Source organism: Ascaphus truei, chromosome 4 (assembly GCF_040206685.1).
Source record: "Ascaphus truei isolate aAscTru1 chromosome 4, aAscTru1.hap1, whole genome shotgun sequence".
Taxonomy (NCBI): domain Eukaryota; kingdom Metazoa; phylum Chordata; class Amphibia; order Anura; family Ascaphidae; genus Ascaphus; species Ascaphus truei.
The window spans coordinates 407937441-408009529 of NC_134486.1; the positions used below are offsets into that span (position 1 = coordinate 407937441).

At 45.1% G+C, this 72089-nt stretch overlaps 2 protein-coding genes across 5 annotated transcripts; one reads left to right on the top strand and one right to left on the bottom strand.

The window, feature by feature from the left end:
• Window positions 1-1267: 1267 nt before the first annotated feature.
• MRPL14 (mitochondrial ribosomal protein L14) lies at window positions 1268-6014 on the bottom strand. 4 transcript variants are annotated; one of them, XM_075598719.1, is made up of 3 exons: window positions 5858-6014; window positions 2885-2977; window positions 1268-1948 (listed from the first exon to the last, which is right to left on the bottom strand). In XM_075598719.1, the coding sequence occupies exons 2-3, from the start codon at window positions 2956-2958 to the stop codon at window positions 1582-1584; spliced, it is 441 nt and encodes a 146-aa protein (XP_075454834.1). In that variant the 5' UTR covers window positions 2959-2977; window positions 5858-6014; the 3' UTR covers window positions 1268-1581. The 4 variants fall into 4 exon arrangements, with proteins under 4 accessions (XP_075454834.1, XP_075454835.1, XP_075454836.1 ...); XM_075598720.1 differs by having other exon boundaries at window positions 5867-6002; XM_075598721.1 differs by lacking the exon at window positions 5858-6014 and adding an exon at window positions 3133-3151.
• A 10-nt stretch (window positions 6015-6024) lies between these two features.
• On the top strand, window positions 6025-52504 carry CCDC25 (coiled-coil domain containing 25). Its single transcript, XM_075598718.1, has 10 exons — window positions 6025-6180; window positions 9053-9091; window positions 10456-10503; window positions 12421-12460; window positions 16669-16720; window positions 27229-27304; window positions 27962-28065; window positions 35227-35429; window positions 39672-39717; window positions 51559-52504. Exons 2-10 carry the CDS (start codon window positions 9067-9069, stop codon window positions 51586-51588), a joined length of 624 nt encoding a protein of 207 aa, XP_075454833.1. The 5' UTR covers window positions 6025-6180; window positions 9053-9066; the 3' UTR covers window positions 51589-52504.
• The last annotated feature ends 19585 nt before the right edge of the window (window positions 52505-72089 follow it).

Sequence of the window (72089 nt, forward strand, 5' to 3'; positions counted from 1 at the left end):
GTCCTTTCCCCCCCGTGTTTTTGGTTCATAACATTACTATTTGAATTTCTATGCATTTTGTGATTGAGTATTCACTTCTATATATGTTAATTACTGTTAAGTAAATTATTATTTTTTTTCAATTGACTTGTTTCGATTATTATTTTTTTAGCGTGCTGGGAACTTCACTTATGTTTGTGTGACATTTTAGAGAGGATAGGGCCTCTCTCGTTCCCTGGGGCACCTTAAACAGATTGCTGCTGTGATTGTATGTTTCCGAGGCTAGTTCTGTCCGCATCACACATCATTATTTTTATTTTATACAAAGCTCTGTACATGTGAAGAGACCTGTAAGGTTTTGAAAAGTTCTGTATGTGAAGAGAAGTGTGAGGTTCGGAAAGCTCTGTACACGTGATGAAGAAGAGGAGACCTGTGATGTTTGGAAAGCTCTGTACACGTGATAAAGAAGAGGCCTGTGATGTTTGGAAAGCACTGATCACGTGATGAAGAAGAGACCTGTGATGTTTGGAAAGTTCTGTACACATTATGAAGAGGCCTGTGATGTTTGGAAAGCTCTGTACACATGATGAAGAAGAGGCCTGTGATGTTTGGAAAGCTCTGTACATGTGATGAAGAAGAGGCCTGTTGGGTTTGGAAAGCTCTGTACACTAATTTACTCCATGAAATATGCATTGTGGTAAATTAAAAAGTTTTGCAAAGGGCAACAAATGTACACTTCTCCAGGATAAACACAGCCACAATAACTACATTCAGCAGAGGGGCAATGTATAAAATCCTGGCCGGGAGTACAGATGAATATAATGCGAGTCCGTACTGGTTGAATTATTGCACCTGCAGTAGCAGCTCCATGTAAATGAATTAACAAGAACATTGAATGACTGAATGAGTATGCCCTACAGCAGGTGTGCTCAACTCGTCTTCAAGACACCTCTCAAGCAGGCCACGTCTTCAGGATATCCCATCTTCACAGGTGGCTCAATCAGACCCTGCTTCAGCACAAGTGGCTTGAGGCCTGGAGTTGAGTATCACTGCTCTACAGCACGTGAATAATTCAATGTCAATGAATAGTGAGTGAACAGAGAGCCTGGCCCAAGTGAATGTATGAAGGAGAACCTGCCCAGGTAAATACATGAAGAATGAATACTGTATGTGGTTGTACTGTGCAGACAGAAAAGTAAGTATTTAGGTGTAATTACTCGGCTCCTCATCTTTCCCACCCTCCTACCTCTGGACATTCTGCCCTAACCAAGACATAAAAGGAACTGTATTTAAATCGTAGGAATATCTGTATTTTAATCATGACACCAGTGCAGAGTCTGGGATTAGTCCGGATCAGCCAGTCCGTTCAGTGTTCCGGATCAGCCAGTCCGTTCAGTGTTCCGGATCAGCCAGTCCGTTCAGTGTTCCGGATCAGCCAGTCCGTTCAGTGTTCCGGATCAGCCAGTCCGTTCAGTGTTCCGGATCAGCCAGTCCGTTCAGTGTTCCGGATCAGCCAATCCGTTCAGTTTTCCGGATCAGCCAGTCCGTTCAGTGTTCCGGATCAGCCAGTCCGTTCAGTGTTCCGTATCCTGTGTGGTCATCTCATACGAACGTCTGTGCTATGGCCAGCACCTTGGAGTAATCACCCTCCCGCTTCCTCAGGCTGGTGGGGATAGGGATCTTGATTCGCGTCCCAACTGGGTTACCGTTGTCCTCTATAAGCACCACGTTGTTGGAGTCAAATCGTGGGGTCATGGTGGCCCCCGGCATCTTGTGTCCCACTATAAGGGCCTTCTTCTTCTGGCCCTTGATGGCCAGCAGGATCGTGTCCCCCACCTTCCCCACCCCGGTCTTGTTGTAGACGTGGATGCACTTGGGAGGCCGGTGGTACGGAGTGTTCCCCAGGGAGCTGTTATCCACCACTCGAACCCGGGTCATCTTCTGGATAGCGCTGCAGGACGTGGACACACTAAGAGAGAGCACCGACTTATTACAGGAACACGTCACTGTGTATTAGGAGGGGGTGAGAGGTATGTGTCCCTAATGCCTGTGTATTAGGAGGTGCTGGGAGGTACGTGTCCCTGGTGCCCGTGTATTAGGAGGTGCTGGGAGGTACGTGTCCCTGATGCCTGTGTATTAGGAGGTGCTGGGTGGTATGTATCCCTGATGCCCGTGTATTAGGAGATGCATGTCCCCGATGCCTGTGTATTAGGAGTGCTGGAAGGTATGTGTCCCTGATGCCTGTGTATTATGAGGTGCATGTCCCTGATGCCTGTGTATTAGGAGGTGCGGGGAGGTACATTTGCCAGATGCCCGTGTATTAGGAGGTGCTGGGAGGTACGTGTCCCTGATGACCGTGTATTAGGAGGTGCTGGGAGGTGCATGTCACTGATGCCCGTGTATTAGGAGGTGCAGGGAGGTATGTGCCCCTGATGCCCGTGTATTAAGAGGTGCATGTCACTGATGCCTGTGTATTAGGAGGTGCTGGGAGGTACGTGTCCCTGATGCCCGTGTATTATGAGGTGCAGGGAGGTACGTGACCCTGATGCCTGTGTATTAGGAGGTGCTGGGAGGTATGTGTCCCTGATGCCCGTGTATTAGGCGGTGCATGTCACTGATGCCCGTGTATTAGGAGGTGCTGGGAGGTACGTGTCCCTGATGCCCGTGTATTAGGAGGTGCATGTCACTGAAGCCCGTGTACTAGGAGGTGCAGGGAGGTATGTGTCCCTGATGCCTGTGTATTAGGTGTAGGGAGGTACGTGTCCCTGATGCCTGTGTATTAGGAGGTGCAGGAAGGTACGTGCCCGATGCCCGTGTATTAGGAGGTGCAGGAAGGTATGTGACCCTGATGCCTGTGTATTAGGAGGTGCTGGGCGGTATGTGGTGTGGGCAGCTGTAGATATACCTGAATGGCTGTATGATTAGCGCTTTGCATGCTGGGACGATGAGCCTCTTGACTCCCATATGAAGCAGAGCCATTGTATTGCTCAGGAGCGCCCTGCAGAGACACATGGTTCATGGTTACAAATAACATAGCGGTTGCCCCATTTTCCAGCCCAATCCGCTTCACACAGAGGGGTCACCATGAAGTGAAAGGGTTAATATGAGTGTTACACAGGCGAGCGCTTAGCAGCGAGACCGAGCGTTATGTACCCGGCGTTATGTACCCAGCCGTGCTGCGTATGTGGAAATTAGGGATCCTGGACTAAAACAGGTTGCAGTGTTTGCCCCGGGAAGCTCTCAGGGGTGAGTGGTCTGCAGCGTTTGCCCAGGGAAGCTCTCAGGGTGAGTGGTCCGCAGTGTTTGCCACGGGAAGCTCTCAGGGTGGGTGGTCCGCAGTGTTTGCCCCACGAAGCTCTGAGGGGTGGATAGGTCACAGTGTTTTCCCCTGGGAACGTCTCAGGGTGTGGGTGGGCCACAGTGTTACTTTGCCTCAGTATAACTCTTTATTTGGGAGGCTGCCCCCACACACACACTGCCCTTCTCTCTGCAACAGTAATAATTTAGTTCCTTGCTGAATGGCAAATAAAAGCAATGTACCGAGTCTGTTTGGAAGAGAAAATGTTTATACATTACTGCTGGAATCCTCTTCTGAGAAGTGAGGACAAAGCAGATATACAGCATACATGCAGTGTGTGCGAGGGGGAGGCTGGCACTGCCGCTGCCCGTGCTGTGCATAAATGTCATGGTGTAGTAGTGTGAGGGGGAGTCTGGCACAGTCGCTGCCTGTGCTATATCTGTGCTGTGTATAAATGTCATGGTGGAGTAGTACAGCTCACTGTATGAGTGTTTATAATTGTCCGTATATGAACGACACTGTATATATGTGACCCTGTGTATGAGCGATACTGTATATATGTGACCCTGTGTATGAGCGATACTGTATATATGTGACCCTGTGTATGAGTGACACTCAGAGTGTGTGTGTGTGTGTGTGTATATGTGTGTATATATATCATTTGTGAGCACATTCACATGTCTCAGACAGGTCTGCAGCCTTGCCTTTCAACCATTATCACCTAGCATACAGTGTTTCCACCGCAGCAAGGGATTCTGGGAAATGACATGCAAGTGAACACACAATGTTCCACCTTTTGCCCGGAATATCCATTCACATGGAGCCCATATAAGCAAATGCATCGCTGTTTACACCGCTTTAAAGCACAGCATGGGACTGACACATTGTGTGCTCATTTGCATGTTATTTCCCAGAATCCCTTGCTGCGGTGGAAGCACTGTATGCTAGGTGATAATGGTTGAATGGCTGGGTTGCAGACCTGTCTAAGACATGTATGTAGTAGAGACAGTAGGGGAACCCCTGCTACAGCCTAAATGAAGTGGTATTATGAACGGTGCTTTGGGTATAAACTGTAGTAGATGAAGGAGAGAAAGGACCCAATTTAGCACTCGAGTTCACACTCTGTGGTGTTTAGTGATTGAATTAAAAACATGATCTTTATTAAACAACATATAAAAAAAAGGTCCAACGACGTACTGAAGGTGAGTTGATCCTAAATATAGAAAGCCATATTGGCTCTGGATCAAAAAAGTTAATATGTGCCAGATGGTTTTAATAAACCACTGGTACTGTTGCAACACAGTGATCCTAATGCGAACCTGTGTAGTAGGTGATTGAAACAGGGGTGTCCGGGTAAGTACTGGGATTGCAGGTCACAGTATCATAGTAATTCTGTATAAGATGTGACCCAACTGATAAACATAAAAACAAATATACCATGTATATCAGTATTGGTATTGCTTGATCAGCTATGCTTCTCTGTGATAGTTAGTATGCCCCTATCAGTGACACATGACCTGAGGTAACCCTCTGGATATTGTACTCCTGGGTGTATATACCTGTGTTAACCAGCGTGGTTCTAGTCAGAGAGTGATATCCTGGCTATGGTTGTAACAATAGGTCAGAATCCCAGTGTGGGAGACACTGATAGTAGGGGCAGGTAGGTAACTCTTTTAATAAGGGTTTTTAAACAGAGAGCTGCGTGATTGTAGAAGCTGAAGTGAACCTCACGGATGTACAGCAGCACACCAACGCGTCAGAGCAGCTATGGTGTACTGCAGGTGAGGCTGCTCAGTGCTAAGATACCGGAGCACTATCCCTAAAACCACTTTGAAGAGGCTAACAGTGACCGTCGGGGCACTTATAGCCTATGTGAAACTGCACTCGCAGACTACCGCATTAACTCGCGGTCACACAGATACATGCGGAGGCAGTCCTGATCTGCGCGTGCATGTATGTACAGAGAGCCGACGCGCGCGTTTCGCGAGGGGCTTTTTCAAGGCAAAGGGTTAGTATCATTGTTTTTTATATGTTGTTTAATAAAGATCATGTTTTTAATTCAATCACTAAACACCACAGAGTGTGAACTCGAGTGCTAAATTGGGTCCTTTCTCTCCTTCATCTAAGACATGTATGTGACACTGTATATATGTGACCCTGCGTGTGAGACCCTCACTGTATATATGTGACCCTGTATGTGAGACTCTCACTGTATATATGTGACCCTGTATGTGAGACTCTCACTGTATATATGTGACCCTGTGTATGAGACACTCACTGTTTATGTGACCCTGTGTATGAGACCCTCACTGTATATATGTGACCGTGTGTATGAGATCCTCACTTTATAAATGTGACCCTGTGTATGAGACACTCACGGTATATATGTGACCCTGTGTATGATACCCTCACTGTATATATGTGACCCTGTGTATGAGACACTCAAGGTATATATGTGACCCTATGTATGATAACCTCACTGTATATATGTGACCCTGTGTATGAGACACTCACGGTATATATGTGACCCTATGTATGATACCCTTACTGTATATATGTGACTGACACTTGAGGACTCACACTGCTCACGTTTGTCTCCCTCTTCCCGGACGGGTGCGCACGCGAGTCAAACCTTCAGCACTATGCGCGCCCCCGACACAGCACTAGACAGTCATATTGTCCTTCCCCTCCTGCCCTGTGTGTGACAGTGATTCCCTTCCCCTCCTGTGTGTGACAGTGATTCCCTTCCCCGTCTGTGTGTGACAGTGATTCCCTTCCCCTCCTGTGTGTGACAGTGATTCCCTTCCCCTCCTGTGTGTGATATCGGTGGAGCTCCGTGGCTCTCAGTGTGCACTTCCTGCACTGCGCCTGTCTGTCTGTGGGAGCAGCCTGTGTGTCGGGGGGTAAGTGCCATATTGTATTAAAAGGGGGAGGGGGTGTTACACATGGATGTACAGTACTGTATGTCACACAGCTATGGTCGAATAAAGTGATTGTTAGGGTAAATACTGCTGATGAAAGTTTAACTTGTTCACTGGTAGAGTCACACACATGAATCACCCCGTTACTCCCAGAGATAGTCACAGAGCAGGACTTACCCTCATTACCTGTCACAGACAGAGCAGTGTCACAGAGCAGGACTGACCCCCTCATTACCTGTCACAGAGCAGGACTGACCCCCTCATTACCTGTCACAGACAGAGCAGTGTCACAGAGCAGGACTGACCCCCTCATTACCTGTCACAGAGCAGGACTGACCCCCTCATTACCTGTCACAGAGCAGGACTGACCCCCTCATTACCTGTCACAGACAGAGCAGTGTCACAGAGCAGGACTGACCCCCTCATTACCTGTCACAGAGCAGGACTGACCCCCTCATTACCTGTCACAGAGCAGGACTGACCCCCTCATTACCTGTCACAGACAGAGCAGTGTCACAGAGCAGGACTTACCCCCTCATTACCTGTCACAGAGCAGGACTGACCCCCTCATTACCTGTCACAGCAGGACAGACCCCCTCATTACCTGTCACAGAGCAGGACTGACCCCCTCATTACCTGTCACAGAGAAGGACTGACCCCCTCATTACCTGTCACAGAGCAGGACTGACCCCTCATTACCTGTCACAGACAGAGCAGTGTAACAGATCAGGATTGACCCCTCATTACCTGTCACAGACAGAGCAGTGTCACAGAGCAGGACTGACCCCCTCATTACCTGTCACAGAGCAGGACTGACCCCTCATTACCTGTCACAGACAGAGCATTGTCACAGATCAGGACTGACCCCTCATTACCTGTCACAGACAGAGCAGTGTCACAGATCAGGACTGACCCCTCATTACCTGTCACAGACAAAGCAGTGTCACAGAGCAGGACTGACACCCTCATTACCTGTGACAGAGCAGGACTGACCCCCTCATTACCTGTCACGGCAGGACAGACCCCCTCATTACCTGTCACAGAGCAGGACTGAACCACTCATTACCTGTCACAGAGCAGGACTGAACCCCTCATTACCTGTCACAGAGCAGGACTGACCCCTCATTACCTGTCACAGACAGAGCAGTGTCACAGAGCAGGACTGACCCCTCATTACCTGTCACAGAGCAGGACTGACCCCCTCAGTACAAGTCACAGAGCAGGACTGACCCCTTCATTACTCACAAATGCAGATTTAGTCCAACTTGTGCATTGATTGTTCAATTTTGTATTGGTGACATGTTCTAAGTGGCATTAAAATGACGTTTGGAGAGACCTGCCAATCCAGGCTAAACTACCCCTGTCTGATGTGCAGATCGGTTCTAAACCATATCTGACTGGTCTGGACACTGTCAGGAGTGGTCAACTCCAGTCCTCAAGGGCCACCAACTGGTCAGATTTTCAGGATATCCCTGATTCAGCACAGGTGGCTTAGTCAACGTCTGATGTACCTATTCGAGTTAGAGTGACAATGACCAGCGCTTATTGGTGTTGTAATGAAATGAAAACACTTTTCTTGCCAATTTCAGTCAATGGCTGTGCCTCTGATTGAGCCACCTGTGCTGAAGCAGGGATATCCTGAAAACCTGACCTGTTGGTGGACCTTGAGGAGTGGAGTTAACCACTCCTGCTCTAGATGCTGGGCACAGATGAGCTTTCCCTGTCTCTTGTGGACATGTAGAATAGTGCTGATCATTTCATGACAGTGGTGATAACCCTTTGTACACACTGAGCGCTGCTAAACTATCCCTGACTCTGCTATATGCAGGTTTCCAAGTGAAAGCATTAAGCATAATTACCAACGAACATCAGTGTGTTTAAGAAATTATTAGAAGTGGATATCGTATAGAGACGGATGTGAAATAGAAAAGTTAATCTGGTCACTACTCTATATTAACTTCAGTCTCTCCATGTGTAGGAAATCTGCCAATATTATACGCAAGTAATTCTCCTACAATTTATTATTAATGTTTACTTAACAGGCCACAAATGAATTGAACAGAACAACATACCAAATCCAGACGAACAAGTTCACACACACAGTAACGAGGTCCCTGCTCCTGAGAGCTTCCGAGCTGGAAATAGCCTAAATATCGCTTCCAAAGTGTCGATGTTTCATAGTGTGAAATAGCTTTTGATGAACCAGTAATGATGGGTTTTCATAGATGAAATGATAACGAGTAGAGGTTTTTTTTAAATTCCCAGGTCTCTTCATGTCAATAGTACATATGGGGTTTCTCTGGAAGAGTCTGGATTTATCGTCTCGCACGTAGGAAGCTGTCGTTCAGTACACACACATACACACACACACTAGCTCTGTACGCATTATTATTGCTGGCCACCTCGCTGCCAGAGCAAAGCATTTCTGACCCACACGGGGGTATAATTCGTTTCATATCTGGTTTTACTGGGGCTAAGTGAGTCTGTCTGAGGATCACCTTATCGCAGAGGTATGTACTGGAAGCATTGTTAGCGTGGCTGCAAGGGACCTCGGTAAGTGAGGGAATACACTCGCGCACAATGTAGGGTTTGCAGTGTGTGTGTACGTGTGACTTCTAATGGTTGAAATTCCCCGTCACGGCAGATCTGACCGATGCTTCAGACTGGTACCAAAGGAGTCATTTCACTAGTTTATATTAGCTTCGAACTTTGTGTAGAAACAGGACACATTAAAACACAGTGTGGAGTTACCCAGCATATTTCCGCCCCAGGTTGGTACAATAATTCTGCAGCGAGGATCCCATTCCCGGGACAGACTAACCCAGCGTAACTGTCCTCCACTTTCTTATTCCAGCTCAGGGAGCCGCCATGGTGTTCTACTTCACAAGCAACGGTGAGATGACACTGCATGGAATCATTTTATTTCGTGTGTTTTGGATCAATCATTTCGTAAAGAAAACATCGCAGCCAAATGGTAGAAAGCTGCCCTTGAAATGACTGCGTAGAAAATCTTCTGAGCAACTAATTTATTATTTTATTTATTTATATCATATTCTTGTATAGCGCTGCTAGTTTTACGTAGCGCTTTAAAGAGACATTTTGCAGGCACAGGTCCCTGCCCTGATGGAATATATATATATATATATATATATATATATATATATATATATTCCATCTATTGCTGCTGTAGTCTCTATATACCCCATATAATTCAATAGGAGCCAGACACAGTGAGTATTTTTCTGTGTTGTCATTCCAGTTTGCTCATCTTATACAACATTATGGGATCATGAATGTACATAATGTGAGTTTACAAATACCTTATATAGTATGCCGTTACAAATTAGGTAGGGACACCACAATAGGGGTTTTTAAACCCTCTTTAGGTTTGCAAGCCGTGTACAGTATGTTAATGTATATATACCGCTGTACCTACAGATATATTGCTCTATTATCTGACCCTCATGGCTGATTGTGATTTTAAGGGATTCGGATAATATATGTAGAAGTGTTTAAGATGTGTATTTCTCTATCCGCACTTTCATTTACAATTCCGCACAAAATTCCATAAAAACCTAAAGTATTTGCGTGCCAGGCTATCGTGAATCTTTTGCTTTTCCGTGCAGTTTGAAGCCAGCGTCGCTGAGACGCCAGCGTCGCGATGCCATTTGCTGTAGGAATTTTATGTCAATTCACGTTTTTCTGACAATGCTGTGTTTGTATTATTATGGGATTTAGATTAAATGTATCACTTCGGCATAAATGTACTTGTTGTTTTTACTTTTTTTGGGTGCCTGTACAACACACTTCTATAGTATAATTTCCCGTCCAATGGTGTAGTCAGGATGGGAACAAAAACAAAGGAAATATAAAAATAAAATCTGGCTTGCAAAGCAATCCTTGCCTTCCATGGATTGCTGGCCTCTTAAGAACAAGGAACACAGAGCACAACGGATTTAGAATATCCAAACTCATTTATTGAGCCAACACATAGTTTTGGCTCAATAGATGAGTTTGGATATTCTAAATCCATTGTGCCCTGTGTTCCTTTTATCATCTACCCAGGACTGATTACAGGCTTTCGTTCAAGACCTGGAGCACCGGTAATTGTATCACTTTTTGTTCGTGTTTTGAGGTGTGCCGCATTTATCTCACTTGTCTGGACTCTTAAGAACAAGCCCATATGAAATATGCAAGTTCTCTATGTATGTTCTGATGGCAAATGTAATTTCCTGTCTTGTGTGTTTTTTTCTGCAGTCATCTCCTTGGATTACACTATTTACATGGGAAAGGACAAATATGAAAGTAAGTTGTCCATTGTGAGGTTTGCTTTTATTTGTGTTTTGTAGCAATAAAATGATGACATTTATCTTAACCCCGAGGTGGCCAACTCCAGTGCTCAAGGGCTACAGGTCAGGTGTTCAGGATATCCGTGCTTCAGCACAGGTGGCTCAGTTGAAGACCGCTCTGGCACTGAAGGGGTTGAATGACCATCCCTCCGAGTCCTGATGTGCACTAAAAGTATTTTTAAATCCTTCTTATAAAGTGGGTTTGTAAACATGAGCTGAGATTTGGTATGGGTGTAACTGCCCCTGGCTGCTCCCTCCTGGTGCTGAACCTCATTATTTTCGGCTACGGGGGAACCATGGTTCCTGAGATATTTACCACTGTGGCAACCGGATTTAAATATTGCTTCAGGGGAAACAAAATGGCCACCAAATCTCTGGCCGGTACAAAGCGGCAACATTCCTATTGGATGGTCATTTACATCCCATTTAATACCATTAACTTCACTGGTACGTATCTTTGAAACTTGTCCAATGGAGATTAAACTAGTGCAGTTCAGCTCGGGATTGGGGGGGGGGGGGGGGGTTGTAACAGAAAGGTAGGGGGTTGGTTAAGGGGGTTGCTGCTTTAAAGTGAATGTGTGATTTCTTTATATCCTGTGGAAGTTTCTCTATTATATCAGGGCCTGTCTTCATGCTTCTGTGAAGCTCCCTGCCCTTTGTGTTGATGGGTTTTGGCTAATGCTGGCATCTTGATTACCGAACAATGGACAACAGAATCTGCCTCTGGGATTGCAACAAGAGAGATTAGAGATTGTGAAGGCCCTACAACCCTCCAAGGCATTTCCTTGTTATTTAATTTGCTAAAAGTTAAACAAATAAATACTCCCATGTGTCTGTTTTGGACTTTGCTTACCCTCTAAACCTATTATCCATGCAAGGAGAAGTACTTAACTCCGAACTTGCTCATAAAGACCCTGGGGTATAACGTTTAAAGGGGCAGTTCCTCCAAGGACCAAAGTGTACTAACGGGATTGGCATATTTTAATGCCTTAAATGTAAGTGATTTGCACCATTTTTAAACAAACCGGACAAGTATAAGTATTTTGAAATAATTTTTTTAACGTTTTTAATGCTTCCCCAGTAACAAAATGGTAATGAGTGTTTGTACAATCTTTATATAAACTCCCTTTGTGATAACTGGTTATAAACTGTTGTAAAGGCAGATTCTTGATCCAGACTTGTGTTTTAGTGATTTGTTTGGCTATCGATGGCAGCTTTATTTATTTAAATAGATAATGTGATACAACATTATTTTGCAGATAACATTTGAATTCAATGGACCCCGCGGGGGGGGGGGGGGGGGGGGTGTATTAGATGTTTTTAAGAGGTTGATTACATTGATAATTTTCTTATATAATGTTTTGCTATATGGGACTTAGGCAATGACTTGACATAGAACTTGGGGCAAAATGTACTTAGCAGTCATCTGCTATAAGACGCCTTCTGGCGCTGACATACAATCATTTTATTTCATATAGCGCTTTTCTCCCAATGGAACTTAAAGCGCTTCACAGTTACAATACTTTACAACACATGAGATTTTCCAGGCACCAGGATTTGAACCAAGCTCCCCCCGTCGCTGCCATTGTTCCCAGAGTCGTGCTTTACTCACTGAGCCACTCCAGCTCCTATTCAAACCAATTTCCTGATAGCAGACTGCTTAGACAATACGGTCCCTTATCACCCCCCATGCTTTAAGCAGCAGAACATGAGGTGGTGGGATATTGTGTGTGGATAGTGCTATACAAGACCACGGCATTAGTATTGCTAAAAGGAAACGTACGAAGAATAAAACATCTCGTTTTTGTGCTGCTCTGACTTTTCTAAGGAGGTTGTTCTCTTTTCTAAAACGGTCATTGTTTTTGTGTTGCAGATGAAGATCTTATAAAGTACGGCTGGCCGGAGGATGTATGGTATGTCGTGGAATTTATTTACCAGTCACTGTTTTTAAGGAAAAGGATTTTTTATTTTTTTTAATGGAAAAAAAGATAGTGAATGAATAAAAATCTATTTTTTCCTGCTTTTAAAGCATAAATACGGTATACATTTCTTGACATCGCAAAGTTTCAGTTAATTTTTTATTACTTATTTTATTAATCGTTTTGCGTGGTTATAGGGCGGGGTACAGAAAAGAAAAAGGATGGGATACATCCAAACATTTGGCTAAAAACACATGGGGGGGGAAAGGGGGCATAGCATTTGTACATACATACATATTAAATAATATATCAAATGTAACTACATATCATTGCATCCAAAATATTTTGAATTAATTGCGGAGGTATCCCCGCATATAGGAACCAATGTGCCTATATTACTGAAAAATTATTTAGTGGAGCCATTTATATAGGGAGAGAGTTTTTCCATCTTCTGTATAGTATATGCTAAACATTATTTACCTGGTGTATAGAGGGGGAGGTAGTCTGCTTCCAGTTTCTAGCAATGGTTCATCTAGTGGCGTATAGAATGTGTGAGGATTTTTTGGTTGGCTATGGGTTTCCCAAGTATTGTATACAATGGCCACTGCTTTCCATAATGGCTGAACTTTATGGCATGACCAGAATATATGCGATGCAGTCCCCATATTACCGCAGTCGCGCCAGCACAGTCTATGTATCCATATCTAATAGTTTGTAGATGTTCTCTTTAATCACAACACATAATTATTTTTTTGGAAGAGGCATCCCATATATCTTGCCCTGTGTCTAAATCTAGATTGGTGTTCAGCTCTTTGTCCCAGGCTGACATATATTTATCTGATACCAGGTTGACCTTGGCGGGAGTCAAGGTGTGATTTATAGCATCGAGATAATCCCCTTCGTGAGGGATTGGTGCAAACGCCGACCCTCAAGCGTAGTTGGGTCGTGAGCACAGTCTGGCTTCTATATACTGTAGATTGTATGTAGTGGCGAATTTGGAGAAATGTATAGGATTCAGAGGAGGGAATGTTATGGCTAGATTGCATATGGATGACTAGATTGCATATGGATGGCTGGAAAGCGGGAACCTTCCCATGGATAAGAATATCGTGGACACTTAGAGACTGTTCTGGACCCAATGGTTTGTTTGTCCATTTGCTAGTGCCTGTACTTTTTAGTGGTTGGACTACCGTGGCCAGATTCATTAAACACTGTAAGGCTTCTTGACTTCATTGTAATGCTAAGTAACGTTTGAGCTATGTTTTTTCCCGTGAACAACCTCCCCTGTTCATTAAACTATTAAGGTTTGAGCCACCTGGGATATCCTGACAACCTGACCTGCTGGGGGAGCTTGAGGACTGGAGTTGAGCCCCCCTGCGTTACATGACACTAAGCTTGGGCTTGTGAGCTCTGTGATGGCTCTTACTTTTACATATACTGTAGTTATCTTGGTGATTACGACGTTAAGTTGGGAAACCTAACATCCCTTTCAGGTTTAGGGAACGTTGCGTTCTGTACCTTGAGTTTAAGTGCGTTCCCCTCTGTTTTATGTAACTTTCCTCCCCTGGCTGCTGCAGCGTTGGCGCAGTGTGCTGTCCTTGTCACAACAATCAACCACAAAGTGTGTCTCTATATTTTCTTGTGCTAGAACTATGTAATCTGCATACTAGCTACATTATCATAATGTCAGTTTGATCCTTATTGACCAAGGAGAGGGCACCAAGGAAAAAAAGGGTTCTGGGGAATCACTGCGTCTTATGTAGTGACCCCCATTTTTTGTTCTATAATTGTGTTACCCAAGCCCAGCGTACCCCCTTAAGTCAGACATATTTCTTTCAGCTGAGCGGGTGGTTTCTCTTTTCTTCAATAGTAACTGTTGTCAGAGACGTCAACTGGGGGTTGTGTATATGTTGTGTATATATGATTGAATACCAGGTAACCAGAGGTTAACTATCCAGGCGCTTCTAAGAGTCATGAGATAGCTGCATCCTGATAATAAACAAATAAACACAGTACTGGCTGATCTCCACAATAACCGGTGAATGGAAGTCTTCTCCAAATAAACAAATAGCTCTCCTCAGAGCACCAGTAGAATTGTAAAAGGAGACTCACGGTTGTAGGAGCAATCACAAGCCAGAGGTAGAAATGAACAGCAGCACAGGCGATCAGCAGACCGCCAGGAAACTTCTCTGTGCCAATGTTGGGTGTATCCCCCCGCAGTCCAGTGATGACAGGTGGTGCAGCTATCCGGCGTGCAGCCGAGAACGATCTGCAACGAAGAGACACTCCTCCCGTGGGAGGCAGGGACGGCGCACAGCCGTTGAAACAAACCGCAAGCAGGCAGTGGGGGTGTGAAGAACCGTTTATTCCAACATCAAAGTAAAAGTCTGGCGGATCCTCTGATGCGTTTCAGCCCGGGGGCCTTTGTCAAAGAGTGATCCGCTGACTTTTACCTAGATGTTGGAATAAACGGTTCTTCACACCACCACTGCCTGCTTGTGGTTTGTTTCAACGGCTGTGCGCCGTCCCTGCCTCCACGGGAGGAGTGTCTCTATGTGTGTATATGTTTGTTAATACCCAGAGGAAAGAACACAACACAAGACTTAAACATCACGACCGGACGGTCAAAAATAAGCACCCAAAAAAAAAGAGTTTTTAAACTGAAGCAATCTACTACCTACTCAATCATGCATAGTGGAAAAGGCAACACCAACACACATCTCACAGTAACACAATATATACATAGAAAAAATACAATAAGTAGAACATTCATTAACAAACAGTCCAGAGAAAGAAAAGCGTGTCCGTAGCGAGAACGCGCCACGGAGTAATCTGTACATAATGATGTAGTCCACGGTGGAAAATGCGGTGCACGGCTTGAAGTGAAGAAACAATGGAGTACAGCACATCCAAATAGGTTAAAAACTATTTATTTGGAGGATGACACAGGAGACAGCTGTCTCATATTCCCACCTACCTTGATGTCTCCTACAGTATGTCATCCTCCAAATAAATTGTTTTTAACTTTATTTGGATGTACTGTACGCCATTTTTTTCTTCCCTGCATGGTGTGCAGCGCATTTTCCACCGTGGACTACATAACTACCATTTTCATTGCTGGATGCACGCCTTGGAGCCAAGAATATCAACAATTAGTGAGTACTATCTACCTTTGGAGTTATGTTTCTATGCTGCACACTGTGATCCTATATTATCATTGCACTCTAAGTAGTACCTCCTATAAGTGGTGGTGAGCCGGCTAGAGCAGCTTTACAGGCTATATCTTCCCCTAGTAACCATAAATCCCACTTAGAGTTAAGCCCCTCATGTGGCAGCTACTAAATTATGAGTGTTTATTCAATGGATTACTGATCAAGTTTGTTTAAGAACTCATCTAACTCCTATCAAACATCGTAATATTTGGCTCTATTAATGGGACTTGAGATACATATAAATACATTTTAACTCTGTCTAATACCCTGACGCACTGATTCTCGGACTATTTAGTCCAGTTTTTCTATAATCTGTACATAACCGAGGGGTTCCCCGTGAGACCGGAGCCCAGGAGATAACCCTGGGGTGGTCCTAGCTCTTAGCCTATTCAGCAAATGTATAAAGCTGGAGTATTTAGTACATTGAGGCCGGACGCAGGTCCCATAAGAACAGATCAACCACCCCCTCCTCCCACACACACACACACACCCTCAAACCCCCCCCCCCCTCACACACACCACCACAGCCTTCACACACACACCCTCCTCACACACTACACACACTCCCCAACATAAACCCCGCCCCCCCCCTCCACACACACACACTCACACACACACCACACACACTCCCCAACATACACCCCGCCCCCCCTCCACCCACACACACACACACGGACACACACACACACACAAACCCCCAATGTTTGTTGAACAAGGTGATGGTAATGGGGGAAAACACATTGCTAAGCAGGGAAGCATATGTGAAGGTTCCTATAAAATTGGTTTTAATTAAATGTAATAATGACTATAATTTTTTTTTTTTTTCCAAATATTGAAGAAAACTAATCAGCTTTGTTTACTTCTCTACATGGCGGCTGGCGGATATTTGTCGTTGTCGGCCTCTGGCGGTTTCGACTTGTACCCGGCTCCGGGTTCTTCCCTTGTTACAGAAACGAGCCGCACTGTTAATCTTGTATTCTGCACCTGCAGGTTCCATGTGGATAAACTCTCATCGGCTCATGTTTACCTCCGACTACAAAAGGTAAAACCAAGTACGAAGGAGACAGGCTAACCGTATTCTGGTGGGGTGATCTTATGAGACACACATCCCAAAAGCAGCAGCATAGATTATCCAATATCACGACTAATAACAGAACGCCATGTTTTGGGTAACACGCATTTTAACATGCGGTACTATGTAATCACAGAAATTACTGGCAGATGTAGGCCACCTAACCTGCCTATAAACAGGTAGTCTTCACCAAACCTTCTCTTGTGTCTATCTCAGGAATTATCCTTTGACTTGTAATGAGGATAATTACATTCAAATCAGAAGTCTTGAGAAAGTGCCCCATTATTATTGCTAATGGGGATTTTCTGGCCTTATACGCAAGTTCCATATAGCGGAACAACAATAACAGCAACAGCAGCAACAAAACCGTAATATTTTAGTTGGCTTCATTAAAAAAAATACAATTTTAAAAAATGTAGTTATTTATTTATTTTTGATCAGGTCCTCTCTATTCATTAACTTAACTGGTCTCAAAATACTTTACAACCAGCACAGAGAATAAGAGAGCATTGAAAATGTGACTGTATTCTTAAAGGGTTATCCATTAAACGGCAAGCGTGCTAAATGAAGGTACTATTGCATAAAAACTCCCGCTGAAGGCCATCCTGAGCGGCACTATTGGCACTTTAACGAGTAACCCCGGAAGACTGATCACGGAAGAGGTTAGCTAAAGAATATTAAAGCGTTTGAAAGCGGTGTGTCTCTGTGAAAACACAACGTTGCTATAGCCGTTTAGCAAATAAAAATACCACGTGTGAGCACATTCACATGTCTCAGACAGGTCTGCAACCCTGCCCTTCCCCATTATCTCTCAGCATACTGTGCTCCCACTGCAGCAAGGGCTTCTGGGAAATGACATCCAAATGAGCACTCAGTGTCACCTTTTACATCATATCCATTTTAACATCTTAATATATAAAATCGAATGGTTAGTGAGGTTAGTGCTATCTGCGGTGAATCTCATTGGTCCGTGACTGTCATTGCCCAAGAGGTACGCCCGGTGAATCTCATTGGTCCAAGAGGTACGCCCCACTGTGACATCACCTCCTTCACTCTCACACACTTGCAGTCACACCACACGGCCAGAACCTCTGACGACTCCTTGGTAAGTTGACATGTCACACTCTCACCCCCCACACTCACACACAACCCCCCACACTCTCACCCCCCACACTCACACACAACCCCCCACACTCACACACAACCCCCCACACTCACACACAACCCCCCACACTCTCACCCCCCACACTCACACACAACCCCCCACACTCACACCCCCCACACTCACTCGCCCCCCACACTCACACACAACCCTGTACACACAGTCACCCCCTCACACTCACACTCACTCAGTGTCACTCACCCCCCACACTCACACACAACCCCCCACACTCACACACAACCCTGTACACACAGTCACCCCCTCACACTCAGTGTCACTTAACACTGTACACACACTCACTGTCACACACACACACTGTCACCCCTGTGCACACACACACACATCTTACACACATCTTACACATTACACACATTTACAATTCTCCCTCCGCAACGACAATCGCCCATTACCTTCATTCTCCCTCCGCAACGACCCGCTCATATTACAGCGGACCTTACACCCCCTCACATTCAGTGTCACTGAACACTGTACACACACCCACTGTCACACACACACTGTCACCCCACACACACTCAGTGTCACTCACCCCCCACACTCACACTCACACACACTCAGTGTCACTCACCCCCCCACACTCACACACAACCCCCCACACTCACACACAACCCTGTACACACAGTCACCCCCTCACACTCAGTGTCACTTAACACTGTACACACACTCACTGTCACACACACACACTGTCACCCCTGTGCACACACACACACATCTTACACACATCTTACACATTACACACATTTACAATTCTCCCTCCGCAACGACAATCGCCCATTACCTTCATTCTCCCTCCGCAACGACCCGCTCATATTACAGCGGACCTTACACCGCCCGCTCTCTGCCCACCTCATATATGGGCGCCTCTCCCTCCGCAACGACAATCCTCTAAACCCGCACATATTACAGCGGCCCATTACCCTTACTAAACTGCCGCCCATTACCTTCATTCTCCCTCCGCCACGAACCGCTCATATTACAGCGCCCGTTACACCGCCCGCTCTCTGCCCACCTCATATATGCCCGCCGCCGCGCACATTACACCGCCCGCACGCGTCCATTAACTCGCGCGCACATTACACCGGCCTGTGCAAATACCCCTATAAACCGCCACCCACAACGCACTCTTTCTACATTTTTACTAATGCCCCACAAACTCTGGTACTAATTCAAATGTATTTCTCTTTCTACAATGCCGTGCACCTACGCAGTGTAAATTCTATTTGTAAAATGGCCGACACACTTAACATTCTACATCATTCACACATCAACTACATTAATTTACCAAACTTTTGCCTTTACAACTACTAAATACAAAGATTTGCCTCTACAAACACATGGACGCCGCTCACCGCCTACTCTTTATCAACTTCAATTTCTTCTCAAACTACTCACTTACAATTACAATAAATTTCTATCACTACAATGCCGTACGTTTGGCGTGCACCTACGCAGTGTCAATTAAATGTCTAAAATGGCCGACACTAATTTTCTTTTCCTATTATCCATTTATACCATCTTTTCATTTATTTTCTCTTTATTTCATAGCCGCTATAATACATTTTCTTTACACTTTGCTAATGTATTTTTTTTATCCATTCTTATAATTTAGTCCTTTATTTATTTTTTTCCATAGCCGCTATATCATTATTTATTCCTTTCTTTATTTTTTTGCATAGCCGCTATATCATACTTTCACTTTTACTCAACTTTGCTTCATTCACACATCGCCACACATATTACATTAATACATTCAAACATCATTCACACATCAACTACATACATTTAAATCTTCCAATGCCCTCCGCACGCCAATCTCTGGATGCGCTCCGCAGAAACTTTTTTTTTTTTCAACATTTTTTTTTTTCTGCCAAAATGTAAAACTTTATTAACACAAATTTCTACAAACATTTTACATCTACCAATGACCTCCGAACGGCGCTCCGAATTTCTACAATGGCGTGCACCTACGCAGTGTCAATTCAATTTATAAAATGGCCGACACACTACATTTCTTTTACTATTATCCATTTATATTATATTTTGTTTTATTTTCTTTCTTTCATAGCCGCTATAATACTTTTTATTTACATTACCCCCCGCTTTGCTAAAAAATTTTTTATCCATTCTTATAATTTCTTCCTTGCCGCTATATCATACTTTCATTTTAATCAACTTTGATTCATTCACACATCACCACACATATTACATTCATACATTCAACATTATTCACACTTCAACTACATACATTTCAATCTTCCAATGCCCTCCGCACGCCAATCTCTGGATGCGCTCCGCACACACCACTTTCACCAACAACTCATTTCAAAATAAATTTTTTTTTTTTTTTTTCTGACAACATTTTTAACTTTATTAACAAACATTTGTACAAACATTTGACATCTAACAATGCCCTCCGAACGCCAATCTCTGGATGCTCTACGCTCGCAAACTTTTATTTTAAAATATTCTTTTTATTTGTACCAACATTTTTTTATTTATTAAATGCTCTTTTTAACTACTTTTAATAAAAATACATCATATTTACTCTTCTTTACTGCTATTTCACAACACCCACACCACACTTCCTCTTCCACACCCCACACACCCACCCTTCCTCTTTCCACACCCCCCCACCCTTCCTCTTCCCACAACCCCACCCACCCTTCCTCTTCCCACACACCCCCACCCACCCACCCTTCCTCTTCCCACACACCCCACCCACCCCTTCCTCTTCCCACACACCCCCACCCACCCACCCTTCCTCTTCCCACACACCCCACCCACCCACCCTTCCTCTTCCACACACCCCCACCCACCCACCCTTCCTCTTCCACACACCCCACCCACCCACCCTTCCTCTTCCCACTCACCCTCCCACCCACCCACCCTCCCTCTTCCCAACACACCCCCACCCACCCACCCTTCCTCTTCCCACACACCCCCACCCACCCACCCTTCCTCTTCCCACACACCCCCACCCACCCTTCCTCTTCCACACACCCCCACCCACCCACCCTTCCTCTTCCCACACACCCCCACCCACCCACCCTTCCTCTTCCCACACACCCCCACCCACCCACCTTCCTCTTCCCACACACCCCCACCCACCCACCCTTCTTCCCACACACCCCCACCCACCCTTCCTCTTCCCACACACCCCCACCCACCCACCCTTACTCTTCCCACACACCCCACCCACCCACCCTTACTCTTCCCACACACCCCCACCCACCCACCCCTTCCTCTTCCCACACACCCCCACCCACCCTTACTCTTCCCACACACCCCCACCCACCCTTCCTCTTCCCACACACCCCCACCCACCCTTACTCTTCCCACACACCCCCACCCACCCTTCCTCTTCCCACACACCCCACCCACCCACCCTTCTCTTCCCACACACCCCCACCACCCACCCTTCCTCTTCACACACACCCCCACCCACCCTTCCTCTTCCCACACACCCCCACCCACCCTTCCTCTTCCCACACACCCCACCCACCCACCCTTCCTCTTCCCACACACCCCCACCCACCCTTCCTCTTCCCACACACCCCCACCCACCCTTCCTCTTCCCACACCCCCCCACCCACCCACCCTTCCTCTTCCCACACACCCCCACCCACCCTTCCTCTTCCCACACACCCCCACCCACCCACCCTTCCTCTTCCCACACACCCCCACCCACCCACCCTTCCTCTTCCCACACACCCCCACCCAACCACCCTTCCTCTTTCCACACACCCCCACCCACCCTTCCTCTTCCCACACACCCCCACCCACCCACCCTTCCTCTTCCCACACACCCCCACCCACCCACCCTTCCTCTTCCCACACACACCCACCCACCCACCCACCCTTCCTCTTCCCACACACACCCACCACCCACCCTTCCTCTTCCCACACACCCCCACCCACCCACCCTTCCTCTTCCCACACACCCCCACCCACCCACCCTTCCTCTTCCCACACACCCCCACCCACCCACCCTTCCTCTTCCCACACACCCCCACCCACCCACCCTTCCTCTTCCCACACACCCCCACCCACCCACCCTTCCTCTTCCCACACACCCCCACCCCACCCACCCTTCCTCTTCCCACACACCCCCACCCACCCACCCTTCCTCTTCCCACACACCCCCACCCACCCACCCTTCCTCTTCCCACACACCCCCACCCACCCACCCTTTCCTCTTCCCACACACCCCCACCCACCCACCCTTCCTCTTCCCACACACCCACCCACCCTTCCTCTTCCCACACACCCCACCCACCCACCCTTCCTCTTCCCACACACCCCACCCACCCACCCTTCCTCTTCCCACACACCCCACCCACCCACCCTTCCTCTTCCCACACACCCACCCACCCACCCTTCCTCTTCCCACACACCCCACCCACCCACCCTTCCTCTTCCCACACACCCCATCCACCCACCCTTCCTCTTCCCCACACACCCCACCCACCCACCCTTCCTCTTCCCACACACCCCACCCACCCACCCTTCCTCTTCCCACACACCCCACCCACCCTTCCTCTTCCCACACACCCCACCCACCCTTCCTCTTCCCACACACCCCACCCACCCTTCCTCTTCCCACACACCCCACCCACCCTTCCTCTTCCCACACACCCCACCCACCCTTCCTCTTCCCACAACCCCACCCACCCTTCCTCTTCCCACACAACCCCACCCACCCTTCCTCTTCCCACACAACCCCACCCACCCTTCCTCTTCCCACACAACCCCACCCACCCACCCTTCCTCTTCCCACACAACCCCACCCACCCTTCCTCTTCCACACACCCCACCCACCCTTCCTCTTCCCACCCACCCTTCCTCTTCCCACACACCCCCACCCACCCACCCTTCCTCTTCCCACACACCCCCACCCACCCTTCCTCTTCCACACACCCCCACCCACCCACCCTTCCTCTTCCCACACACCCCACCCACCCTTCCTCTTCCCACACACCCCACCCACCCTTCCTTCCCACACACCCCACCCACCCTCCTCTCCCACACACCCCACCCACCCACCCTTCCTCTTCCCACACACCCCACCCACCCACCCTTCCTCTTCCCACACACCCCACCCACCCTTCCTCTTCCCACAACCCCACCCACCCTTCTCTTCCCACAACCCCACCCACCCTTCCTCTTCCCACAACCCCACCCACCCTTCCTCTTCCCACAACCCCACCCACCCTTCCTCTTCCCACAACCCCACCCACCCACCCTTACTCTTCCCACAACCCACCCACCCACCCTTACTCTTCCCACAACCCCACCCACCCACCCTTACTCTTCCCACAACCCCACCCACCCACCCTTACTCTTCCACAACCCCACCCACCCACCCTTACTCTTCCACAACCCCACCCACCCACCCTTACTCTTCCACAACCCCACCCACCCACCCTTACTCTTCCCACAACCCCACCCACCCACCCTTACTCTTCCCACAACCCCACCCACCCACCCTTACTCTTCCCACAACCCCACCCACCCACCCTTACTCTTCCCACAACCCCACCCACCCACCCTTACTCTTCCACAACCCCACCCACCCACCCTTACTCTTCCCACAACCCCACCCACCCACCCTTCCTCTTCCCACACACCCCCACCCACCCACCCTTCCTCTTCCCACACACCCCACCCACCCACCCTTCCTCTTCCCACACACCCCACCCACCCACCCACCCTTCCTCTTCCCACACACCCCACCCACCCACCCTTCCTCTTCCCACACACCCCCACCCACCCACCCTTCCTCTTCCCACACACCCCACCCACCCACCCTTCCTCTCCCACACACCCCACCCACCCACCCTTCCTCTTCCCACACACCCCACCCACCCACCCTTCTCTTCCCACACACCCCACCCACCCACCCTTCCTCTTCCCACACACCCCACCCACCCACCCTTCCTCTTCCCACACACCCCACCCACCCACCCTTCCTCTTCCCACACACCCCACCCACCCACCCTTCCTCTTCCCACACACCCCACCCACCCACCCTTCCTCTTCCCACACACCCCACCCACCCACCCTTCCTCTTCCCACACACCCCACCCACCCTTCCTCTTCCCACACACCCCACCCACCCACCCTTCCTCTTCCCACACACCCCACCCACCCACCCTTCCTCTTCCCACACACCCACCCACCCTCTTCCCACACACCCTTCCTCTTCCCACACACCCACCCACCCACCCTTCCTCTTCCCACACACCCACCCACCCTTCCTCTTCCCACACACCCACCCACCCTTCCTCTTCCCACACACCCACCCACCCTTCCTCTTCCCACACACCCCACCCACCCACCCTTCCTCTTCCCACACACCCCACCCACCCACCCTTCCTCTTCCCACACACCCCACCCACCCACCCTTCCTCTTCCCACACACCCCACCCACCCACCCTTCCTCTTCCCACACACCCCACCCACCCACCCTTCCTCTTCCCACACACCCCACCCACCCACCCTTCCTCTTCCCACACACCCCACCCACCCACCCTTCCTCTTCCCACACACCCCACCCACCCACCCTTCCTCTTCCCACACACCCCCACCCACCCTTCCTCTTCCCACACACCCCACCCACCCACCCTTCCTCTTCCCACACACCCCACCCACCCACCCTTCCTCTTCCCACACACCCCACCCACCCACCCTTCCTCTTCCCACACACCCACCCACCCTCTTCCCACACACCCTTCCTCTTCCCACACACCCACCCACCCACCCTTCCTCTTCCCACACACCCACCCACCCTTCCTCTTCCCACACACCCACCCACCCTTCCTCTTCCCACACACCCACCCACCCTTCCTCTTCCCACACACCCACCCTTCCTCTTCCCACACACCCTTCCTCTTCCCACAACCCCACCCACCCTTCCTCTTCCCACACACCCACCCACCCACCCTTCCTCTTCCCACACACCCACCCACCCACCCTTCCTCTTCCCACACACCCACCCACCCACCCTTCCTCTTCCCACACACCCACCCACCCTTCCTCTTCCCACACACCCACCCACCCTTCCTCTTCCCACACAAACACCCACCCACCCTTCCTCTTCCCACACAAACACCCACCCACCCTTCCTCTTCCCACACACCCACCCACCCACCCTTCCTCTTCCCACACACCCACCCACCCACCCTTCCTCTTCCCACACACCCACCCACCCACCCTTCCTCTTCCCACACACCCACCCACCCTTCCTCTTCCCACACACCCTTCCTCTTCCCACACACCCTTCCTCTTCCCACCCACCCACCCTTCCTCTTCCCACACACCCTTCCTCTTCCCACACACCCACCCTTCCTCTTCCCACACACCCTTCCTCTTCCCACACACCCACCCACCCTTCCTCTTCCCACACACCCTTCCTCTTCCCACACACCCACCCACCCTTCCTCTTCCCACACACCCTTCCTCTTCCCACACACCCACCCACCCTTCCTCTTCCCACACACCCACCCACCCTTCCTCTTCCCACACAGCCTTCCTCTTCCCACACACCCACCCACCCTTCCTCTTCCCACCCACCCTTCCTCTTCCCACACACCCACCCACCCTTCCTCTTCCCACCCACCCTTCCTCTTCCCACACACCCACCCACCCTTCCTCTTCCCACACACCCACCCACCCTTCCTCTTCCCACACACCCACCCTTCATTTATGTTCCCACACCCCCACCCAACCACCCTTCCTCTTCACACACCCCCACCCACCCACCCTTACTCTTCCCACATCCCCCACACACCCACCTTTACTCTTCACACACCCCCACCCACCCACCCTTGCTCTTCACACCCCCCCACCCACCCACCCTTGCTCTTCACACACCCCCACCCACCCACCCTTGCTCTTCACACCCCCCCACCCACCCAGCCTTACTCTTCACACCCACCCACCCTTACTCTTCCCACACCACCACCCACCCTTCCTCTTCCCACCCACCCACCCTTCATTTATGTTCCCACACCCCCACCCACCCACCCTTCCTCTTCCCACACCCCCACCCACCCACCCTTCCTCTTCCCACACCCCCACCCACCCTTTCTGTTAGCACACCCCCACCCACACCCTTGCATTTCATAACAACAATCATTTATTACTATACCAATTATTATCACATGGACTCTTACATATGTTTATTACAAATGTATATACCAGTTTTTATTCTTCATCAACGACAATAAAATATTTTTACAAATTTTATATATTAATCTTTCTTTTCATTCTATTTCATTCATATACTTTTTATTACAAACAACATTATTTTTTATTTTATCCATTCACATTCCGGGCAACGCCGGGTCTATCAGCTAGTATAACATATAAGTCCTTTAGAAATACTTATTAAATGCAGTAAGGGAATCCGAACATGCAGTGGGCATCTCTGCTTGGTATAGACATAAGACGGACCTAAATACGAACAAAAGGATTAAATGGGGTCTGTGGTTTTACAGCAGGTCAGAAAATAGGCAGACTAGGTGGGCCAAGCAGTTACATAGTATAAAAAGACATACAATGTGTATCCAAGTTCAACCTAAATTTAGATGACACATATTTGTATGCATCTGCCATCATATTCTGTGGTTGTCCGTCCCCTACGTGTAACCTATTACACGTGTCACTGCTATTAGTTCACTTTGGTTCTAAGGCTGCGGTCCCAGTGCGTTCTACAGCGCACAAGCACCGCCCCCCCTAATCTGTCCGGGCCAAGTACATGCGTCGGCGCGCATTTAGCAGCCGCGCTGTACTGCAAGTTTTCTCACATACAATTTTTTGTATGTGGAACTTGCGACGGAGGCGTGGCCAAGCCCCCGCCGGCGGTTCAGCAAATGATGGCGAACCAGCCATGTGAGGTCATGGCCACCCCCCCGCCACGCCCCCACCCCCATCACAAACTCTCCCTCGCTTCCAGGACCGCGATCTGCGGTGAAGCGCTGTGCATGCATCGCCCCTCCTCCCCTCTCCCGCCGGGCGTGCGTGCTACATAACGCACTGGCACCGCAGCCTAACTCGGGCTTCCGCTTTAAAGACCGGTTCTGAGCAGTGCTGGGTTTGAAATCTCCCAATTTAGAAACTTGGATTTGCTTGTTGGCGTTTTTAGGCGGCATCTGGCAAAGTGCCAAGATTAGAACCAACATATCCAAGAATAGAATGCAGAACGGAATCTTTACCTCTACGTGGGGGGTAACGTTCTATCTTCTATCTGTTACTGGTCATCAATGGCACTAATGTGATGTGTACGTCTGTGTTACAGGGTCAGACGATAGATGACATCCCTAAAGATGTGCTAATAGATTGTGCACAGCTAGTGAAAGCCAACAGTATTCAAGGTCAGTGCTAAGACAATACGACATTTGCGACCCTCGTGGAACTCGACTTCTTTCTCAGATAACGATATTTTTTTTATGGATTGTTATATATGTGACATGTACAAGAGCTTTCAAGATCTCAAGCCTATTCTTTGGATATAAGATCTGATATTTAAAACTTTAAGTTAAATTAAAAGCTTTTAAAGCAGAATGAGGTGTTTTTTGTTTTTCTTACCCAGGATTGAAGCAGGGGGTCTCCGGAGCTGAACCGCGTTAATTTCAGGTCCGGGGACCCCCTGCTTACCGCCGGAGGGGGTGCCGGTATCTCTGTTCAGTTTTAATCTCCAGTGTTATGTGGGCCAATAGGAAGGGATGACATCACGGCTTCCTATTGGCTCACAGGACATTTAAGCTGCCATTATGTTAGCCCTAACTTGCCCTGCAAGAGCTGCTACCAGAATCACCTTCCGAGGTAAATATCTAGGGATTCAGGGGGTCCCGGAGCTGAAATGAATGCAATTAAAGCTAATGGTAGATATTTATTTGGGTCTGTTGGAAATTGTATTTGCTTTGTAACTGAGCCCCAATCCGTACTATGCAACGGGACATCTGAAGCGTGTGACTTGAGCTAGGTACTGATATATTGGTATTCTGCTGTCCCTCTCTGTGTGATCACAGGTTGCAAGATGAATAACATCAATGTAGTCTACACAGCGTGGGCCAACTTGAAGAAAACAGGAGACATGGACGTGGGCCAGATCGGATTTCACAAGCAGAAAGAGGTAACTTGTTTTCCATATATGTACTCCCCTATATATCACAGCTTTGAGTGATTTTATTTATTTATTTTTATTTATAAAATATTTTACCAGGAAGTAATACATTGAGAGTTACCTCTCGTTTTCAAGTATGTCCTGGGCACAGAGTTAAGACAAATAATACATGGTTACAAATACAGTTACCTAATGAGCAGGGTATACATTATATACAAGACATTGCATGCACAGTTAAAGATAATATATATTATGCAAACAGCGGAATCTGCAAGCAGATGAAGGCTGCAAAGTTAACTGCTCAAGCACAGGGAGGGAAGGAAGCGCCAAACAGTGGATAAGGGTGGTGCTCACAGGGAATAAGGTAATGGCAGGTAGAGAGAAAGAGAGAGAGTCCCTATTATGTGGCACTAAAGCGAATACACCCTAATTAAAACTTATATTTTATTATAAACTGATTAAAATAAACTGTTTGGAAAAAACCGTACATAGAACAAACAAGAAATAATTAAAAGACGGGGAGGTGTGGTAGGGTGTTTAATGGGGGTGTTTTATATATATATATATATCCCTCTTAATTAAACCTTAGTAAACCCTAAATCTGGGTGGTCTCTGACAATATATCTCAAACCCCTTGTAACAATGGGGTATGTGCAGTAAGATGCAGACCTGTCTGCTATTTATAGAGCAAGGTTGCACTTGATGATGGCTGAAATGAAGCAGCAATAGGCACCTTAGGTACTATAGAGCTGCATATAATCTGTCCATAGCAACATAGAAATGCCAAATGTAAAGAGACCCCTTGTAGCAATGGGGTATAGGCAGTTAGATGCAAGCCTGTCTGCTAAATGCTAAGCAGAGCTGTGCTTAGCAATGGCCGAAAATGAAACAATTATTTTAATCAGTGTATAATAAAATATAAGTTTTAATTAGGGTGTATTCTCTTTAGTGCCACATAATAGGGACTCTCTCTATTTCTCTCTACCTAATTTATATTATGGGCGTTTGAGTGATGTTGTGAAAGGTGTTTTTTAGAGGTGTTATAATGTTATATAAATTGAATGTATGAATATATTACAGATATTTATATAAGAGGGGCGCAGCGCACCAAAGTGAATTGATAAACAAGTGTATTGGAAACCCACAACAAATGCCTGCAATGTTGTCTTTAATAGCTAGACATAATTAAATGTCAAATAAACTTGTATAACCTAGGTGATGGGAATTCTATCATTCCAAAGGGTATTGTTGTGCATAGACCATGGTGGTGTGGAGACTAGGTCATTCCTCTTTTTTCCATGTGTTTTTGGAACTTAGTGCTGATTCTGCAACTTGTGGAATATTGGCCACAGCTTTACAATTATGTTCATTGAATCTAAATGAGGAGTATATATAGTATTGTATGTATTGTATGTCTTTATTTATATGGCGCCAAAAGTGTACTCAGCGCTTCACAAAGAATACAGTACAGGGAATTATAATTATACAATAAGTGCAGCAAAATCAGACAATAGGAAAGGAAATCCCTGCCCCGAAGAGCTTACAATCTAAGAGGTTTAATGGGAAACTTACAGAGACAGCAGGTGAGGGAGTAAGTGCTGTAGATGGCAGTACTTGGTCACAACGGGTGGTAGGAGTGACTGAGTGTGGGACAATAGCCACGAGGGCAGGCTATTGGGATGCTTGATTTGTGGGGTAAAATTTAAGGAAGGTCAGTGTTAAATGAAAAGGTTAACACCATTTACAGGGGAAGAGGTGGCAGGCAGGCATGAGTGAGATCAGGTGTGTATGTCTGGCTTCAGGCTTAGGGGAGATCCCCAGCAGCAGGAAGGAGTAGATAGAGGGTGTGAATAGAGGATTTGTGTGGGTGTTTTTTATTGAGGGGTAAAGAAGTTTTGGGAGAGAGGTGTATAAATAATGGTGCAGTGGGGATGTTGTAGAGAACAGAAATGCTCACAAAGGAGTGAGGAAACAGTAAACAGAAAAAGTAGTAGTAGTAGTAACCCTATGATAGTGACGTCACCCCCTGATGAAGCACTTCTGCTTTGAGGTCGTCACATTATTTTTTCATGTCATCACGCATACGGGGTGGAACCTCCCGATCAGCTGCGAGCGGCACAGCCATTTGGTTGTTTGAGCAGAAGATTACCCTGTTTGGCGTCTGTATGCGCATTTCAGTTTGGCATCTCCTCCTTCTCCCGAGTGCTGCGAACGGAAGTCCGGGGACCTGGCTCGCTGGGCCCCACCTGTATACCATCTTTGGACTCATTGGTTCTCACCGGGGACTGCGAGGAGCTTGCTTTTTATTATATCTCATGTGAGTTTGCTGCATGTGTTTGTGTGTCTCCAATACACCTGTTTATCAATTCCCTTCGGTGCGCTGTGCCTCTCTCGTCTTTCATTTTGTTGAAGATCTTCATTGATCATATAGAGGGCGAATGGAACACCCTCTGCAGCATCAGCAGCAAGAAAGTGGATGTTTGTTTGAATTTACTTTTAAATCCCTCTGTTTGGACAGTCTGTGCGAGTGGGACTCCTTTCTGTATGTATGTGTGTGTATATATAAATGTACATATATTTATTACAGGGACATGTTCGGTTCACTTGGCATGACGGGTTTTAAATGTGTAATCCCACGCGGCCGGCCAGAAAACAACCTTTGTAAAGAGTATACTGTACCAATTGAACTGACTTCTTTAGACAAATGTACCTGTGCAACTAGCAAATATTTGCCTGCTTTTGTTTCTTTGGGAATTCATTGCACGTTTCCATCCTTCGAGGCCTCTGAGTGGGAGAGCGTTTGTTAATCGAGTGTTTACTGCCCTTGTTAGAAGGCCAATAAAGTAAGTGAGGGGAAGAGGGCTGTAAGCCTGTTTACGAACTACCTTTAAAACGTATTTTAAGATATTATTTTTGTGTCGGAATTTGGTAATAAAGGCTTCAGTCACCCAGATGTTCTGAACCCCTGGAACATGTGCCTGCCATCGGGACACTGTGATCCTGAGAGGGCCTGCCTCTTTTTAAGGATAAAGCAGCGTACAACACAATGTTTGCTAGGAGTAATGAGGAAAGCTGCACATACATTTCCGCTGCTGCTGAAGCAGAGATGGCGTTGCCTTCCTGATGAACAAGGAGACTTTTTCAGAAGTGATTTGTTGATCAGGTTTTGTGGCCTTTCAAGTCTCCTCTACAGAACGTGTGAAATTTGGGAGGTCTGGACAGCCCTACTACAGGGGTGGCTGACTCCAGTCCTCAAGAGCTACCAACAGGTCAGGTTTTCAGGTTATCCTTGCTTTAGCATATGTGCAGTTTAAGACTGAGCCACTGATTGAGCCACCTGTGCTGAAGTGGGGGTATCCTGAAAACCTGACCTGTTGGTAGCTCTTGAGGACTGGAGTCAGCCACCCCTGTAGTGGGGCTGTCCAGACCTCCCAAATTTCATACGTTCTGTAGAGGAGACTTGAAAGGCCACAAAACCTGAAGCTGGTGGAGTTGGCCGCCCCTGGTGAAGTAGTACAGCAATACGATGCCTCCACCCTGCACACACAGGGAGTGCTGGGGGGTGCTGCTAATAAGAGATTTGAGGTACGATGAAGTTTGATGAAGACTTAACATTGCAGGTGTTATTTTACTGTTCTGTGGAGCTGAAACACGCAGCTCCTGCTGCAAGACTTCCTTGCTACTCCAAGCACTGTGCAAGGCATTATAGGGTGCTGCTTCCTGCAGCCGCCGCGCTCTTTCCTGCAGCAGCTGCCGCCGCGCTCTTTCCTGCAGCAGCCGCCGCACTTTTTCCTGCACTGGCCCCTACGGTGGATAAATAGCCTTCCGCCGTGTAGCGGTGCAGGCAGGTAAGGTTTGCTGTGACAAAAGTGAACAGAGAGTGCGCAACTATTAAACAATACCACACACGTGAAGTGATAATACAGTGATATTAGAGGTATATTACGTGACCTAATATTCAGATTGGAGCGTCTGCAGCTGTGATACCGGGGATGGCTCAGGGCACCCCCTAGAACGTTAGACAAAAACACAAAAGACACAGCGCACAACGCTCATAGTGCATTAAAGATATATTAAAACAACAAATTAATAGGGTAATTATTGTGCGTACATCAATAAAAAATCAATTAGACATTTATGGGATATGTTACCCATCCACCAGCAATGCGACCCGGATCAGATGTCTTCAGCAGAGATCTTGCATCACACTGTGGACCGGATCAGCAGTCATCCACTGTTACTGGAGTTGGTGAGAAAATCCCAGATATAGAATGGGTAGATAAGGAGTCCTTTAAATGTCCCCGGTGAAGGTGAACAGTGTCTAGCCACAAGTGGCTCACTGGGGAACGGCCGTGTCCCGCGGTCCTCGCGACGGCTGGTCTCTCTCCTTCTCCCCACCGCACCGGCACTTCCGGGTGATGACGTCACTCCAACTCGCGTCGCGTCACGTCAAGATTCTCCTCCGGTGGCCGGATCAATATATGTGGGGGCAGAGAGTCCAATAGTACACAATCCTACGCGTTTCGAAACCGTAAAGGTTTCTTCATCAGGGAATAAAGAATGGCATGCTAACTGACATTGAAATACCCTGCGCTAGCAGCCCATTGGTCCGTCACACGGACGTCTTATCCAATGGGATAGCGACAAAGGGGGGAGTGAATCCTTACAGAAAAAAACTATCAACAACAACTTTATTTATAAACAACATGTATTAATGTAAAAAACGATTCTAAAATAAAAGAAAAAAGTATTAATGCATCATAATATCAATTCAATCTATAAACATATAATATAATATACACTAGCAATCTAAAACTGATGGAATTGGAACATCTATTTTGCAGTATACTTTTTGACTAATAAGAAACTTTTAAAGGAGAAGCATGAACTATAGTAAAAAAGTTAAAATTGAACCATGGCAAGAATGAATGGTAAAAGTAAACCTACATACATCCCAAAATGTTAAAATTATTAAAATTAATTTCCTATATCCAAAATATATATATAAAAAGATTATCAGTATTCATCCTATATACTTTTACAACATTAAAAAACCTTAAAACAAAAAAAACAAGAAACCTTCTGGATACATAAATTGAACACACTACATCCAGGGGGTCTAAATGAGGATATTGATATCTGGTCCCTGTATTAAGTACATCATATAAATTGGTCTATTATTGTAATTCCTTCCTTTGATCTTTTTTAGAGAAAATTTTTTTAAGATTAGTTTTTTAAGGTTTTTTAATGTTGTAAAAGTATATAGGATGAATACTGATAATCTTTTTATATATATATTTTGGATATAGGAAATTAATTTTAATAATTTTAACATTTTGGGATGTATGTAGGTTTACTTTTACCATTCATTCTTGCCATGGTTCAATTTTAACTTTTTTACTATAGTTCATGCTTCTCCTTTAAAAGTTTCTTATTAGTCAAAAAGTATACTGCAAAATAGATGTTCCAATTCCATCAGTTTTAGATTGCTAGTGTATATTATATTATATGTTTATAGATTGAATTGATATTATGATGCATTAATACTTTTTTCTTTTATTTTAGAATCGTTTTTTACATTAATACATGTTGTTTATAAATAAAGTTGTTGTTGATAGTTTTTTTCTGTAAGGATTCGCTCCCCCCTTTGTCGCTATCCCATTGGATAAGACGTCCGTGTGACGGACCAATGGGCTGCTAGCGCAGGGTATTTCAATGTCAGTTAGCATGCCATTCTTTATTCCCTGATGAAGAAACCTTTACGGTTTCGAAACGCGTAGGATTGTGTACTATTGGACTCTCTGCCCCCACATATATTGATCCGGCCACCGGAGGAGAATCTTGACGTGACGCGACGCGAGTTGGAGTGACGTCATCACCCGGAAGTGCCGGTGCGGTGGGGAGAAGGAGAGAGACCAGCCGTCGCGAGGACCGCGGGACACGGCCGTTCCCCAGTGAGCCACTTGTGGCTAGACACTGTTCACCTTCACCGGGGACATTTAAAGGACTCCTTATCTACCCATTCTATATCTGGGATTTTCTCACCAACTCCAGTAACAGTGGATGACTGCTGATCCGGTCCACAGTGTGATGCAAGATCTCTGCTGAAGACATCTGATCCGGGTCGCATTGCTGGTGGATGGGTAACATATCCCATAAATGTCTAATTGATTTTTTATTGATGTACGCACAATAATTACCCTATTAATTTGTTGTTTTAATATATCTTTAATGCACTATGAGCGTTGTGCGCTGTGTCTTTTGTGTTTTTGTCTAAGGTTTGCTGTGCCTGGTAATATGATTTTAGTATGAAAATACCATAAAATGGCCAGGAGAGGGAGCACAAGGGCCACACAACTGACCCTGTAAACCCAATAAAGATTCATGTAACAGAAGTAGGTTGTGTGGTTGGTATTTTGTACCGGTCACATTACAATGTAAAATAATACTTCAATGTTGCACTTTCTCAGCAATGGGAAAGCCCTGGTCTTGTTTTTTTTTTAGTTAAATATTTTCAGATGCTTCCTCTGTATAGTTTTCATATACCCACATATTGTATTAACGCCAGAAATGTCCTCCTCTGTCCCAGCTCAGAAAAATGTATGTTAAGCTTAATTTATTTATTCACAAATTTTTCCGCTTGATTTTAGAGTGTAAGCTCTTCCGGGGCAGGGACTCCTCCTAATATTTACTTCTGAGGTCTGAAGCGCTTATTCCCATTATGTCTCTTATTACTATGTCACGTTTATTACTCCTGTACAGCGCTATGCAGATGGATGGCGCTATATTAATGGCTATGGAAACATTCTTCGTACCTACCTCCTCATTTGTTTGTTTATTCATCTCCTTATATCTTGGCCATAATAAAGTTTATTCCATTAGAGGTGTATGCCCAAAATGCTTTAACAGAAACATTCCTTTTTGTTTGCTAGGTTAAAAAGACCCGTATGCCCCTATTTAATATGTTGTGTAGTTGGGTAACACACAATTATCAATGCCATGACCTCAATTCTGCTCCGTGCCCATTAATGCTGTGTTAACGTTGCTTTACCCGACGCCTTATACCGAGCAGGTGGAATTGTATGTGGATACAGTTCATATCCCAGTCTGCAGGATGTTCTGGCCAATGGTATCTCATTGCATTCTAAGTCCATCCTTGTCCCCCCCTAGGTAAAAAGTGTGCTGGTGGAGAAGAAGCTGAACGAGATCTTGAACCGCTTGGAGAAGACGAAAGATGAACGTTTCCCGGACCTGGCCGCCGAGAGGGAGTCGCGAGACCGCGAGGAAAGGAACGAGAAGAAGGCCCAGATACAGGAGGTGAAGAAGAAGGAGAAGGAGGACATGAAGAAGAAGAGAGAGACGGACGATCTCCGGTGAGTTGGTAGCGCAGGTTTCTAGATCTGCCAGGAGTCGTGCGTCCGGATGCAAAGCAGACCTAGACATCTTGTTTTACTTGCACACGCATCACATGTCAGAAACGTGTTAAACGAGCGGTCTGCATTTAGCGCGGATGGAGTTTGTGGCGCTAAGTACGCGTTTACATTTTTAAATGGAGAAATGATAGTCCCATGTGTGGAATTTGATGCATCGCACTATATCTTATACATTAAGACCTCCCGAACTTTATTACTAAAGCAGGTGAAAGAAAACCTGCTTTGACTCTGAGTGTATTAAAAATGTCATTTTAATCACCAAAAAGGTCCATTGATACATACAGTGAAGGTCTGTCGAGCGCTTCTGTGTGAGGCAGGTTTGAGAGTGTCAGACACTGGAGTGGGCATAAGGGAGCTGACTTAGGTCGCTGATTCCACCGGTGCAGGGGGAAGGGGTAACCTCACCTGCTCCTCCGGTTGTGGGACCGCTCTCCTTGTCTCCTCCTGCGTGCCGCCGCCGAGATGCAAGTCAGGGGAAAGTTGGAAGTGCGGCGCAACTGCGCATGTCTGAAAGAAGCTCCCGGATATTCGGTTCCAAAAAAACTTTATTGACACACACCAGGGCTACACCAGCATCTCCCCCTCAACGCGTTTCACCCTTACGCAGCCCTCTGCGTAAGGGTGAAACGCGTTGAGGGGGAGATGCTGGTGTAGCCCTGGTGTGTGTCAATAAAGTTTTTTTGGAACCGAATATCCGGGAGCTTCTTTCAGACATGCGCAGTTGCGCCGCACTTCCAACTTTCCCCATTGATACATACCCCTGTTGGGCTTTGCTAGGTCTTAAGCCGTTTTCTTTCTGTTGTAGCAAATCAAGTGATAAAATACACAGAATAAAAACAATATTAAATATACAAATGATTTAGCCATCAATCACATTGTAAAGACATTGATTTCCTTATTAGAAGCAACAGCAATAAGATGTCCTATTACGTGTCGGATAGAGAGATTTTAAATCATTTGGAGACGCTTCCCAAAGATACTAAGAAAATATCTGCCTGTTGCCATCTAAATTCCTGGAAAGAGCTGTGATTCTATGGAAGTCTTAATACGTTGGTGTGTGTCCATGTGCTGGGAATGGTTTGTGCACATGTTGAAACCTGGTCTACAAAGCCATTTGCCAACTTATACAGTACTTGCCTAGGCTGCATTTGTTCATCTCCCGCTACGCTGCTTAGATAGTAAGCTTCCCGGGCACGTCGTTTCCACCTCTACTACTTGCCTTTTGTTGATCTTGTATGTTATCTAGTACAGGTGGCTCAATCGGTCCCAGCTTCAGCACAGGTGGCTCAGTCTTTGACTGAGCCACCTGTGCTGAAGCAGGGATGTCCTCCAAACCTGACCTGTTGGTGGCCCTTGAGGGCTGAAGTTGGCCACTCCTGCTCTATTACATCGAAGTACATTTGTACAGATATAGCAAAACTAGCTGTCCCAGGGTTGCGGACAAACAAGCAAAAGCTTACGACCCCAGGGACACTGCTGCTGCAGGGGGGGTCCATGAATGTGACCACCCCCCAGCGTTGATCCTTCGGTACCATGGACCGTGTGTGTCAGCGGCACCAAGGACCCCAAGTCTGGCTACTGTAAATAACCAAGAATTGGAAAATACATGTCTCGACGTTGCCAGTTGACTCGATGGTACCCACTACCTGACCGACTGAGGGAGCTGTATTTTATGCTGTAGTCAGTAGAGCATCTTTATAACTCGGTGGCAATACAGTTCAGTTCATTCAGGTGTAATACTTTGTATTAGTTTCTTTTTTTTACTAGTGTATTTTGTAGTGCTAATTGTTTATTTGACGGTGATAAGTATATATTATAAACAATGTTACATATAATACATATTACCGGTTTTGCCGGATTTTATAAGGCAAGGTTTTTTTTTTCAATAAAGTTCCATTGAAAAGGCCTTTGCCTCATCGGGCGCCGCACATTTTGCTGCTCCTGTGTAAGGCAGCTACACAGTAGCCGTCTGCGCATGCGCGAGCACTTCTGTGTTAATTGCAGTGACTATTTATGTAATTAGTGTGTTAATAGCGACAGTCTGCGCATCTGCATGCGCTCGCGCAGGCGGCTGCTGTATTAATAGCCTACACATGACCGAAAGGAGTGCCCGCGCATGCACAGATGGGTGTTGTGTTAATTTATTTTATTTTTTTTATTTATTTATAAAAATGTTTTACCAGGAAGTAATACATTGAGAGTTACCTCTCGTTTTCAAGTATGTCCTGGGCATAGTTAATATGACAAATAATACATGGTTACAGTTGCATAAACAGGGTATACATTATATACAATACATTGCATGCACAGTTACAGAAGATGTATATTATAGGCGTATGTAACAGTTACAGACCAGATTAAAATGTGAGAGCCTTAGTTTTGAAAGAACTTAAACTGGTGGTGGATGTGAGAGTCTCCGGTAGGTTGTTCCAGTTTTGGGGTGCATGGTAAGTGAAGGAGGAGCGGCCGGATACTTTGTTGAGCCTTGGGACCATGAACAGTCTTTTGGAGTCAGATCTCAGATGATAAGTGCTGCATGTGGTAGGGGTGAGGAGCTTGTTCAGATAGGTGGGAAGCTTGCCCAGAAAGTATTTGAGGGTGAGACAGGAAAGGTGAACTTTGCGCCTAGACTCGAGTGATGACCAATCTAGTTCTTTGAGCATTTCGCAGTAATGTGTGTTATAGTTGCATTGGAGAACAAAACGACAAATTGAATTGTAGAGGGTGTCAAGTTTGCTACGGTGGGATTGAGTTGCCGAGCCATATACTATGTCTCCATAGTCAATAATTGGCATTAGCATCTGCTGTGCGATACGTTTTCTGACCAGGAGACTTGGGGAGGATTTGTTCCTGTAAAGTACCCCAAGTTTGGCATAGGTCTTGGTTGTCAGGGTATCAATGTGCATCCCGAATGTTAAGTGGGAGTCAAGCCATATGCCCAGGTATTTAAAACTAGTAACAGGAGTTAGGGTGGTGTTAGTGTTGGTTCTAATGTGGAGCTCAGTCGCTGGAAGCTTTAAAAATGTAGTCTTGGTCCCAAATACCATTGTTACAGTCTTGTCAGTGTTTAAAAACAGTTTGTTTTGGGAAATCCAGTTTTCGAGTCTGAAAAAGTCAGACTGAAGTATGTGTTGAAGGTCAGAGAGGCTATGGCTGTGTGCATATAGGATTGTGTCATCTGCATACATGTGTATTGAGGCTTCCTGACAAGCTGTGGTGTTGTTAATAGTTTGTACGGGGTTGAAGGAGCGCATGTGCAGACGGGTGTTGTGTTAATAGTTTGCATGAGATTGTAGGAGCGCATGCACAGACGGGTGTTGTGTTAATAGTTTGCATGGGATTGAAGGAGCGCATGCGCAGACGGGTCTTGTGTTAATAGTTTGCACGGGATTGAAGGAGCGCATGTGCAGACAGGTGTTGTGTTAATAGTTTGCACGGGATTGAAGGAGCGCATGTGCAGACAGGTGTTGTGTTAATAGTTTGCACGGGATTGAAGGAGCGCATGCGCAGACAGGTGTTGTGTTAATAGTTTGCATGGGATTGAAGGAGCGCATGCACAGACAGATGTTGTTAATAGCTTGCACAGGATTGAAGGAGCGCATAAGAGAGTGTTCCTTTCAGTTCCATGTAAACTATTAACAAAGCAGCCGCATGCGCGAGCGCACACATATGCACAGATAGCTACTCTGTTACACAGGATTGAAGTTCCTTTCAATCCCGTGTAAGGCAGCAACACAGCAGCCGGCATATGACCTATTTTTTTTTACCATTCGCAGAGACTGGAATCATCGGGCGGGGGGGGGGGGGGCGCCTTATATTCAGGGTCACCCTATAATCTGGCAAATACGGCATGTAGTTAGTATAATATATTGACTGGTAATTAAGATGAATATACTGACCAATATTTTTTCTTATCAAGTTTTAAGTATATTATTACGGAACGGATATTTGTTTTAGAAATGTGCCAGATGGTATAGGCTTTTCCCACTGATCCTGCAAATACAAATATATCCAGCATAGAGAGAATGAGGTTCTCCCGCTGGTTACTTAAAGATTTATGGAAGCATCAGCGCTGCAGCCTTGAATGATGAAATAAATGTTTCTATAGTTTTGCAACCTGTTTCACTGTCCCGTTTTCCTTTATGTTCTACATTTACTCATAATGTGTATCCTTCTTTCCAGAAACTACACTTCATTAATGAAATCCGAGAATATGTCTACAAATCAGGTACTTTCATTTAAAAATAAAAATAAAATATGTCTAAATCTGGATTACACCTTTTTGGTTCAGGTCAGCAGCACTTAAATTATTGTTTATTATCTTACCCTTAATATGAAGATCATTAAGGCACATACTGTAGCATCTAACATTCATAATGTGTATGGTCAGGGTGCTCCTATGTATAGTAGAAAAAGTGTTGCGCGCCAAATATATATTGGAAACACTTCTAAAAGTGACAGTGTATGAACTCCAGTGATTAAATAAAACTCAGTGAAATGATATTAATAAATGGTGCAGACAGCACCTAAAGTGAGTAGTTCAGTAGAAGGTACACAAATCCATGGTCAAAGAGTGGCAAGCGGTGTGATTAGCTCTACAGTCACAGGATCAGTGCAGGACTCCCGATGTGTTGTATTGTGATGCACGTCCACAGTCTCATGATCGGAAGAGAACGCCGGTCACGCTCCCTCTAACCTGCTGTAGGGTGCCTGCTGCTGACGTATTGTGAATTATGCCGGAGGAAAGTCCAGAAAGGGTCCTGTATACGGCCAAATGCCAGTCCTTTCCATTCAGGACAAAAGCACTTCAGGTATGGGGGATGTCACAATGTAACTCAAAGTATATCCGACACGTTTTGTAGCTGGCCGCTACTTCATCAGGGTGTTCACGGCATCTTCCACCGGTCGCTAGACTGTGGTCGTACATCACCAGACAACAGACCGTGCATCCTGCACTGATTCTGGGACCGTGAATCTAATCCTCATGGATTGCCACTGTGTTTGACTGGGCGCCGAAGTGTGAGAGCTGGTTCGTTCCTGGAGAGGCTGTCTTCATGGTTTTTATACAATATACTTGATATTACCTACTTTTTTTTTGTGCATGTGATACTTACCCCTTTTATATGCTCAATATAATTCCAAATACTATATTGGGAGAGTTGTGCGCTGCTCCTAGTATGTAGAAATTATATCGAGGTGTAAACTCTTGCAGTATAAATATGTTTCGCAAGTCCATGGTAGTTCTTGGCAAGCACTGCTGTATTATTAATGACTCAAATACAGCTTTATTAAGGCCCAATTAACCTGTTGTACAGGAGCTTCCTAACACTGATCTTCCAGACTTCAGTGTCACCAACATGGCAACCAATCTGCTTCTCTGCATGCAGTAGAGCACGGACAAGCTGAAAAATACCAAGACCAAATTATGATGAACTCGGCTTTCATGTCGGATTGTAAATATAAATACCACTTGTGGTGCATTTGCATGTCTCATTCAGGTCTGCAACCCTGTCTTTTCCCATTATCGCGTAGCAAGGGATTCTGGGTAATGACATGCAAATGAGCACAGTGTGTCACTTTTTACTTCTCATCTATTCTAACATGGACCCCTATAAGCTTATGCCTGTCTGATTACACAGTCTGGGTTTAAGATGTGCATAGCTAGTAAACCTAATGTCAGGTCAGATTGTGAAACTGTGGGGTTCTTTTATGAAGATAAACGTCAATCTGCCTACAGTATGTGTGACTGTAAATCTATTCCGTGTCCGAGGGAATGCAATTTGCAGAGCACCCTGACTGCGCAAGCTGTAGTATACAGTAGCATCCAACATAGAGATTTGTTCTTGTGTGATTTACAGCAGTTGAAAATAAGCAGCAAAAGTACTACTTCACACAATAGCGTGATAGCATATTGATATAAGTGTGATTGAAACAGAATTTTTCTTAAAATAGCAAAATATGTATACAATATAGTCACAAAAGGATGTTGGAAAATATTTTATTTAAAAAAAAAAAATATATATATATATATTATATATATATATATATATACGCACGCGCGCTAGATATTCCACCAAAACCCCCATACAAACCATACTGTAGGACAGGTATTACATATACAACATATTAAATTGTGTACATGTCTGTAATTATACATACATGTATAATTATACACCCGGTGTAAGCCCATTTACTTGGCTCTGCCCCTCGCCTTCCTCTTTCTGTTTAAGCCCATGGGGTATACAGTGACGATAAAAAGATTGTGAACCTTTTAGGGTTTTCACATACAGTATTTCAAATCTAAAATGTTATTAGATCTTGATCTAAGCCCTAATAATCGATAAAGATAACCTGATCAAACAAATGACACAAAAACATGATAGTTTTTCAACATTTATTTGTCGAAAATTAGATTCTTTCCGAAACGTATCATTGAACTTTAACAGGCTAAAAGACGCTCAGAAATCACATGTTCCTAATATCGATGTTGGAGAAGGACCCGTTGACCTGTATATACCCTCACAAGTGGTCTGTTATACAACACGCCTGAGGTGCCTGGGAAATGGGCTCATTTGAATATGCAAATGATTTCTATTCGCATATTTGCCAGGTATCTCGTTTTGTCAACGGTTATCTCCACGTGTTGTATGAACAGGGGTTCTCAACTCCTGTCCTCAAGACCCCCCCCCCCCCCCCCAACAGGTAAGGTTTTCGGTATATCCCAGCTTCAGCACAGGTGGCTCAATCAGAGGCTCAGTGGAAAACTGAGCCTCTGATTGAGCCACCTGGGCTGAAGCAGGGACTGATTGAGCCACCTGTGCTGAAGCACTGACTGAGCTACCTGTGCTGATGCTGGGATATCCTGAAAACCTGATTTGTTGGGGGTCTTGAGGACTGGAGTTGAGCATCCTCGCTATAGAGGACGGTTTGGGGAGGTATAGAAGTCAGTGGGCACTCTCTCACTCCTGTGAACTGTTCGCACATCCCTAGTTTCGATGCTATTGCTGGAACAATTACAATAAAACACCCGTTCTTGAGGTTTTCCTAGGGATGTTGCTTTTGCTTGAAGCAGAGTTCTAGTTTTTAACAGTGTTTTAGTCCCTTTTTTTAAATCTGGGTACTGTAGGACCATCCTATAAGTTTTGCGGTCTCTCGCTATCCCTACTAAAATATCCTGTAATGCATTAATAAAATCAGTCCTCGGACACACTGAGCTCTCGCTACAGGCTCCGAAACAGCTGCATTCTGTTAAAAAACATACCGGCACCCCCTCCAGTATTGCTTATCTGATTTTGGTTTTGTTGCAAACGGCTCTGGGGGTCTTCCTATAAAGAACTGGATTTGTTCCATTCTTAATTACCCCCCCACCCCCCAGCTATGTAGTGTTTGGAGTTGAAGCAGGGATTTCCTGAACACGTGACCTGTTGGTGGCCTTTGGGGATTGGAGTTGGCCATCCCTGCCCCAAACTTTAAGGCAGTATTTTACTATTCACGTTATTGTTTTCTTCAGATTGGAGCGAAGAGGAAATTGTATATTTATCCAATTATGGGTTATAGTGCGGCCTGCTCCATACAGACCGTAAATAGGAACACAAACCTTTATTTACTAGAAAGATATATTTTCCCCATGTTACTTACAAATGGGGTAGGGAAGCATTGTTTATAAATCACACTATATACATTCAGTTTTCTCAGCTTAAATTTACAGTGAGGCCTGTAATGTTTTTGGGCATACTGTAGGACAACGGTGTGCAAACGGTGGGGGGTGCAAGATTTGCTTGGGGGGGCACGGCAATTACAGAGGCCCTGCGCCCTTTCCCAAGGCATTTAAATTAAATGCCGGGGGAGGCGTGAGGCCTCTGTAACGTCCCTTACAGCCGGGTCTTCGGCGGTGCCGCGAGATTATGTGACGTGTCACGTCGCCATGACAACGCACGTCAAATGACGCTGCGGGGTCATGTGATGTCACATGACCCTCGACGGAATTTGACGCTGGGTTCTAAGTGAGGGGGAGCGCGAACGCTGGGGCTCCCAGGCAGGGGGGCGCACACCAAAAACTTTGCGCACCCCTGCTGTAGGATAACTAACAAATACAACAAATACAAACATTCTTTATACGATGTGAGCGCCATATTGTCATTTTGTTATGTGGTGCTACTATTGTAGTTATACAGTGCGTGACATACCGGTACAGATGTAGTTATACAGTGCGTGACATACCGGTACGGATGTAGTTATACAGTGCGTGACATACCGGTACGGATGTAGTTATACAGTGCGTGACATACCGGTACAGATGTAGTTATACAGTGCGTGACATACCGGTACAGATGTAGTTATACAGTGCGTGACATAACGGTACAGATGTAGTTATACAGTGCGTGACATACCGGTACGGATGTAGTTATACAGTGCGTGACATACCGGTACAGATGTAGTTATACAGTGCGTGACATACCGGTACAGATGTAGTTATACAGTGCGTGACATACCGCTACAGATGTAGTTATACAGTGCGTGACATACCGCTACAGATGTAGTTATACAGTACATGACATACCGGTACAGATGTAGTTATACAGTGCGTGACATACCGGTACAGATGTAGTTATACAGTGCGTGACATACCGGTACGGATGTAGTTATACAGTACATGACATACCGGTACAGATGTAGTTGTACAGTGCGTGACATACCAGTACAGATGTAGTTATACAGTGCGTGACATACCGGTACAGATGTAGTTATACAGTGCGTGACATACCGGTACAGATGTAGTTATACAGTGCGTGACATACCGGTACAGATGTAGTTGTACAGTGCGTGACATACCGGTACGGATGTAGTTATACAGTGCGTGACATACCGGTACGGATGTAGTTATACAGTGCGTGACATACCGGTACAGATGTAGTTATACAGTGCGTGACATACCGGTACAGATGTAGTTATACAGTGCGTGACATACCGGTACAGATGTAGTTATACAGTGCGTGACATACCGGTACAGATGTAGTTATACAGTGCGTGACATACTGGTACAGATGTAGTTATACAGTGCGTGACATACCGGTACAGATGTAGCTATACAGTGCGTGACATACTGGTACGGATGTAGTTATACAGTGCGTGACATACCGGTACAGATGTAGCTTATTGTTTCCAGCACTGAGGCAAGCTGCTCGACCATCCTGGTGCCAGAAGATTATCGCAGTGGGGGTTCCGATCCGGAAAGCATTGACTCCCGCGTGGCCCCCCCTGTCCCCGTCCCCTCATCGATGTCACCGGAGCCGCGGCTCTAAGGCCTAGATTATATTAGTCGCGCCCGCCGGTCGCCTCAGCGATGGGTTTACTGAGCTTCCAGCGACTGGGGAGGAGTGGCGGACGCGTCACCAGGCTTGTTCTCCCTCATTGGCTGAAACGCTCACGAGACGCGGCCGCCGCACGAAAAGACAAAGTAATTTGTCTTTAAAAAAATCTGCCGCGCGGTCGCTCTGCATCGATCGCTCGGGCTACAGCAGTCCTGCATTTTGTTAGCGCTGTCGCTGTAATCACGGCCTCCGCTTTCTCAGCTGCGGTTCTGGAGACAGTACGAGTTGTGTAACTGTAAGAGATTATAGGGTAAACGTGTAAAATGAAGCCCGGGGAGATGATCTGATTTGCTCAGGACCACATGCAGGATATAAGCGATCTCCTATCCTTTTCGTGGTAGAAGCCATAACAGCTCCTTCCTTTTTCTTGAAGGTCGCATACAAATTATTCTTAACACTTTTTAAACAAATGGTTTTCAGTCCTGTGTGTAGCATTGAGATTCCTAATTAAAACAAACCGCCGTTGGAAAGTGTCGTAGGATCAGTAATTGGTTGGTAAGAAACCACGCAAGGTAAAGACCACGGGCATGTATCCTCTTTATTTTATTTATTCTATTTATTTATTTTTCGCAAAATTTACAGATTCAATACAGAATGTGAAAAAAACAGAATGAAGGGGCAGTAGTTATTAGCTGTGTTAGAAATCACCTGCGCCCTCTGTCACTACACAACTATACCCCCTGACCCAAAACACACCCCTACAAATCCCCCTCACACCTTCTCTTTCTTTCCATGCTTCTCCTCCTTGCTTCTGGGGATATCTCTCCCACTCCTGGTCCCTGTCTAATTTCTTCATGCTCTCGTCCCCGCCTCCCACATGCAATTTCCACTCCCTCTGGTGTCAACCCCTCTAACCTCATACCAATCCCTTCTCACCCTCCCTTCTCTCTCCCTTTCTCCTTTGGCCTTTGGAATGCTCGCTCACTTTTTAACAAGTTCCTCTCTGTGCATGACCTCTCTCTCTCTCACTCTCGGCACCTATTTGCTATAACTGAGACCTGGCTCACTCAGTCTGACTCTGCTCTGGAAGCTGTCCCTCCTATGGTGGCATTTCTTTCTCCCACACTCTGCGCCCTGATGGCAGGGGTGGAGGCGTGGGGCTCCGGCTCTCCTCTCTCTGCCGTTACCATATCCTTCCTATTCCTCCCTCTCTTGCTTTTCCCTCCTTTTGAGGGAAAAAAGTGGCGTGCCATCTATCGCCCACCTACCTCTACTCATCCCCCTTCTGTCTTTCTCTCTCACTTTGAATCGTGGCTCACTTTCTTTCTCTCCTCACTCTCTTGTTCTTCTCCTTGGGGACAGCAACTGCCATAGCTCCCTTGGGCCTCCCGCTTTCCCTCTCTATTCTCTTATTTTGGCCTTCAACAGTGGACTACAGTCAACACTCACAAGGATGGCCACTACCTAAACCTGGTTGTCACTAAAAACTTTTCGCTCTCTGATTTCTCCATTTCTCCCATTCCTCCCTCTCTGACCGTCACCTCATCTCATTTTCTCTCTCTCACTTCTCCCCTTCTCCACCTCCATCTACCCCTCGTTTCTGCAGAGACCTGCGCTCTATTTACCTACCAGCTTTTGATTCCACTTTACGCTCCTCCCTCTCATCTCTCAGCTCTGTTCCAAACCCTGTCAACCTGGTCAGGAACTACGACTTTGCCCTATCCTCCTCTTGATCTACATGCCCTGCTTTCTCTCTGCCGTTCTCGCCCTTCTAACCCCAGACCCTGGCTAAATTCGCACATGCGTATGCTGCGTTCCTGCACTCGTTCCTCTGAACGCCTCTGGAGGAAATCTCACACTCTCGCAGACTGCCTTCACTACAAATTTATGCTGTCCTGTTTCAACTCGGCCCTCTCTCAGGCTGACTAATCCTACTTTTCTTTACTAATCAGCACACACAAGTCTAACCCACGCCGACTCTTCTCTGTCTTTGACTCTCTACTAAGACCACCCTCAGCTGCCTCTTTTTCCTCCTCCATCTCACTTCAGGACTTTGCTGACTATTTCAAGGTAAAGGTGGAATCCATACGTCAGAACATCCCCTCTGTTTCCTCCTCCCACCCTACACCTCTTCCTAACTCTCCTCCTGTCCTCCTTTACTCTTTTTCAGCTGTCACAGAGGAGGATGTGTCACTGCTGATCTCCTCTTCTCCCTCTACCACTTGCCCTCTTGACCCCATTCCCTACCATCTCCTAAAATCTCTTGCTCCTACTATAACCCTTATGCTCTCACACATTTTTAACTTCTCCCTCTACTCTGGTACCTTTCCCTCCTCCTTCAAACATGCAACAGTCATACCATTACTAAATAAAAGCATGCTTGACCCTACCTGTCTTTCTAACTATCGGCCTGTCTCCCTCCTGCCTTTTGCCTCTAAACTTCTTTAACGTCTTGTATTCTCTCGTTTGCTCCATTTTCTCAACCCCTATTCTCTCCTAGACCCTCTACAATCTGGCTTCTGTACCGCTCACTCCACTGAAACAGCCCTCACAAAAATAACTAATGACCTCCATGCTGCCAAAAACAGAGGTCATTACACTCTGCTCATATTACTCGGCCTCTCTGCAGCATTTTGATACTGTGGACCACCCTCTTCTCCTTCACATTCTCCATACGCTTGGTATTCGTAACAAAGCTCTATCCTGGATCTCCTCTTACCTCTCCCACCATACTTTCAGTGTCTCTTCTGTAAAACCTCCTCCTCTATTGATCTCTCTGTCGGGGTACCCCAGGGCTCTGTCCTGGGACCTCTCTTCTTTTCTCTGTACACACACTCTAGGTGACCTAATCACATCTCTTGGGTAAAAGTATCACCTCTATGCTGTCGACACACACTTTTTCTTTTCAACCCCTGACCTTACACCTGCTGTATAGACCAAACTTTCTGAATGTCTATGATATCATCCTGAATGGCCCTTTGCCGACTTAAACTTAACATGTCAAAAACTGAGCTCCTCATATTTCATCCCAAACCTGGCCCCACTGCCTCCTTCCACATTACTGTTGGAAGTCCTACCATACACCCAGTAGCCCAAGCACGCTGCCTAGGGGTCGCACTCGACTCCTCTCTCACATTCTCTCTCACATTCAAAACGTATCTAAAACCTGTCACTTTTTCCTCCGCAGTATTACAAAAATACACCCTTTCCTCTGTTGCTCAACTACTAAAACTCTGACACAGGCCCTCATTCTCTCCCGTCTCGATTACTGTAACCTCCTGCTGTCCGGCCTTCGTGCCTCTCACCTGTTTCCCCTACAATCTATCCTAAATGCTGCTGCCAGAATCACTCTACTCTTTCCTATATCTGTCTCGGCATCTCCCCTCCTGAAATCACTCTCCTGGCTTCCTAACACCCCGCATCTCGCACTCAATTCTCCTCACTTTTAAAGCTTTACATTCTTCTGCCCCTCGTTACATCTCAGCCTTAATTTCTCGCTATGTACATTAATGGCGCTATATAAATAAAGACATACATACAGTACATACGTTGATTACAATATTGGGAAATGAAAGAAAATCACTTCCCTATCGTCTCTATCTGTAGTTGTCATCACATTGGGTTCTCCAAAACAAAGCTAGATATGAATCACACCCTGCCTTAATACAAGCTTTTCCTGATCAATTATTCCCCTTCCACAGGCACTTTCTGGCAATATTTTGCAGCTAATTTTATTTTTCTTGGGTCTAAAACAATGGATCACTGTGTTATCTCCTTTGCTCGCAGTATAGACCATGGGTGGCCAACTCCAGTGCTTCAGCACAGGTGGCTCAATTAGTCAAAGACTGAGGCACCTGTGTTCATGCAGGGATATCCTGAAAACCTGACCTTTTGGTGGCCCTTGAGGTCTGGAGTTGGCCGCCCCTTGTATAGATGGCTTTTGCAAGCCCCCCTCCTAGATGTTTGAATTCATGCATATATGGAAGTAAGGAATGTACAAAACTTACAAAGTATCCAGTCATCATGTGGCCGCCATCATAAGATACATAGTCTTTCAAATGCAACGACTGCATATTTGTAACTAAATGAGCACTTTTTCATTTGGACAATAGAAGAATACTTTCAGGTCGAGTTTTTGAGACCCTGCTCCGTCTCATGCCAGAAATACAGGAAATCAAATTGGTTTTAGTAAATAAACGCTCAAGCAGTAAACCTATTGGACAAACGGCTCCGACAATTTAAGGTTTAAATGAAATACATCTTTAGGCAAATCTAAGAATATATTTTTCTAACGAGAAAAGTGTCTCGCTGCTTATCCACATGAAAAGACCAAATTGAATTTAAAGTACAATAGTTGGAAACAGGCAGTGTTGTAGAACTAGTAATCGCTTTTAAAATAAAGTAGTTATATCCTGAGTGAGTGTGGTAGCTCAGGTGTCTAATGTCTAATTTGAAGGATAGACACACATGGGTTCGTATGTATTGGTGAAAGGGTAGAATAAAAGTAAATACAACTTACACGGCCTTGTGTAAGCCCAGTCACATCAAGGTTTCTTTTTGGAATCCCGTGTGCTTCTGGTGAGGCTTTTCTTCTTGCGGTGTGGGTTCTTCTTCTTGGAGTATAGGTTGCTTGCTTCGTTGGTTCAGAGTGCCGCTCCAGGAGGATTTCCTCTCGTATAAACAGAAAGGAGGATAGGGTTAACACATATACATATATACGTCAATGTGGGGGAGGGGATGGTGTGTTTATAGACCACCATAAAAATATATTATACTCTGGCACTCACACGGGCTGGTGTGAGTGTACTCTTATCTTGGTATCTTGTTTTCTTATGGGTGAGATACCAAGATAAGACTACACTCACACCAGCCCGTGTGAGTGCCAGAGTATAATATATTTTTATGGTGGTCTATAAACACACCATCCCCTCCCCCACATTGACGTATATATGTATATGTGTTAACCCTATCCTCCTTTCTGTTTATACGAGAGGAAATCCTCCTGGAGCGGCACACTGAACCAACGAAGCAAGCAACCTATACTCCAAGAAGAAGAACCCACACCGCAAGAAGAAAAGCCTCACCAGAAGCACACGGGATTCCAAAAGAAACCTTGATGTGATTGGGCTTACACAAGGCCGTGTAAGTTATATATACTTTTATTCTACCCTTTCACCAATACATACGAACCCATGTGTGTCTATCCTTCAAATTAGACATTAGACACCTGAGCTACCACACTCACTCAGGATATAACTACTTTATTTTAAAAGCGATTACTAGTTCTACAACACTGCCTGTTTCCAACTATTGTGCTCCCCCATCCTTTTTGTATTCACTGCCTACAAGGGTCCTGGATAGATCCTGCTGGGGTTCCGAGTCACAAGAGGATACCACTTGAAAACTACTTACAGGCAGTATTACACCACAACTTTTTTAATACCTCCGCACATCAAATAAGCCATACAGAGATAGCGCCCGGGTACCTCCACAAACAATGAATTTAAAGTACACCTGCAGCTTGAGCAGTCAATACAGAAAAATCAGCATTTTCTTGGCAATTTATTTTGAAAGAAACACCAAAATAGGAAAGTGCACCTGATCTGTGTTGACGAGCACTTTGAGAGCTCATCTTTAATCATACGGGGATATGACCCCGACATATGTACCACATGGAGTGAAACTTGGCACATCAAATTGGTAATTGTTTATATTAAACAATGTCACCATTAACTGATTTGTAATCAATACATGTGTAAAACCGAATGGCATTGCTTTCATTACCTGGCATAGGTTGCACCCTCTGTTATGTAAAGCTACCAAATTTCGGAGAGGCTCGACCAGGACAAGTGAACGTGAGGGAACGCTTTATCGGATATAGATAGAGTATGCTATATGGGATCTAGAACGCTATATGGGATCTAGAGAAAGGGGCTGTACTAAAAATATAACCTGCAATTTTGTGTAGGGAACATATAGTGCTGGTAATTTTTTTTAACAAGCTTTTTTATGTGATCTGTAGCCATCATCAACCTATTTGGCTAAACCGGGACATTTGCAAAGGAATTCAGTATATGTATGTACTGTACTGTACAGTATATTTTTATTTGTGTAGTGCCATCCATGTACATAGTGCTGTACTGCAGTAATACATGTGAAATGATAGGAGTCAGCACTTCAGACATAAAAGTACCATTAAGAGAAGGAGTCCCTGTCCTGAAGAGCTTACAATCGAAGTGGTAAGTAGGGAGAACTTAGAGACAGTAGGTTAGTGTGTGGTAAGTGCGTCTGCAAGGGGTCATGGTAAATGCATATGAGATATGAGTTATAGTATCAACCAATGGAACTATGCAAATGCTTCATTAAAGTGATGTGTTTTAAGGTGGAGAGAGAGGGTGCTGGTTGGATATTGAGGAGAAGGGCATTCCAGAGGTTGTAGGGCAGTGTGTACGAGGTTTTAGGTGGAAGAGGGCTTTAGAAACGAAAAGGGGTGGAGAGAAGACACCCTTGAGTAGAACACAAGAGGCGAGCAGGTGTATAGTGAGAAATTAGGGCTGAGATGGAAAGAAGGGACAGAGGCGTGTATAGCCTTAAGTGCAGAATTATGTAAATAACATTGGCTGTTTCGGTGATTGCAGATAGAATTCATGAAAGGTAGATGCTTTTGTTTTACTAATTCAGTTTCCCAGCCTCTAGTATATTTATTGTGTGATCCCGCAGATCACTTTTCAATCCTTTTTGTCTTGATTTTTTTGCAGGATGGCAATGAGTCCGATGAATTCATGTAACGTCACATTTGGAGGACTTGTTATCCCGGGTCTGGACTGTTTTAGGGGATTTTGCTTATTAATGGCCAAAACAAACCGTACAATAAGCAAGCAGCGTAAAACGTCTATCCAACGCTCACAAAAAGCTACGGTCTGACTTATCCATGGATTTCGCTGGGATTGGGGTAATATGTCTACATATCTTAGGAGGATCTTGGTAAGACTTGAGGGGGGTGGGGGGGTGCAAAAAGAATCGCTATGACACTTCTGGGGGGATTCATGTTTCCATACATATGTCGTGGGTAGGAATGATATTCCAAATACCCAGAGTAGACGGATAAAATTAGAAAAGCAGGAATTGCTCGAGTATGACAAAAGGAAGACTGCATTCCCCAAACAGTACAGGATAATTTTCTGAAGTGCGGGCAGCCTTCGAGCAACTATCGTTTCATCCAAATCCCCAGCGATATAGGAACACGTGTAACAATCCAGCTCCGAGGTGCTGATTCGGATCGGTAAAGCACATCAATTTTAAGAAGGAAAAACTGGTTCTGGCTTAATAACCAACACATCGCTCCTGTAACATGTTTTAACTGTGCTACTTAAGAGGAGATAATGCAACTTTTGTACACAGATCCAATCAGTATTGTTCCTATGTTTTCTTTACACTCTTCGTGGCTGGAATGGTTGTTTTAAACATTTATCCCTCAGTCCAGCAGCTACTATCGGAATACCAGAGATCCGAATCTATATTTTTAAACGTTTGGCTGATGTCTGAACACTTGGTTTTTGTTTCCCCAATAATATATCCCCGGAATTTGTAACACATTATTCATTACAATATTCTTTTTTTTTTTGTTTTGTTTTGTTTTTGTTTTTCAAATGGCTGCTCAAAATGAGCACACTGCAAAATAAAATGTTCGATTCCTGGAACAAATGGATCAGGTGATCTTTTATTTGTAACATAACAAACATGCACCAAACTGCAGTTGCACTGTAAATAACAATGCATCTCGCCCAGTACAGTACATACATCTCTTTTTATGCAGTAGACCAGGGGTGGCTAAATCCAGTCAGTCCTCAAGGGCCACCAACAGGTCAGGTTTTAAGGATATCCCTGCTTCAGCACAGGTGGCTCAATCAGTGTGTCAGTTGTGGCATTAGACTGGACAGGTGTGAAGTACCTGACACAGATTCCCTGCACGTTCTTTTTCTTAGACGTATAAAGACTGTTCTGCATCAGACTGCAGCCCTTTTGATTCATAATCTATATGTAGAAGTGCAAGAACAGCAGCGCACAGCCAAGGGAGCCAGGTGCAGATTCTAATAAAAAATATATTTATTGAAACATCACCAAAATAATAATAATTGCATGTTCTTGTATAGCGCTGCTAGTTTTACACAGCGCTTTACAGAGACATTTTGCAGGCACAGTTCCCTGCCCCGTGGAGCTTACAATCTATGTTTTTGGTGCCCGAGGCACAGGGAGATAAAGTGACTTGCCCAAGGTCACAAGGAGCCGACACCGGTGAATTGAACCAGGCTCCCCTGCTTCAAACTCTCAGTGCCAGTCAGTGTCGTTACTCACTGAGCCACTCCTCCTCCAAAAGGAGGTATAAGAACCCCCCAATCTATATACTGCCCTGGATTTATTCTTGGTCAGTGTCTCAACTAATGTGATGGGACACGGGTGTCTCAGAATAATTAACGTTTCCCCATATCGTCAAATAGGATTTAATTTTTTTGAATCCATTGTTAAACAATGTTTGAATCGCATCAGTTGAGAGAAAAATAGGACATTTATAATTACATTTCTGAACAATTCCAACAGTAAGTAAAATTATTTTGTAATTTTGGGTTCCAATCAGTTTTATAGGCGATTTAAGCATCTTCTTTTTTTTTTTTTTACATCGATGGGTTGTCCCAGAATTGGATCATTTTATATAGAAGTTACTTGTGGGGGGAAGATGGACACAAATCACTGTTGTAGACAATGGCCCTTATTAATTATGCTGAGAAGCTGCTTCTCCGTGGCAGGGAAGCATCTAATAATATCTCTTCGCTTGGAACTGTGTAGGGTTCTGAGACTTCACTGACCTGGAGAAATGTCTTCTCCGCATGTTTAGAGGCCTGTAATGAAGAGCCACACACAGCCAAAGAGGTAAAATCAACAAAAACACACCAACAATTACAGTATTAAAACAAATCCATAAATACTGTGTGTTCTCCACAAGAATGAAGGTCTGAATGAAGCCAAGTGCCTCGTTGTACTCTCTGATCTTGTTTCTTGTACTCCCAAAGGAGTATTCCAAGTTAAATGCCTCTTTTTTTTGGGCAGGGGTGGATAACTGGGTCTCCAGAGCTGAACCGTGTTAATTTTTAGCTCTGTGGGACTCCCTGCTGCCTGAGATACTTACCGGAGAAGGTGTCACCGGGAAGCTGTATAACCAGTGTTTGTTCCCAGTTTCAAATGTAGGATTTACTGGTCAGGAGATCACATTTCTTTAAAAAAAAAAAAATCCCTGTCCAAAAACATATTTATACGGCGATAAGTAGATTTAGCTACAGTTGTAACTTGGATGAAGCGTCTCTGTGAGATTTTCCTTCTGTCTGTTCTGCAGTTCATAACCCCAACTACAGTCAGTCAATGTGCGAGTCTCTATGTCTTGTACCCAAGGCCGTCCACCGTTGGCTGGCTAACTGAAAGTGAGTGACATGTAAGTGCTAACCCCCTCTCATCATAATCTATAATAAATATATCCAGGGGCGTAGCCAGGACTGTGGCTGAGATACTGTGATGGATACAGTAAGGATGCGCCGCGCAAAGCCAGAAGGAAATAGTGCTGCGCATAGTGCAACGTGATGCAGAGTAGACCCGGCATTGCACCAGTACAGTCTGGTTATATTCCGTGTCAGTGTATAGTGCGCTCAGGTTCTACGCCGTGTCAGTGTATATACGAATACGGGGTATAACCTGACTGCACTATACACCGACACTGGTATAACTTGGCTGCACTATACACCGACACTGGTATAACTTGGCTGCACTATACACCGACACTGGTATAACTTGGCTGCACTATAGGCTGAAAGGGTACGAGTGGATAACGTGGGAGGGAGAGTTACAGGAACACTGGGGCAGTGGGTGACGGGGGGGCAGGGTGATATTCCCTACCTTCTCCATGCCCTCTTCTGCACAGCCTCCACGTTGTCCTCCTGTCAGGCTCCATGTGGAGCTCTCTCACTCCTTTCCTCTGCCTTTAGCGCGCCAACAGCCGCTTCTTTACATGACGCTCGGCCTGCAAGGCATCATTGCAAGTTGGGCGGGGGGGGTTCCAGGCCTCTGTCCACACAGTGTTTTCACTACCGGACCCATTTTCCAGGATTGCCTTATTTTCCTGTTTCTTTACATTTGATCTGGTCAGGGGGTCACTTTTCACTTTTTTCACTAACTATGTACCGGCTATATCATGGACCCAGGCAAGCAAGAGGCCCTTTAAGATGTACCATTTGAATTAGTCCAGCATGAGGAGGACTCCATTACCGCATATGGAATACACACCTTAGCCAGGTCTTATCTACACATTAATACCGGGATTCTGCCCTGAGCACACAAGATGAGTAAAATAAATTGTAATTTATTTATTTTCAGACAAACACACAAATCTTCACAATATACATGTAATAAAACTCTTACTGGGATGGGGAAACGAAAACAAATGTCCTTGGAACTAAACAAAGTCTCTGGGCACCCCTGCACGCATGCAAGTGGGTGCACACAAGGATCCGTTTAGCAGTTCCTGGCTTGGGGCAAAAGTTGTCACCCCTATATTTCTGCCAAAAGGAAAAAGTATGTTCAGTCCTTACAGGGTTCGTTCGGGAACCCTTAGCTCTAACGAATTCCAGAAGAGGGGGATGATCCTTGGTTACGATATTATTAACCCCTCACACTTCGGAACCGCTGACGCTGGTACTTGTTCAAATCTTAGACGAATCAGGTGAATCTGACTGGGACTGGGCTGCAGGCATTTTTATAGGATTAAGGGTCCTATACCTAACATACGCACCCAATCCTCTCGTGGGAATAATTTTCCCCACCTATCCCCGACTTGCCAGTACCTTGCAGAAAGGGCAGAAGTTGCGTCCCGGTTTGCACGGAGCAGGCGCTAACCTCATACCTCAGCTCCTTAGCATACCGGGACCATCCCCCTAACTGGCGACACCGAGTATGGGGTTTGGCCACCAAGTGTGAAGTACCCATACTTGATTGACACCGGTATCTGGTACTTACAATATCCCGGCCGTCCTAACACCTAGGATTGCTGAGGCTTTCAACTCCGGACTTCTCATAGACATTGAGGCCCCAAATCTGCAGGGTGCCTCTGAAGTACGGAATTGAGAAATCCCTCAGTTCGTTCATCCTTAACATATTTGTATGTTAAAGGATTTATTCCCGGGCTGACAGAAAAAACTTCCCGTCTTTACATTTAAAACCATCAGTACAATACAGTTTATTAATAAAAGTATGTTCTGCTTATGCCACTACAATAAACTTTGTGTGTGGGTATGGTTTCTTACTTCCTAGCTGCACTCCAAAAATTAGAGTGCTTGCTCACTCCTAGCGTGAGTTAGCTAACTTAATTGAACGGGCTGTGATGTGGTTTGCGGTTTCACCTACTTCCCACGCCAATATACTTTCCCCCTTTCAAGTTAAGATGCTAACAAGGTAACTGATACATTTTGACAGAAAAGCACTTCAGCTAGACCGCAAACCACTTACTCAATTAACCTTGCGGTTACGAGGTCTAGGGCTTAAAAAGTGATACCTATACTTCAAAGCGGCCACCCATACATAGCCTTGCTTCTTCAATCAGCGCTTGGTTTAGCGCTCGCAGCTCCCCCTTGTGTCGCAAAACCAATTGGCACAGTTTACATACAGTTCTATGACTGCTGCTATGGATTGAGCTGCAAAATGGGGACAATAAGGATGGTGTAGGGGAAAACATGTCAGTGTGGTGCACATACAGTTAACCCCTTCAGTCCCAGCGCGATTTAGGGTTAATCAGCTGGGTATAATGCCTTTATTAGTGGCCTGATTAACCCCCTATCGCCACATCCAATAACATACGTTTTTATCTGAAAATCCCCATGAACTTTGATGCGGATTTTTGGCTGAATCCAAGTATGCAGAACAACCCTCTTAGTCTCTGGTTCCTTTTTCTTGCTCTTTATATAACCCCACATAAGTACTACCCCTCACCACGCATACAGGTATAATGCCAGCACAAACTTGTGCGGTGGCCTCATTTACTGCAAAATGTCATTTGTTTATCTGGCCCGGTTTTGTAATGTGGCTATTTTTCGTCTTCGAATTAGTTTAACTTAATACCGTTTTAAGGAGATTAATCAGTAAAAAGAGACACTTGAAAGAGGAGGTGTTGTTGACTTTGATGTTTGAAAGATAAAGCGATATTATGCACTCAGTCTCGTTTAATTCTCTGCGGACCTTAATTGTATTACATCAAGGCAGAACCCTTAGCAGGGGATAACGTGTGATTACATTTGGCTAACATTCCTAGTGTGCATGTGGGAGGTTTGTTTTTTTACATCTCTTTCCAAACCATATTTCTCTTGCTGATTTTGTTTTCCGTTTCTTTTTGTCCTATGACCCACAGATTAAATATTCACCGTTTGTAGGGCAAGGACTTCCTCTCAATGCTTGCCAAGAATCAGTTTTAACTTTCCTAGGTCAATCCTTTTGCTTTTAATCAGTTTAGGCCCAAGCACATAAGCCCGACGGATCTGATCAAAATGCTAGTTTCAGAGTGTTTTTCAGTTTTTGCTCCGATTTGTCACGGACTGCTTGTTTTATTCATAGGTTTGTTTGTTTTATAACTGCGTTCTGCACATTTACAAAACTCCACTCGCTGACTAGAGTTCTGTTCCTCTTCTCTTATAATCGTACAGCAATCAATACACGTAATAGCAGTTCTGGAGGAACTGATAGCCGTGTTTTTAACCAATTATTTCCCCCCCACACACACATTTTGTAAAACAGACATTGCAGTAAAAAAAAAAAAACTAAGCTGGGCGTCAGGAGAATGAAACAAGGTTTCATGACTTGTTCATCTGAAAAGTAAGTTCTGTAGGAAACAAGTTGGGAAATGCAGTAGTTTTGAAGTTTAAGTTGCACATCTGTGGTCCACCTCTGGACAAGACCCCAGTGATTCACATTTAGAAGGCAATGCAGGGATCCCTCGATATACGGCAACTCAGTAGATGGAATTTTGCTGTAATGTAATTTATAAAATAAGGAAGAAATTCGATATACAGAATGTTAAATTCACTTTAATGGAATTTTAATCTCTAATTTATACATTTTGAGAGGGGTGAGGGTAATTAGTATGTGGGGGGGAGGTAACCCCCATTCCACCAAATCTGTGGTGATCCACCGATCACTAGTTTCTGGTAAGTACAGTATTTTTACTTGGACTTATAACCATTATTATTAATATTTTATAACATTATCAATGTGTGCTTAACAAAGGTTTGCTGCTTTCTTAATTGTAAGTTTTATTATGGCTTGTGGCTGAATTTTGTTTCGTATGAACTCCTCTCCAGTTATATAATGGAAGTCAATGGGAAAATAGGGATTGTTTTACGGAATTTGGCTTTGCGGACAACTTTTCCGGAACGTTTCTGTACCATATGTCGAGGGATTCATGTACCTGATTGTTAATCTTATTTTTATATTTTATTGCGTGACTACATAGGCGCAAAATCAAGTAGACCGCTCTCTCTGCTCTGTCAAGGTGGTGAAGAGGGTTTGCCAGGGATTTAAGAATAAGGACTTGTTATATATATTTGTATAGCACCTTCCTATTCTGCAGTGCAGTACAGTGTGGGGAAGGAGGACAATAACAGAAAAAAGTACAGCCTGAGACAAAAGGACAGAGGTCCCTACACCAAGGATCTTTACAATCTAAGGCTGCGCTTATAGTTAGTGCAACGGCGACGTGACCGCGTGATATCAACCGTCGCCGTTGTAATAGCGATTCCTGCTTGTAGTGCAGGAGACGAGAGGGTGACCGTGGGGCGTGGTTGTGAGCGGTTCACCCTCATTGGCTGAACTGCTCACGTGCCGCTGACGTCACGCGACAATCGCTGAAGAAGTCAAAATCCTTTGACTGCCAGCGATCACGACCGCGTGACGTCATCCGCGGTCGCACCCACTATGGGCACCCGCGACGGGCTGCATGTACTTGCTGCTGCGCAACGTCGCCTTAGCCCTAACCCTAACTATAAGCGCAGCCTAAAAGAAGGGAAGTGGAGAGACGAGCAATAATGTGAGAGAGTTTCTCTGCAAGGGTTTGCCTCCGATTCAGAGTATGCAGTTCAAGGATGAAAAAGAAAGCCAGCAGCATGTTGGAACTTTCCTGAAACATAAGAATGCTTCATGGATATTTACCCTCGCTACAAAAAGATGCATGTGTACAGTATTAACTCCACCTGGCTGTACCCTTCTGTAGACCAGACCTAAACACCAATGTGTTCTATGGTGTCTGATCAGTACTACTGTAAGCAGTCGGGCTGACACAGAATGGGATGTTAAGTGTTTGTGCTTTCCGTGTTGGCCACAGTGCTGACATGGTGGGTCCCTTCCAAATTTCTCTGAAAAGTACATAGTCAAAATGTTCTAAAACACGTGTACCACCGCTGTGGGATTTCTACTTAAGGGGTTAATGGTCAATAGAGGGGTAAACTGTATGGGTAGCTACAGTGTAACAGCCTCCCATCACATAGTGGGGAGTTACTGGATAGAACCTATCCACACAAACCTAGAGGGTGCACGGTGATATAATTCAATAATGTTACTAATATTATGTTATACTCCCCTAGTAGCCATAGTGATTAGTGATGTCACGGGAGTATATATAGTGGGGATGAAATATTCTAGTTCAGATTCCAGGAGGTGCTGAAGAAGAGGGATCTCATTGTGAATAATGTCAGTCTTGTAAGTCAGTAACCCTTTGATATTTTTCGGATAGGATAAGTGTCACTCCTAAATACCAGGGCCCCTCTATAGGGCCCTGAGGTGTGTTCCAGCCACAACAGGGGATGGACAGGTACTCCAGAGGTTCCTTAGTCAGGGCCTTGGAGTATCAACTTAGAATTATTAGGGGGTAACACTCTCCTTAGTTCTGTCAGAGGTGATGGGGTGAATGCTTGATGCAAGAAGAAGGGAAGGGAAGAATGTGCCTCTGGGGAATGCTGCCTGAGCACCCATAAGGAAGAAATTATATATGTGTTCCTATAAATAACGTGAAAAAGAAAAGTTCCCGGCATCCTCTATCTGTTTCTTCAAGTGCTTACCAGACTAGCCCTGCACCCTGAGAAACGAGGTAAATCGGAGACGCTGAGCATCACCTGCGCATGAGCAACACATAAATAGATAGTGGATCACATTGGAGTGGCCCTCTGCTGTTGGCCGGTGGTGTGGGATATTGCACATGTATTAATCGTTTTAGCATATTAACCACAGCTGGACAGGTATCTGCACATTATATATTTCAGTATTTTGTTTGGTTTCGACATGATTTTGTTTTTTGGGGGCTGGCACCCCCCTATATAGACTTTTCGGCCGGGGTAGGGGATAAAAGTTATTAGGGACTCTATATGTAAATATCTTTCATGGGCTATATGTTCTTCACCATGTGAACTGCACAACTATACTGTAATATGCTTATTATCAGCGTATTTTTGATTTGGCTGAAGACATAATAATTAGTTTAAAGGACCAACAAAGCATAGAAATGGAGAATAACAAATATGCCTGTAAACACACAGATTCCCCTTATCACAATATACATTGGGTAAAGATTACACAATTTTGGGTCCCATAGAAAGAATAAACTAAAAACTATAACAATTAAACAGTTATCTAAAAGGGGAGGATTGGTTTTCTCTCCCAGCAGATAGCCCATCAAACGAAGGATTAACAGCATCGGTCACAAAACTTTCTGTTGTTGGGGGCGGGGGGTGTTCTGCCAAAATGTGAAAGACTCCTTCCAACTAAGTTCATCAGTCATTTTTGTGCTACCTGCGTTTGGGGTAGATGTCCCTCTCCCTTGCTTTCAAAACCGCTCACACAGCCGCCTGTACCTTGTTTCCCTCTCCCGGAGTCCCCTGGAGCCGTGCTGATTTCCGCTTTTATCCAAGGGAAGGCAGGACGCCAGGTGTAGACTGAGGCAGGCAAGCTGGTTCCCCATTGGGCCGACCATGTATCTACCGTCAGGTGGGGGGGGGAAGTCCCACATACAGTGCGGGCCCCAACTGGAAGTTCGGGTCACTGCAACAAGAAGTGCCCTTGATCCTGGCACAGTGGATCGTAGCGATTTGAATTTGGCACTGAAAGTTATTGGAGGCAAAGTTACCTCCTGCTTCTGGCTAGTTCAGCCAATTGAAGGTATTTCTTTGCTCCTGGGCTCCTGGAGGAGCATATAAGGTACGTTGGGGGATCAGTTGTTCAGTGCTATATTAGCCAGTATACTTTATTGTTGCTGCTGCTATCTGGTCTCTATTATGTCAGCCCCTATTTCCTCTCCTGAGCATAGGATGACATCTGGAGGCTCTGAGCAGGTGGCTACCAAGCCTAAGAAGGCAATAGCCAAAACTAAGCATTGTGTGTGCCTAAGGCCAGTACTATACTGCGTGCGTGCGCTACGCCGTGCGTGCGCTTGGCAGTTTTAGTTGGCTGAGGTTAGTCAGCCAGTCTATAATAGTGCAGCGCGCACAGCAGGGAGAGTGGAACCAGCCGATGGGAGAGGATGAGATAAAGAATGAATTTGCGCCGCTACCGCCGCTGAAATGTGTGTGTATGTGTGTGTGTATGTACAATGTTGTTAAAACATTTATTGAAGTATTTATTTATTTCGAAACTTATTTAAACACACACACACACATATATACATATACACACATATACATACACACACCCATACATACAGTACCTCACTATACACACAAAAAGCGTGCAGCACGTATGTTCGCACAGGCTCGTGCGCACGGCCGCACACAGTATAGGACGGCCCTTACATGGTAATTATGCAAAGAAGGTTTGCCCTGCTTGCTAGAATATTGCATGTGAGGAAACGTCGTCTTGGATGAATGAGTTTTTCTCATGGTTGAGAACCTCAGTCATGGTGTCAACATCTACAGCAGGAGTGCATCCAAGTGGCCGGGACAGCAGGGAGCAGGCAAGGACCGTTGCCTCCATTTTTAAGAGAGCTGCACCCTCTTGACTGGACTTTACACTTTCTGGTTATCATTGAAGATATGTATATGCATGTTGTATGTGTTATTAACAGATATTATTGATATTGGTATGTGTTAATGCAATATACATATCACATTATCACGCTACCACCCTACCACAAAGTGTTGCATGTTGGACTACTTAGCCTAAAGACCGCGGACACTCTGGGAGACTTTGACGTCTCTTGCTGAAATCCAATCAACGGAGGTCGTGTTGCTTGCATGGGACCCCGTGATGTGCCTATGACATCTTTTTATATGTAAGATCCTTCGTTTTATTAAATGATTTAGCATTTTTACTAATCTTTGTGCGCTCCTCTCTCACGTCTTTTGATAACATTCTAAACGACACAAGATTACTGCCTGGCCGACTAAGTCTCACACAAAAGTGGAGACAAACGATTACACAAATAAACACAACCCTTTGCAATATGTGTGACAAGTAAATTTTTTCCTAACTTCTCTAATTACTCCATGTAATCATTTCCTAAAACTCTTGCTGGCACGAGCAGAAGCAGAGGATAATTGGCGTTAACACATTTTAAATGGCATTTTTTGTATTACCAGAATTACCCATAATGTTTAACACCAGTCTATACAGGTATGTGCCCCTGTATTACAACAGCTGTAATCAACAGTGCTCTCAGCTGGTCTGATGTTCTGGGTTTCAAACAAAGCTGTACTAGTCTACATGGAAATTCCTTTAGTACATTAGAGTTCGCTTGGCTATTTCCAAAACCACATTGACTGTGCAGTTGAAATTGAAAACCACTATTTTTTTTAAATAATATATATTACAGCTTTGGAAAGTATTAGGTGGGCAGCTAAGACGGATGTTTGCAAGACAAATGTCAGAAGTGCAGCAAAAATATGTATGTTTTGTGGTATACCACCCTGATTTACATAGTAATGAAACAGGAATTTTTTCCATATCCTCTGTGCGGTTACATATTACTTTGAATACCAGTAAAAACCTGGGGGGAAAAATTCAAAGTTTTCTAGGACTAGTATGGCGACCTTTTCACCTCCTTACATACAGAACACTGGAAGAAGAGACATTTGAGGCCTAGCCCCTATATCACAGTCCAGAGGCCTCATAGTAGTTAATGTGAAGTGTTATTTGCTCATTCTTTCCAATATAAGAAAATTAAACTGAGCTGCTTGGATGACCAGATCTCTAAATGCTTATTCCATCCGCGCATCGATGCAGTCTCGAAAGTTTATGCACAAGAAAATCTTGAACTTTTTATACCATTAAAAGGTACCACAAGCTCTGTTGTATCTCACATCCCTATGGTAATTAGTGTGGTGTCCAAAAGAGGTCAAGCCGTTGCTTCCTGCTTGGTAACAGTGCTTAGTCCTGCAAATTTAAACAGCCTTATTCATTGGTAAAAAAAAATGACTCATTATCTAGATGTAGTGTTTGATATCAGATATGGACCTGTGGTCCCTGTAGATATAGTTGTTACGCCGGTGCTTCCCGCAGACCAGACCCATCCCTGATACTGAGGTGGGGACGTATATGTGCACGCACCCGCAGCAGAAGGAGCGTGTCCGGAGTGTGGTGTTTTGGTGTTGCCAGGCCAGGTGGAAATAGCTGTAGCAATACTTGCCGGTACATAGAAATACCTTAGAAATGGCAACACTTTTCTTAAAACCCCATTTACTCTGCAGTTGAAAACCACTAGATTTTTTTTTAATGATACAGCTTACATTTGATGAAAAACATTTTTTTGCAAAGAAGCCAGATAAAGAATTGGACGCAAGGGAGGAGATTCCAAAACTCCCATTTACAAGGCAAGTATCAGAAGTGCAGCAGCAAGATGCATCCATTTGTGGGATACCTCCCTCATTTATACAGTATAGACATTAAATAAAGATGGTTCTCATATCCTGTGTGTGGCACGGAGCTAAATATGGCACTGAATAGCAATTTTAGTGTTTGTTTATAAAGAATGGTATAAATAGAGTCTGTTATTTGAAACATATGAAATGACCACATTATTCTTCCTGTGCTATCTGTAATGTGTTTCTGTCTCGAAGTCTGTATGAATAATCCAGTTGATGAAGTTCATGGTTTGGTGGATTTTCAGCTTGAGAGCCAAATGATGACAATTCATTGACATGATGATTATGGTCCCATGATGAGGGATATAATAATGACATACACAAGGAGAGGGCAACCTTGTGAGTAATGTAGTGATCTAACTGTTTCCAGAGACAGCACTTAAGAAATTATATGTAGCGCTGTTTCTCCCCCCCCCCCCCCTCTGGGAGATTTACTCTGTGGCTACCGTGTGGTGCTGTGGCATACCTGTAGGTTCAGGAGAGATGAATTGTCTGCGGTGATATCGAGATAAGGACAGGCTTTTGGATATTCTCTGTAGTTCTTAATCTGTGGTTCAGCGCCTCCAGCTTCAGGGGGGCTCTGGTAGTACCAGAGACAGTCCTCTCTGAAGCACATCTTCCATACACAACATGCACTGACTCAATCCAGGCTGGTGTATGATTAACAAAGGGCTGTATTCTTAGCAGTCATTGCATGATGGTATTACAGCGGTGCAAGGGTTCAGGGGGTTCCCACCTCTGGATGGTGCTTGACCCAGATAGTATGGGGTCATCTTCCTTGGTCAGATATTCCCTCAGCCACAAGGCTGAGGGTGAGCACGCTCATCCCACAATGGGAGAGACTCACAGCTCTCTGTTTCCTCTCTCCTCTAGAGCAGGAACAGGACTACACTAAATTGGTCACACCCTCCTAGGACGATCAAGAAGGGGCAGGCGCATGGTCTATACCTATACCAGGTAGGCTTACACAGGCCATGAGTCACCATCTTACTTCTGTCACTCATAAGAGGGGCATGAGGGGGGTCAGCAAGCCCACAGATTAACCCCTTACAGCCTGCAGCTAGCAGGACTTGCATAACAGGGCGGGGAAAGTTAGGCAGAACGACATACCCTGTTACAGATATAAAATAAGAGATACTGTATTAAGGGAGTTGAAACAGCACATAATTGCAAATGAAATTAGAATAGCCAGGGTAGTTCTATTTTAAATCTATGTTTTCTGAGATATAACAGTAGTTTGAAATCTAGTATCTATTCTACTTCCATTCAAATCTCAGAGACAATAATACACACACACACACACACACACACACACACACACACACACACACACACACACACACACACACACACACACACACACACACAATCATGACTAATAATGCTTACACAGGACCCCCAGGAAGCAGTGTATTGTTCTGTAATTTTGCTGTTCAGGATTCCAACTCTGTGTCTGCATAGCTTCATATGCTGTAGGCAAGTGAAAAACCATCACACACTTTCATGTTACACGTAGACGATGATAAATATATATTTTATGTGTAACCCCTCTTCTTACACGGCTCAAAAGGAGAGAATTGCACAGGTAAATGTAGGTGTGGAAATGCAGATGTTATGCACTGGACTGTCTCTTTACCTGGATCTCAGGGCAGGTGTCCAGCAGGCTGGGTTTGTAAGCTGAGGTACTTGTAGATGGTTGACAGAGGGTGCAAGAGATTTTTATGCAACCGTACAGATTCTATTCACAGTAGACAGGACAGGTTTTATCACAGCACTCATTCCTGGATCCACACACTCGGTCCAGGAAGGTCCACAAGAAAATCATCTCTGCAGTGTGCCCCCTCTGGGGGAGGAACACATCTTCTCTTGCTTAAATACCAGGAGAGGGTACGGGCTCCTACAGATGACATTTTGGGGGTGCTTCCCCTCAGGGTTCCCATTACCCATCATCCTGCACAGTGCCCTTCAAATCTCTATATGTGGTGCTTGCAGTATCTTGGCGTGGACTTACAGTATAGGCAAGCCCAACGTGGTACATGCCACTAGAAATCACTCTTTAGGTGTCCCAGCTGGGGGGTACACACACACTGACCCCCAATATCACTGGTACAGAGTAGAACTGCTCGCTAGATCGTGGCTCTATTCTAAGAGGGGCACTTTCCCTATTATGGAAAATAACAAAAGATGATTTACTAAACTCACACAAGTTGCACATAGGACATAGACAGTGAGACTCCAACCTTCTATGCTGATAAGATCCTCCCAGGGTCTGAGGCCTTAAGCCCTCACCCCAAAATGTATAGGCTCTGGTGACATAATAGATTACCATGGTAACCAGGGAGGGGCACTAGGTCCTCCAACCCACACCCACTCTGGATGAAAGAGTGGGCACCTTCTGGAAGGTGGATGGAGCCAGACTGGCAGTTGCTGAACTGCTACAGTTACTCAAAGATGTAGGACTTACTTCAATAACAACTATATTAACCCTTTAACTCCCAAATAGTAAGCTCAACAGGGGGGGGGGGGTCACACACACACACATATATTCTATAGTCAAGGCCCAGGACACTTGTCCTGGCTCTTCCCCCCTGTCAATGGCCCTGCAGTCAACACATTACTCTATCATTTATCCACCAACAGGGGGAGCGCCTAGATAACTGTCCCGGGCCCAATGGTAGAGGGGGGCTTGGCTTGCCGATCTCGGAAGTCAGGTCCAAATTCTGTGATCAGCCATCCTGGCCCCTTCTAAAGTCAGGCCCATGCTCAAAATAATAGACTAACAATTCTCTCTCCATGCTTCGCAACACCCTCCCCCCCCCCCTGCCCCAGCAATCTTTCCTCACCCTCCTTACTCGTATCTTAATAATCTTTCCCCAGCTCAACAACCCGGGTGCCAGATTGAGAATTCAATCCTGGGCCCCAAGACTGCTGTCAGCTGGCCTGTATATATTTATCAAGGAATAAAGAGAGGAAGGGATAACAGAGCACTACACACGAACATTCACAATTAAGAAAAAATGAGGAAGAATGCGTAATCCATAAAAATTTAATTATTTAATGGCCATATGAAAAGAATAGTGATGGTGTCATCCTACCAACGCGTTTCACGACTCAGCGCTTTGTCAAGGTGTATACACCTTTTCATATGACCAAATAATTAAATTTTTATGGATTACGCATTCTTCCTAATTTTTTCTTAATCATGGATGTTCGTGAGTAGTGCTCTATTATCCCTTCCTCTCTTTATTCCTTGATCTACCACTACGGAGGCACACCAAGAACCTTTGGAACCAGGGATTTACACGTGGACGTTGCAACATCCCAGCGAGTTCGTTTGCTTCATGTGTTCCCATTTATCGTTGGACTTTAGGTATGTTATGGGTGATTTCACATGCTACGGTTTCTGGACTGTCTTTATACATTACCTTCACTTTCATTAAGCACTTTCTTTTTACTTATTAGCAGGTACTGTATAGAGATGGGAAAATGTGTTGAAAGGCTGTTCGTGGTCTTTTAACAAATTTTGCGAAAAAAATGAGAAAATCATGTATGTGGTGCAAATCATTAATATTTTTTTTGTTTGTGATTTTGCGCCTGTAAGCAAAAGTACTCCATGCAAACATTCAAAGTTTTGTTTGCAGTGCAAGCTTTTGCTAATTTTAACATTTGAGTATTTAATAACAATTTAAAAATAAATAAGTGACTTTTTATAGAACAAATAATAGAAAATGTGGAAAAAATGCCATTTCCGCGATCATACTCAAATTTAGGTAAAATCTCTAGCAGTGTACCTGTTTTTTTTATGTCCTGTATCTATTAAATTCAGGCGTGCCTATAGTAGCCCGATTAATTGCCACGGGATAAGAAGCAAAATACTGTGGCTCTGGGGACAATAAAAGCTGCGGTTGCTTTAGGGGGGGTTCGTTCTTCCGATGTGGCCCCCCACAGAGAGGATGACTATCTGGTGGCTGAATAAAGATCCAGTTGTACCAACTATGCTGTATTATTTGGAGAAGAGAGTTGCCTGTGGGGACCATCCTGCCTCTACCAGGATACTCATGGGATGGAGGCGCTGCACCCTAAGGAGGTAAAGCCTGCCCTGTTGCTGCTCCCATACACCATCCACAGAGCCCTCAGACCTCCTGTAAGACCGCAGGTGAGCTCACGGCACCAGAGTACTCCCACGTAGTAGCCAGATCTCCAATGTAAAGTTTTAGTTCTGCTGTTCTAAACGGGTCTCCCGAACCTGAAACGTTTAGCCCATGTGAGCTCCCCCTTAGCTCTGAATCAGGACATCTGAGCAAAGGGGCGTTGAATATATACTTGTTAAATCAGCTATGTTGATTTACTGCACTTACTGGATATTTTTTAACTTGTCATTTGTTTTGGGGGATGAACAGCTAATGACATACAGTAAGAGCATTCGAGCGTGCCTGTTATTGCCTTTTACTTGATGCATTTTTCAGTGGGGTTTAGGTAGGATACCGCATTACAACTCACGAAGGATATTATTCCTTTTATTATATTCTGTTTGCATTCCTTTTTGTCATTTTGTACTGCAGTACCTGGGGTACAGCACCATTGTTAGGTAGTGCTGAGAGTGGCAGGAATAAATATCTAAGGAAACTGTTCATATTCACCCCTCTGCTTCCATCGCAAGGAAACATTTTCAGGTTCTATGGCAGCAAAGGGGTTAATTGTATTTAATGAAATGTGATCATATGAGCTGGCCCTCAGATGCAGTAGCCATTAGAGATGGGCACATTTTTGGAGTGGATCTGGATCTGCCGCGGATCGTCCGGTTCCTTTGGTCCACGGATCTATCTCAAAAAGGGCGATTTGCCTTTTTTGCGGATTTTTCTAAATATTATTGGCAATCCATTTTGCGGATTCCGCAATCCGCCGACTGATTGTATCCAATGGCGTTTAAAAAAAAAAATGAATCCGCAAGGGATTGAAAGTGGAACAATATGTTGACGGATTTGACACCGGGGGAAAACCCACGAAAATCTAGGAAACTGATTTGGGCCGAGTCACCCATCTCTAGTAGCGATGATTTTGTCTCTAAACGGAGTATGTGTTACAACAGGGGAGCGCAAACTTTTTCAGCTGTGCCCTCCTGCCTGCTCCCCCTTGCTCTCACGCCCCCCTCACCATGCTCAACGGCATCAAATGGCGCTGCGGGTCATGTGACGTGACCCCGTTGCCATGGAGATGGACGTGTGACGTCACTCCGCATGGCACCGCGGCGTGTTGACACGTCCCTGCAGCTCTTCAGAATCCTGGTAAGTTAGTTGCAGAGGCCTCATGCAATTCCCCCCCCCCCCTTCTCTCCCCAGCATTTATTTAATTTAAATGCCTGGGTGAAGAGCGCGGGACCACTGCAACCGCCTGCGCCCCGCAGACAAATCTCCAGCCCCCCAGTTTGCACACCGCTGTGCTACAACATGCACGCTATATAATTCTTTGTTACAGTATGGTGCCCATCGTCGCATATTATACATTATTAGCTGAAACTTCCTTACTACAGCATAACTGTGGTTAGAATTTCCCAGCAGTGTTCAGAGGGGAAGAAGGGGGTATGAATATGAATACCCTTCCTTGGCTCAAATTCTTCCCTCTAAACCTTCTATTGTCTTTAGGAAGGCCCGTAATCTGCAATCTAGGTTGGCCCCTACTTGCCCTTCATTAACTAAGACATCCGATGTGGAACTGCATCCAAAAGGTTTTTTTGCTTCCACTAATTGTACAGCCTGCAAGTACAGTTTTAATCATACCACTTTTAGCTCCAATGTTACCGGTCAAATATATAATATTCGCTCACACATTGACAGTCATTCTGTATATGTTATTTACTTATTACAGTGCCCCTGCGGGTTACAATATGTTGGCCGCACGGGGAGGGCTTACCAAAGACGTATATATGAACACATATATAATATTAGAAAAGGACTAACCACACATAGTGTATCTCATCATTTCTTGACCCATCACCAACAAAACCCCATTGGCCTTAAATGCCAGGCTATTGAAAGATACCCTGGCAATTGGAGAGGGGGAGATAAAATTAATGGCATTAGTAAACGTGAGTCATATTGGATATATGAACTTAAAACATTATCTCCCAACGGTCTGAATATTGAATTCGACTTATCTGCCTTTTTGGTGAAATAATTTATTACTATGTGTCCTTTGATTTGCGCTATGTGTACAAACTTTTCCATTGCTGTTTGTTGTCCATTGGTACTGGCAGTTTAAATACTTTGGTTTTTTTTTAATGTCTTTTTAATATGTCATTTTCTCTTATACTGTGTCTTTAAGAGTAGGTTTTTTATGCTTTGATTTTATTTTTATTTTGTTCCTTTTTCTGCATTTCTGTTATTGTTATTTTTTTTATGTATGTTATCATGTTTTGTTTATTTATATTTAATGTGATCACTGTTATGAGTTGACTTGTCTATGGTTGCACTTTGTGCCTTTGTTTTATGCTAATGTGTCAATTAGTGCTTTAGTATAAATATGCTGGCACTTTACACTCCCATCATGCCCCTGACGAAGTACCTGACGTCACGAAACGCGTAGGGTGGTTTTTATTGGCAGAAACTTTGACATTCTCCCCCGGTAGCCCTTTTGTCCTCTCCAAACCCAACCTGAGCTCTCTGAGCTCCCCGGTATTCGTCCGGTACTTCCCCTGCTTCTGCGGTGACGTCACCGTGTTATCGCGAGACCTCTTGGTCTGCGTGTATCACCTCGGCGAATCCCTCGGCAGCACTGGGTTCAGGTCTTCACCTGCTTCACCCCCCACACACCAGTACATCTGTGAGTGTGTTGGCAGCGGCAGTTTCCGGTATCGTGGATCTCTAGAGGCATAGTTGTGACATCTTCTTATCAGGCTTCGGTTCCAGACAAGGACATTGTGCTATGGGCTTATTATCATCAGCTTTGCTGTAAGTAGGGTTTCAATTTTATCCCTACCGGATGTCATCGCTATACAAGTGTCTCTAGCCCAACATTCAAGTGTTTGTTGTTTTTATAGATATTTTAATTCATTTGCATTAAATTTGTAATCATTCTCTTGTCAACCTTATCAGTGATTTTTTGTTTAAGTTGATTTTAGTTGCACTATGATCTTTTTCTCTTTTTTTCTTTTTTGTCGTTGTCTTATTTGTCTGTTTGTCGTTCTATGAGACTTCATTGAAGAATCTGCCTTGGACCTCATCCCTGCCGCATTGGACTTTATATTTGGTCAGGCTATATTTATATTTAATTTTGGAGGCGCCGGTTTATTTGTTTTTATTGTCTGTATTGGTTTGTGTGAACCTTTTTTTCCTGGCAGCCCCCACTTTAACATTTAAAGTGTGTATATTTTATGTTACTCACCTAAGTGTTACTATTTGTTATTTTTAGCATTAGCGCTGTTCCCACTGCCCTTCCCCTTTTATGAATATTGTTCTGCAAAGAATAGTTTCTTGTATGATAAAGCTTTTCCTCACAGCTATTTTATTACATTGTATTCTCACGTGGGCTTTTAAAGGCTGGGGGGGAATTAGGGGAGGGAGTGCTGAGCATAGATCCACAAATGTGTGTGAGGTCCCAAACGTTAGTGTTTATACAGTCTGGTCATTCTTTGAGCCTTGGGGGCATGAGTTGGTATTTTGGCCATTAAGTGAGGATGTGACAGATTTTCATTATGACATCAGAGTCTGAGCTTGTGAACGGCTGTGAGTTACAAGCGAACCGACGCACATTTATTTCTGTCTGAAACGCGACATATTTACAAAATGTATTTACTGTATACGGTTTTTGAATTTTGTCGCACGCTGCACTAAGAACATGACTTATACCGCCCTTAAAGTGGCGGAGAGAACCAACGCAGAACACCATCAAGAAGATCTGCGCAAGCGGCACATTCGTTAATACATAGACCTGCGCCAATATGCAAATGTAGCCCCGCCCTAACTCCTCCCACTCGCTCCATCAATCCCTCATCTCGTCGCAGGCAGATGCAAATATCCCTGAAAATGGTGCAAGCGAGATTAATACAGACGCTGCCTGCGGCAGGAATATTTTACCGCAGGTTTCAACAAAATAACGGAGTTTCTCATTTGATACATAAAGCCCTTATTTTCTTGCAATGAAGGTTGGTAGTTGGGAATCCCCCTTTTAATGGACTAAAATTTTATAATGCGCAACCACACAGCAGTACTGTACTTGTGAGGTCCAAAAGAACTTTCGCTGGTTCAGTACTAGGCATCACTGTACCCAGTTTATTTTCTATTCGTTGTCTTGTTTTATATAGAAATAAAAGTATACGCCACCTAAAAAGAATATTTTATAAATTATAAGAGCTTTGCCACGTG

Coding starts and splice junctions, on each gene's coding strand:
- MRPL14 (XM_075598719.1), bottom strand. CDS start 2,958: ATGGCTCTGCTTCATATGGGAGTCAAGAGGCTCATCGTCCCAGCATGC. Junction 1,949..2,884: donor CTAATCATACAGCCATTCAG/GTATATCTACAG, acceptor GCTCTCTCTTAG/TGTGTCCACGTCCTGCAGCG.
- CCDC25 (XM_075598718.1), top strand. CDS start 9,067: ATGGTGTTCTACTTCACAAGCAACG. Junction 16,721..27,228: donor TTTACCTCCGACTACAAAAG/GTAAAACCAAGT, acceptor TCTGTGTTACAG/GGTCAGACGATAGATGACAT. Junction 35,430..39,671: donor AGAGAGACGGACGATCTCCG/GTGAGTTGGTAG, acceptor CCTTCTTTCCAG/AAACTACACTTCATTAATGA.